We start from the raw sequence: 55,001 nt of genomic DNA on the forward strand, positions 1-55,001 counted from the left end.
AAACTTTAATAATAATCCTACTTAAAGGATATCAATTAATTTTGTTTGTACTTAATGATATGTATTAGTTTCTTTATTTATTATAAAATGTACTTAAACACACCTATCAACCCTAACTTTTTGAGATGTGTTGTTCCAAAATTTGTTTACGTTGGGTCCACACACTGCATGCTCTATGCTATTGCTAAAGTCGCACCACCATGCCAATTTAACTCAGCGGACCTATGGAAGAACATCCCCCATATCCATACAGAATTACTGGAAATTAACCATTAACATCATAATACGAACAGGTGGCCGTCATCAAGACATCAGGTAAGACCACTCCATGGTAAGACTAAAACGATTTTATTTGTGTGTGTTTGTTATAACAGTTTAAAAAAAATTAAAAGCACCAACAAAATTTAGTTTTTCAACTTGTGTTGTTGTTGCTTGTCTCAGCATGGAGGTAGAAATCTCAGTATGTACATGATCGACTCGGACTGAAGTGTTATATTATTACAGCAAGGTTGTGTGTACTCTGGCGCCATGTCAAAAAGTACGAACCCCATTAGTGTGGTGGGGAGACAACTCGACCCTCTCAAAGTTGACAGTGGTAACGAGACGCAACCAGTGTACCCTGGGTCACTTCCCCTTACTCTACCTCTTCTTAGAAGTTACGTCTTCTAGAAACTATAAAGGCTCCCCGCTTTATAGTTTCTAGAAGCATGGAGCAATTGCTCCATGCTAGAAGTAAGAAATTTCTATGTATGACTAGGTTCGTTCCTCTATCGTCTGAACGAACCTCATAATAAATATATATAGTTCTAACTTCTATATGGGTAACTTCCCCTTACCGTCCCGTAGGTTCTTATTAATTCTGTATTTTACTAGTTAGACCATGGATGTAGAATTAAAAACTAGAGTAGAGAAAAAGCCGGGCTTATATCATACTTCCTGCGAATGCAAATGCGAAGCAAAAGCTGACATCACAAATTCGTAAAGATTTTTTCGCAGGGGTTCAGTTGTGGTCTAGTTTGCGATTCACAGCGAAAACAGAGTTGTGACATCAATTACGTCAAATTGCAGGAACCGGGCTTAAAAGCTGTACATACTTTGCTCCTCTGGCGAGCGAACCACTGTGTTTTAAATATGTGTTACATTTAATGGGAGAACGCTGGCCAAGATTTCTGTATCCTGCCAACACTTTTTCAGTCATTTTGACCAACAACGGAATATCTCATTTTTTAGTAAAATATTTAATTATAAAAAACTAATTGATTTCATAACAAATGAAAAAGTGTGGGCAGGTTTATGGACCTTTTTGCTGAAAGTTGTCCTTTTTTCCCAAATGCATGATTGTAATGTTTTTATGGTCCACTAAATGTGGCTGTCAGACTTTGACAAGCCGACTGACTGATTATTACGAAGTATCCTCTAGATGGGGCCGCAGTTAGCCTTTAATCAAGGCGCACGTGGCGGCGTCATCCCCCGATGTCATGCACGAAAAAAGACCAGCGTGAGCGACTGAGCCGCGAAGCGCGTTTAGCAATTACTCATGCACCTTCCAAGTGTTGCTCTCAGCACATGACTTTTCAGTGCACCATTTTGTGTGTGTGGGTAATGGGTGGCATGCGGCATGTGATCTATGGTAATTTTGTCTTCTTATTGGCCAACAACTCATCACGCTCTTGCATAATGCATTTCATTTCTCCCACCCAAATCTGTGGCAAAAAGTAAAGAAAAACATAGGCCTAAGGCCGAAAACTCGCGCTGGTCTTTTTTCGTGCGTGATATCTGGGGTTGTGCTTGACATGGGGGTGTCGCATGCGCCTTGACTAAAGGCTAGGCCGCAGTAGGCCTTCGGTGTCGTTTGTCAGCAGAAGGATGAGGGCTGGAGGGTCCGGTACTACGATGATTTTCGTTCCGCCATGAAAAGATAGCGCAATGAACCTCATCTAGGAGTTCTCGGGTCGGGGTTGGTGGTGATGGTAAAAAGAATAAGCGAAACATTTTAAATTAAAGGCAGTGGATATTCAGTGCATAATGAAAGCAAAAACACCCTTACTGCACAAATTTGTGTGTTTTCAGTTTCAGCCTAAAAAAGGCTTCAGTCATGAATTCTTTTTAATATTTTTGATTGAGTGAGAAATTATTTCTTTTCAAAAACTATGTTACTATGAAAGGGAGCCCTTTCTCGCAATGTTTTATACTATCAACAGCTCTCCATTGCTCGTTACCAGTTAAGTTTTATACTAGTAACAATTATTTTGAATAACTAGTGTCCAGTGCCTTTAAAATGTTTTTTTTTATCGTATAATGTAAGCCCGTGCCGGCAAGTCATCCACTACCTAATTTAAAATGGGATTTATTAGCCAAAAATTATCTGTCCAACCCACCATGTAAGGCCTATTTTTTTCAAAGTGTTACAAAGTGCATGTTTGATTTCCGGGTATACGGTGGTCTTGAGAGCGTCAGTGCTACATGTTGGACGCTATTTTAGGAACATTTTATGTCCGCAGTGGAATGATTTATGTTTTAGCCACCATTTCCTCAAAGAATTAAAGTCCATTTTTCATTATAATTATAATGATTCATAAAATGTTACAAGTCAAAATGAGTCAAAAGAGTGGCTTTTCAAATTCGGCATCTGTTCTGGAACAATCCAATTCATAAATGAATAAACATTTAAAGAAATAACTTAGGCTACTTGAGAGGACTGGTAATAGACCGATCCATTAAGCTCCGCCCCATTGCGTATTGACCAATCACAACGCAACGAAGGTCCGACAAATAAGGTCCGACATGCGTGCGCTTATGCTTGGCGCGCGCGGCAGATTGTGCAGAAAGGCATAGGAGAGGCTAACGTGTTCTTGCTCACACGTATGCGTGGGCGGAGCCTAATGGATCGGTCTACTTGGGATGTTAGTTGAGAGGTATATTGGTAGGACAGAAGCAAATCGTAAAAGTTTCTTGTGTTATTCAAAGACACACGGTTTGATGGGTACTTAGGGGATAATTTTGGTACTTGTCAAAGACTGGTATCGTCACTTGATGTATCTCGACGTAAATGCATTAAATTACAAATCTGTTAAAAAAATTGGGCTTAATTGGTCATCGAAATTGCAAATAAATCACTGACTAAAAAAAAAACCTCCCTTATTTGGCCATAGCCTTTGTCAGATTCAATTTTTTGTGTGTAAACGTTTTTGAGTGTGAGAATTTGTTGTCCCTTTTTAACTACATTATGCTTCAAAGAATGTCGTTTCTTACAATGTTTGTGATAATATCAACACTCTCCAGTGCTCTTGCATCTTATAAGTATTTTTATAACGTCGTTTATTTTTAGAGTAATTTCCCAAGTTGTACTCTGCCGATATAGCCAATGTTAAACAATGTATTTTTTCCTGAATGGTGATTTTTGTGTTACTTCCAGGTTAAGGATTAAGGTCACAGTGTGCTGACCATTCCCAACTGAAGACATGGACACTAATGGCAACCAACATTACCTGTATACTAATTCTGCGTCTGTAACGTCCACAAATGGTAAGTGTATTTCAAATGCTTGTTTTACCAATTGTGCAAAAAATGTATTTTTTACTTTCTTAGTATTCTACTTGAACATAATTAAATGCTTTTGAGCCCTACTCACATTGGCTGAGTCAATTCACCAGCCTGCATGATATTCTTTCTACAATGTACTTCAGTCTGATTTCTGTGTTTTTGCACATGGAAAAATCATACAATTTGTTTTACTAAATAGCTTGAAAAGACTATTTTTAAAAACCCTATACCATATAGTCCAGCCCCTGTGTTCAATCAAATTTCCTACTTTTTGTTCTAAGGACAAAGTATCGTATCGACACAAATAAAACCCATTTTCTTTTATCAGGATTTACATTTGCTATAATTATTAGTCTTTGGGAATTTTTTTTATGCTGTTCAATCCAGGGTAAATTTCGCTTAATTATACTCACAAGCAGAGAGAAAATCTAACATTTAGCAGGCTGTTTTCTCAAGGGTTATTTCTCTTAACTTTACTTTAAAGCCATTGGACCATTTCGGAACAGAAAAAAAAATCAGAAGGTATTGGTGAAAGACTTCTCTTGAAATAGTATTCCATGAAATGCTTTACTTTTTGAGAAAACATTAAAACATTTACCAATTCTCGATATCGAGAATTACGGATTTGTTTTAAACACATGTCATGACATGACGAAATGTACGGGAACAAGGGTGGATTTTCCCGTTATTTTCTCCTGACTCCGATGACTGATTGAACCTAAATTTTCACAGGAATGTTATTTTATAATATAAGTTGTGATACAGGAAGTGTCCAATGGCTTTAAATTACCAAGTTACAAGCCACAAGGGAAACTGACCGTGTAATTTAAAAATACTTTGGCGTTGAACAAAGGAAAATTGTCTAACTATGAGCGGCATCTGAACCAATGACCTCCAGATTTATGTACTGGTGTCGACCAATAGGAGACTTTCCAACACTAGGTGGCAGCAGACTTACCGGGTAAATTTCCATTGTTTACGTAGTACTGAACATGCGCATAATTCTGAGAACAATGGATTTACCCGGTAAGTCTGCTGCCCTCTATCGTCCCAGAAAGTCTCCCATTGAGCTACATGTATCTAGCCCTAATGTTGGTAGTCTCCCTATTTTATCAATTGTTTTTGTTCAGGGGTGCGAGTCAGAAACCATTAATCAAAGATATTGACAAAAAAAGGGCTTAATAGCTCAGTTGGTAGAGCGCTTGCACATTAAACCAGAGGTTGTTGCTTCAAATTGGGATCTAGTAAATTTTCTTTGTACAACCCAAAGTTATTTAAATTTTACTTTCAACCAGAAGGTAAGAAATTTAAAGTGTACGTGAAAATGTCACCCAAAGTCCCTGGGAATTCCCCAGGGATTTGATTTCAAATGTGAAAAAATGAAAGGGGGATTCAGAGAATGTTGAAGTTCATGTAATTGCAATGGAAACAAAAGTTAAAACAATTTCCCTTTCAGTTAGGCATGCTAAATATTGAGTGATCAGCTGATTTCTATATTTTCGGTTTCTCAGCTGTGCCATTGGAAAATTAAATAAACAAAGGCCTGGTACGGAAACAGTAACCTTAGCTAGTGCTTGGTGGTAACTTCCCCTGTTTTTGACAAACTGCAATTGCATTGCCCGGAACTTTTTATTTTTAACATTTTATTTGAAAAGTGGAAAGTTTCATCAAGGGTCTTGCAACATGCAGGCAGTTACGTAACCTGCATGATTGAAGGAAACAACGTCAGGAATTGGTTGCCTGGAACTGAAAGGTTGTCGGCAGGACACAAGGAACTGGAGGAAGTTCATTCAAATGTCAGAACATCCTGTCTGATTTGATTTATTGCGACTTGTAGTTATCATTTGGATGTCATTCGGAGTATCAGTGTGTTTACAGGAGGCAGTAAATCATCAAGTAGCTGACAAGTTGTTCCTGAAAGTTCCTGTTTCGTTTGGAGGTTGGGGGGGGGGGGAGGCTTTTTTGAGGACCAAGGATTGTTCCTGAAGTTGTTGTTTTTCCTGTTACATCATGGTATTTAATATTGGGGCCTGTTTGGTAGCAAATTCTCTGGAAGAGGGGCTGCAGAGTTTAGTTTGGTTTTGTAATGCCATCATTTTCTTATAAATAGAGTCCTTATGTGAGTCTCTAACTGCATGTTAAAATAGTGTAAAATGTAGTTCCCTACATGTATTTGATAATTTACCGGTATGTCAAGGGGGTCAATACAACATGTATATATCCCAACTAAAGAATCGTCCCAACTAAAGTTGGGACCAGGGGAACGGTCACCAGTCCCAACTTGAGTCCAGTCCCAACTTAGGTGTTACAGTTGTGTCTGCTATGACTCCCAACTGTAACGCTCAAGTTGGGATTGGTTCCAGCTATAGTTGGGACGGCCCAGCTATAGTTTGGACGGCCCAACTATAGCTGGAACTGATATTACTGTGGTTAGTGAGTCACTCAGTGGACCTCTCTATCTACAAATTAATTTTCGATCATCATTGTAACATTACTCCCTCTTCTATCACCTACCAAAGCCAGCACTCATCAGCCATGCATTTATAACCGATTTTCAGAGACTGGGTGTTAGGTGTCCCCTGCATAGTCATAGACAGTGAATCGCTATACATTTAGTTGGGCCGTCCCAACTGTAACACTCAAGTTGGGGTGAATCCTGTAGTATTGTCACATTAGGCTCTCCATAGATATACTCTATGTGCATCGCGCATGCGTGCCGACCCTGGGTGTTATGATAACATGTTAGTGAACCACACATACATCGTTTCACCGAGTCAGTTATTTGTCTATAGATGTGTAAGTCTCTCAATATTACATTTTGGCAATCTAAAATTTTGTTGTTTAGTGTTTTAAATACGCTTTGTTGTTAGGTGTTATAGCTACGCTTTATAAGTTTTGATGTTTACCGTTACAGTTGTCTAAGTTTTCATAGACTTTTCCTAAACTTAAATTACTGTGGTTGATCTTTTTCATAAGTTTACACCAGAACTTGACAAAATGTGCCTTCTTTAAAGCAAGGTGGAAAGGGTTGTAGTATTGTCACATTAGGCTCTCCATAGATATAGGCCTACTCTATGTGCATCGCGCGTGCGCGCTGACCCTGGGTGTTATGACAACATGTTAGTGAACCACACATACATCGTTTCACCGAGTCAGTTATTTGTCTATGTGTAAGTCTCTCAATATTACAAATCCCAACTATAGTTGGGGTGACTCTAAAGTTGGGAAGGAACGTTTTCATTACCCTCTACAAATGTTTACAGGTCTGGTCTGCATTCAGTGTCAACAAAGCATAAAAAACATCATTTGGAACAAATGTTCAGAATGTTGCCTGACACATTCACAAAACCTGGATTCTCAACAACTTGGTGGCATGGTTGGCTTGTGCGTAAAGCGCTCACCTCTCACTAAGGTGATCCCGGTTCGATTCCCGGCCAGGGCCACATGTGCATGTGAGTTGAGTTGTGTGTTGGTTCCCTGCGGTGCCATGAGGGTTTTCCAGACCATCCGGTTTTCCTCACTCGGGAAAATAAATCAAACACTTTCGATCTTTTCGAACGTGGTCATAATGGGTTGATGTGGCTGGCAGCCAAAGGGGCCCTTGCATGTCAGCTTCACGAACACTTTGTAGCCACGTCCTTCGCAATTCAGCTCTTATAGCTGTCAGCCCCCCAAATTATTATTATTATTATAACTTTAGAAGTAAAGAACCTTAACTCAATCAAGTCATGATCAAATTACATCACAATGTATGTAAACCTCCAATAAATCATGGATTCAAAGAAATCTATTTTCTACCTCTATGATTAAATTCAGGAAGGCAGTTATCTATCTATGCTTAAAAAAAAACCACATCCTTCACAATTCAGCTCTTAGCTGTTAGCCCCCCAATTTATTAGGATTATAACTTTAGAAGTAAAGAACCTTTTCTCAATCAAATCATGATCATGTTACATCACAATATATGGTTTTAAACCTCCAATAAATCATGGATTCAAAGAAATCTATTTTCTACCTCTATGATTAAATTCAGAAGGCAGTTTATCTATCTATGCTTAAAATAACACCAACTGGAAATTTCCAATGTAAACCAACTTCATGGGACATTAAATTGGGAAGCCATGTTTGACTAGTGGCTCAATTCACACCAAAGGGTGTTAATCAAAGTGAAGGAGAGATAAAGGATGCAGTACATGATGATAACACACTGATCTACATTGTACCATGGAGGAGACATAACAACCACAGAACCACACTCCTGGGTGGCATCATGCCAGTGCTTAAAGGCACTGGGGTCGATTTCACAAAGAGTTAGGACTAGTCCTAACTTATGACTAGTCCTAGGAGATATACAAATTGCATGGAGAGTCCTAAGTTAGGACGAGTAAATGGTCCTAACTCGAGATAAGACTAATCCTAACTCTTTGTGAAATCTACCCCTGAACACTTTTGGTTATTACTCAAAACACTTGATGCATAAAAACTTACTCGGTGACGAGTAATGGAGAGATGTTGATAGAATTTAAAACATTGTGAGAAACGGATCCCTCTGAAGTATTGAAGTTTTTTTGGAACTTGGAGGTAATTTCTCACGCATATAATAAAATACTTCAGGCCTGAAGTCTTTTATTAGGCATCTGAAAACACACAAATTTGTGCAACAAAGTGATTATTTCTTTTCCGTTCATTATTTTCTTGCAACTTTGATGACCGTGAGTCCATGTTTCCACAGATTTGTTATTTTATATGTTGGGATACACCAAGTGAGAATACTGGTCTTTGACAATTACCAAAGGTGTCCAGTGCCTTTAACCATAGAGGTGGGTGTTGTAATGTACAGCTGAACACACAGGGGTATAAAGTAAATATTTACAGGTGTAATTTATGAAGTGGGTTAACTGTTAACTGTAGGCAAGATTGTTAGGTGTTGGCAAGATGTTGAATAGGGAAGGTGCTTTTTCAAAACAAATCTTGTAAGTCTTTTATAGGCTACAGAATTGACTTCAAGGAAGTAAAACTCTAAGAAAATTCTGGGTAATAGTAGTAAACCCCATCACCATCCTGTGTTAATTTCTCACTTTTTGTTCTTCTGTTTTTTTTCTGGGAAATTAAGACACACAGACTCAGTGTCTATTAAGGCACTGGACACTATTGGTAATTGTCAAAGACCAGTCTTCTCACTTGGTGTATCTTAACATGCACAAAATAAGAAACCTGTGAAAATTTGAGCTCAATTGGTCGTCGAAGTTGCAAGATAATAATGAAAGAAAAAACACCCAAAGTTGTCACACGAAGTTGTGTGCTTTCAGATGCTTGATTTCATCAAGACCTCAAAATCAAATTCTGAGGTCTCGAAATCAAATTCGTGGAAAATAACTTCTTTCTCGAAAACTACGTTACTTCAGAGGGAGCCGTTTCTCACAATGTTTTACACTATAAACCTCTCCCTATTACTCGTTACCAAGTAAGGTTTTAATGTAATAATTATTTTGAGTAATTACCAATAGTGTCCACTGCCTTAATGCCAAATAAGAACCCAGCTTGGGCTCCATGTAGGCTTGGCTAAATTGACTGGAAAACTGTAATGCTGTAATGCGACTGACCTTAATGCGACTGACCATGGTTTTGCCATGTATAAAGTTCAAGTTGCTGATCATTATAAGTATCCTGTTGGATACTCATAAGAGTTGTGTAATGCATGTAGTAAAAAGTTTTGTAGTTAGAGGAAAATTTTGAATCGTGGCTAGTGAATTTTTTCCATCTCCTTTTTGTGTAATGCGACTGACCGCTTTTTACAACTTTTTAAAACGTCCAGAGCACAAAGCCCACAACATTTCTAACATCATAAGTTCAAAGCATTTGGTGTCAAGTACAAATCAATCTATAAACTTAGTGGAAAGAATATCTCACACAGATCTAGCACCAAGATCAAGAAATGAGACAGGAAAGTGTGAAGCGACTGACCATGGAATTGCCCTTATAAGACAAATGAGATAGATCTTATTATTTTATTATTTAGATCTATCCACATGTAGATCTTCTCCGAATTCTTGTCCAACTCATTTTGATTCTGGTCAATTGTAAAATAAATTCTGGTTTTGTAAAACTGGGAGCACTTTTAGTCTTGTGGAGTTTTCCCCCAAAATTCAAACACATCTCTCCACATAATTGTATTATTATGCAACATTTCATACTGATAATTTTCAATAGGTCAGGTTAAACATTATAAATGTCAGGTTAAAAGTGTTGTGTATAATCTTTTTAAGTCCTGATAAAACTTGTATTGAATATGTAATGTACACTTGCACTGTACACATGCTATGCTCCTGCTGAAATATTGGTAAACATAATTGGTGTAGTGCTCTTATTATTGGTTGCTGTTTTCCCCGGCTTGATTTTTACACTGGACAGCCTACATGTACTGTACCCGCCCGAGGCCAGTAGTCTGGGTGTCGAGCCAGTAAACTCATGACCGGACAAGTCTGGTGGTCTTGTATTTTTCAATTGATTAATAGTTCCTTGCTCTGTGTAATGAACGTCTTGAACGAAAACAAGATATATCGAATCAACGAAATGTTGACTTTCGGGTCCAATTCTATCGAGCATTAAAGTATGCTTATTCCCCATTAAAAAAAAAACCTGACATAAATCTTCTTTTCTATTCAAATAAAAACAGTTTAATGCATGTCTTAAAGCTTTGTCAGAAAGTTGTTTTCTCATTTTGACACTGGTTGGGTAAAGACAGTTTGGCCCAATAAAAATTTTGAGTGCAAACAAAATAGCATAGGTTTGATAAAACCCAAAATCCCTGTGGTCTTGTGAACCCCCTCCCCACCCCCCCCCCCCAAAAAAAAAATAGTCAATAGTAGTTCTCTTGTCGTGGCCGAGCAGTTAGAGACACTGGACACTATTGGTAATTGTCAAAGACCAGTCTTCTCACTTAGTGTATCTCAGCATATATACATAAAATAACAAACCTGTGAAATTTGAACTCAATTGGTTGTCGAAGTTGCAAGATAATAGTGAAAGAAAAACACACTTTCACACTTTCAGATGCTTGATTTCGAGACCATAAATTCTAAATCTGAGGTCTCTAAATCAAATTTGTGGAAAAATACTTCTTTCTCGAAAACTACGTTACTTCAGAGGGAGCCGTTTCTCACAATGTTTTATACTATCAACAGCTCCGCATTACTCGTTACAAAGTAAGGTTTTATGCTAATTAAATTCAATTCAATTGTTTATTGTCACACAAATAAATACATTACAGTGAAATTCACTTCGGCTTGCGAGTCTAAAAATATTAAAAATTACAAAAATTACAAAAAATACAGAAAACCACATCTATATAGGCATACAATAACGAACAAATAAACAGTATGCGCACATTATGCCGAGAGACAATAACAGTTACAAAATAATAATTATTTTGAGTAATTACCAAAAGTGTCCACATAAATCATGGAACTACATTGTATAATGGTTCGATGCAATTCTTTGCAGTATCAGGGTGTGTTCCTATACACACATTCTTTATGACTAAACATCAAAGCATTGTTGTATCCTGCGCGTGTTGAGTATTACTTCTTTATTTAGCCCTTTAGCAAGCATACCAGACTGTTTTCTGGTTTAACCATAGAGACTGTAATTGAATTGTAATCCCTACCCAAACAGTTCTCGGCTTAATGCAGCCCTTTTGACCATGAAAACTAGTACACCATGAATACTAGTATATGTGCAGGATCTTCTCAGATTTCATCAAGGAATAATAACAAAAAATTAAAGTCAATAATGATACTGCAAAATGTAATGAAACTACTTGTACGCTTATGTGATTCTATTCAGACAAGAATGAACATGTCGGGGTACGATTTCATCCAACAATTTTGCACTGCAAAATCTTCTGACTGTACATTTTTGTGCACACTGAATGCTAAAAGTAAATAGAAATAGCATAATAGTGATTTCTTTAAAGTAGCGTGCTATTTTCAGGAACTACTTGGAGACTTTTTAGACGATAGCAGGAGTCCAACTCACCAGTCCTTTTCAAATTGTTCTCAGCGTTGAGAACAAATGAAAATGACCAGTGATTGGGACGCCTGCTTTTGTCTTAAAAAAAGTCTCCCATTGTAGCAAGGACCTGAGCTTTTCACTGTAAACTTTAAAAGTATTCTCAAACGGAAGAGCCATTTGCAATAAGGAAAATGGCTCTGCTCTCTCAAAGATAAAACTCCAGACATGGGACATAATGGTTGTGGTTGGTCCTACCCAAACATATTGGGGTAAATACTTTCAGAACTTATTTAAATTTTACTCCCTAAGCCTTCTTCTCTATAGGTAACTTCAATTCCCCTCCTCCTAATGTCACTCTACATCAATTTGTTTACACCAAGACGTAGCAATATAATAAGCAATTTTTATTTGCTAAGCAATTTTTATTTGCTAAGAAAATTGTAGTCTTAGAAAAGAAATTAATATTTTTTAAAGATGAATTTGAGTGCTTTGTGAAATCGAGTCCTGATCAGGTCGATTTTGGAAAAGGTTTGTAACTTTTTGCATGAATAAAAACAAAAAGCTAATTGTCAAATCTCATTACTCCTAATTAATACGCCATTTGTTGTTTTCCCCGATTTTATGATTTGTGTTGGACTGCAAAACAAACTGGCTTATTGGAATTAGTGGTGAGGAGGCCAACAGTTTGCAAGTTGTAGGCTCGTTGTTGTTCTTGTATTGTTGAGGTTGAATAAACAATAATAATAAAAGTTGGAACTGAATCTTGCCAAAATTTCTCCAGGAACAGGGCATGTTGTTTGTTAAATCCTTTTTGCTTAGCAAATTTTTATGTCTGATCTGACAAACTATTTATGTGTGTCATTTTATGTAATACGGTGTAATTTTTGTTTTTTTCTTGTCGTTTCAGGTCATGACCACAGCAAACATGTAGCCATTGACAATCTTGATCTTCCCCTAAAATGCCGTATTTGTGGTGACAAGGCGTCTGGATTCCATTACGGGGTCCACTCATGTGAAGGATGCAAGGTAAAAATCAACAAAAGCCCAAGACTATGTCAATCATGTCATTTTTGTTTCTCTTTCATTCATTACTGTACACATTAGTGTAGAAGTGAGTTCATGTCACTTTTATGAAGTCCTCAATCCTCAAGTCCAAGTCCTCATTGTGAAGTTCAATTTTGACTTCCGAGTTTAGATAGGCTCGGTTCAAGTCCAAGTCACTCTAAGTCACAAAGGTTCAGTTTGAGCTTGAGTCTGAGTCATTAGTCCCAAAAGATGAGTGCGGTTATGAGTCATTTGGGGCTTTGTCTGGGTCCGCCAAAGATTTATATTTATGTTCACCCTGAAGCTCACAAATCTTTGAACAGAGTCATAACAAAGAGAAATGTCACTGTACGAAATTTCACTATTTAACCGAAAATGAATGTTTAGTAAAATAATGAACATTTTGCTGTTGAGTTCTGAGTCAATTTTTCAATTCAATTCAAGAATACATTTATTTCCATACTCTCATAAAAGAATAACAACAGTTACATGTATTACGGAGTAAAGCAAAACCGAGTCAGAGTTTCAGTGGTCAAGTCCACTGTTTTGAGTCATTGATACAAAATGTGACTCGAGTTGGTTTTGAGTCCTTGTCATGAGTCATACAACTCATAATATTCCTCCTACTAAAGTCTAAAATCCAAATTGTTTTGCGCTTAGAAAAATCAGACAAAATGTGATTAAATATAGCCTGAAATGTATATTGGGTGCGTTCGTTTAGCTTCCCTGGGTCGACCCCGGTCTGCCCCGGTGCGTTCGAATAGCATTCGAGGGGCTCACCCGGGACAGCCCCCAGTGCCCCGCTTGTGTGGAGTGGGTCACTTTGGGGTGACCCGATGTGCATGAAAACACCACGAGAGGGCAAGTGTGATCTTGTCGACCCAGGTAAGCTAAACGAACGCACCCATTGAAGCCTACACTATGTGCACATGAAGGTCATTCCTTGTACTTAATCAAATGTTCATAGTTTTTTTCCAAGGGCTGAATCTCTTGTGTGCATGCAACACAGGTTGTTCATGTTATTAAACAATAAACTTCTTGTTATCTTGATTATTTATGCATCAGGGTTTCTTCCGTCGCACACATCGCATGAAATTACAGTACAAACCGTGTCCATACTCCAAGTCCAAGCCGTGTAAAATCAGCTTGTCAACAAGGAACAAGTGCCAGTACTGTCGCTTCCAGAAGTGCATTGCAGTTGGCATGTCACATGATGGTATGAAAGTTTAAAATCTGAACTTACATGTAGTAGGGTTTTCAAAAGAAGTGACTGTGTCTATGTTTGTCCACTTGATTGTGTTTTGTCAGGTTATGTTTTGTTTTTTATTTTACTAAGCGTGAATCGGCGCCCCTGAATGACATTTTTTTGTGAGATACTGTGCTCTTTATAAGTGCTGTATTTTGTTATTATTACACTGGACACTATCAGTAATTGTCAGCATATGCATAAAATAACAAACCTGTGAAAATTTGAGCTCAATTGGTCGTCGAAGTTGCAAGACAATAATGAAAGAAAAAACACCCTTGTCACACGAAGTTGTGTGCTTTCATATGCTTGATTTCAAGGCCTCAAAATCAAATTCTGAGGTCTCAAAATCAAATTCATATATTTTAGTGAGAAATTACTTCTTTCTCATAAACTACATTAATTCAGAGAGAGCCGATTCTCACAATATTTTGTACTATTAACCTCTCCCCATTACTCGTTACCATGCAAGTAAGTTTTTATGCTAACAATTATTTTGAGTGATTACCGATAGTGTCCACTGCCTTTAAAGAAGTGACTGTATCTCTGTTTGTTGCAATAAAAAAAAAATCTTGCATTGATTTCTTGTTTTTGCCACTTGATTGTGTTTTGTGCGATAATATATTGACATCTTCTTAGAGGTAAACCAATGATGAAGCAATGTAAATGCACAGATATGTACATGCATGCACCGCGTACAGTATTGTTCAATTACACTTCCTTTTGAGCTTTAGATGGGGGTGTCCTAGATGGGACACAACATCCTTCGACACATTCAAGGCACTTCTGAAAGCCCACTTGTTTCAGGAGGCCTACCATCAATGACTTTTTTATTTCTTCTGTGCCTCAGCGCCTTTGAGCAAACATTTGATTTAGGCGCTGTACAAATGATTTATGATTGATTGATTGATTGTCCTTTTTGAACGACTTCATATTATATGCCTTTTCAGTATCCGCTACCAAACTTTGGAACTCTTTACTGTTGAATATCTGGGCAAGAAAATCTCTTGACATTTTCAAAATCATGCTTAGAACACATTTGCTCAGCAGTGCTTATGACTGACTCTATTGACCCTCTTGCATGCGTGTCACACCCGGCGACTGATGACACGCTCACCATGTTGGTGGGCAGTTAGGTTTACGTGTATAATCGCTGCGTCGCCTAAAATGCTCACTTCACTGCATAACGCACGGCATAGAGTTATATATGGAAACGCACAGTGGAATTGCCCACCAGTATGGCGCATTCAAGATTGTTCTGATGATGACGTCAGGTGAAATGGGTCAATAATTGTGTTTATTCACTTGTCTCTTTATGTGCTCTTACACCCCATGTACATTTTGAGAATCTTAGTACTGTATTTTGTTATGTTTACTTTTAGCCTTAGAGAAATTTGTCTAGGGTCTAAATGCAGGGTATTAACTATTTTTTGAAATGTTTACTTTTACTTAAAATTTTGTCCCGCCCCTTAGAATAGAAATTTGTTTATAGAACGTGTATAGAATGTAAAGCGCATTGTGACTATATTGTGAAATGCGCTTTATATGAACTAGTTATTGTTATTATTTTTTATTGGTTATAGATAGATAGCGCTTTACAAATTTTTTATTTTTTATTTTAACAGTATAGGCCTAAGGTTTGAAGGTTTGTTAACCTTAAAAGATTTAGAGACCAAAGCAGTAGTGATATGAGTAATTTCCTCACAACAAAATTTTTTTCATTTGCCCAGCCTCAAGGTTTGGTCGGATGCCGCGGGAGGAGCGCATGCGTCTCCTTGAGGAGCTTAATCAGGAGGAGCACGAGGCAAGCGAGGGCGACAAACGAAGGGCCGAGTTACGCGAGCTGACTGAGAGAATACACCGAGCGTACAAGGACATCTGGGCTATGAGTTTCCATCCAACATTAGAGGCAAGGACGAACAAACTGAAGGAGGAGAGACTTGGAGTTGTAGAGGTAAGGGAGTGTCTCAAGAAACTTGGCTTATTATTTTTTTGTTTGCTACATTCTTTTTAAGAGATGTTAAATTTGCATCAGGGATAAAGAATATTAATTTTGGTTTTTACCCATACACCGATGTGTGTTAGCACTGTATATTCAGTACTTTCCCGAGTCCTGTGAAAAAATGTCACAGGCATGTTACTCAAGTGGGATTCAAACCCACGACCCTTGCAATTCTAGAGCAGTGTCTTACCAACTAGACTACCGAGGTTGTAGAACTCCGTTTAGAAACACTTTACATTAATCTCCAGCCGCCGATTTCACCAAACTCTTTCTAACTTGGGATTAATCTTAGGACTTAGGATGAGTTCAGTTCCGTATCCGAACACGTTAGGACGCATTGAACCGCATTGAAGTTAGGACGGGTTACTGCGTTTGGTGAAATCGGCTGTAGGTTGGTTTACAGAGTCAATAGTTGTAAAACTACAGGCCTCATTTGTTTTCATGATATTTTTATTAAAAAATCTATTCAGTTGGATGTCCTTCTTTTCAACATAATATGTAGATATGAATGACTTGGTATTTTCTTTCAATTCCGTTATTATAGGAAAGAATCAATCCTGATGCCAATCCAATGAGGGAGCTTACAGACATCAACGACATCGCAGCCTTCCTACGCAGTGCCCTCCAAACGGCAATCGAGAGCCTCGCTCAGTTCGCCAAGAAACTCCCTGAATTCCGGTCCCTAGACCTGAACGACCAGGTATCGTTACTCAAGCACGCTGGCTTTGAGATCGCCATGATTGCAACGGCGTCACGCTACATGGCGGACGGATTGTGGTTCCCATCAGGCGGTGTCTACTTTAAGAAACAGCTTCTGGAAGACCTCGACACGATGTTCTTTGAGGATAAGTTCAGATTTTTCGAGAAGATGAAGAAGTTAAACTTGACGGAGAGGGAACTGGCGCTGTTCTGTGTTTTGGCTTTGGCTGCTCCTGGTTAGTCGGCATTTAAAAAAATAAAATAAAAATTATAGCATAAAATTTAAAACTGATACGGTGAGCTGATTGCTCAGCAATGTCTGTCTCCCGTTGATGTCCCAACAAAATGTTTATCCACTCAAGATTTATTGTAAACATCTGCTTACAGGCTTTGTGAAAGTGTTTTTTTTCACATAATTTTACCGCAAAATCGTAGTTGTGGTCGAGTGGTTAAGAGCACTGAACTCAAGCTCTCGTGTTTCTGATCAGCAGAGTGTGGGTTTGAATATATTATTTCATTTATATAGCGCATAGAATGAATGAGTACAGTTAATTACACTTGTATACTTGAGCAAGATGCCTTAAAACCATAATTTCTTTTACCTTCGAATGAGACATTTAGCCATAGGTCCTGTGTACTAAGATGCTAATCAATATTTTTCTTACTTTCAGATCGAGACGACCTAACCCAACGAGAGAAAGTGGAGAAGTTCCAAGAGGTTATCCTGGAGGCGTTAGAATGGGAGGTCCACCAGAACCACCATGATAACCCCCTGGTCCTACCCCGCCTCCTGTCCCGCCTTGTTGACCTACGACAGCTGAAGCTGGAGCATGTCCAACAAATTCAGCAACTCATGCTTCTGGATGATCCCAGATTCAATGGTCCCTCACCTCTCATGATGGAGGTATATGACTTATGATACCCAAGTCCAAACCTTATGGTCCCTCACCTCGCATGATGGAGGTACCGAAGTCCAAACCTCATGTGGCGTCATAGAAGCCCTCCACATGATCCCAGATTCAATGGTCCCTCATCTCTCACGATGAAAGGTATATGGTTTATTATACCCCAGTCCAAACCTCATGGGACTTATACTGGCCCTATGTGGCTGTTTATATTTGAAATGAATTGGCCTATATTCAGGGTTTGTTTTTCACAGTCGCTGAGGCTGAAACTTATACTTGGTTGTGCACTTTTGGAGTTTAATTCCCTTTGTGTTACTGTGCATTGCACATTATAGGTGAAACATGCGCAGTTACATTGCATATGCGGCAATATCTTTAACTGACAATTCACTCCTCTAATGGCCAACAGCCGTGTTTGATGTCGTTTCATGGGTCATACGCAACAATGGTTTGTAGCTTAAAACAGTGTCCCACATTATCATGGATTTAACTGTAACAATTTAAACGTTACTTACCTTTTTAAAATATTTTGTAAAGACCACAGGGATCAAAGTTTGTCCTGACAACTTTGTTTGTTAACTTATCCTACGCAATTATTTGGACTCCCTCCTAACCCATTTATATGGGTTTACAAAGGGAGTATCAGAGACAAATTACAATTTTTTATTTTTTTTTTCTGAAAATATTCCCAAACTGGTGTTGGGAAAACGTGTTTTCTTTTATTTCCGAAACGAACTGGTTAAGTATAAAACCTTATAGTCAAAGTATTATATTTTGTATATATCAAGTAAATTCAACCAAACCTCCAGGGCTCAATTTCATGACACTGCTCACTGCAGATCTCTGCCCTTACAGCATGTAGAAGCACGCATTATATGTGGCGCCCGTAATCGCAGGATTCTATGGTAAACAGTGCCATGAAGTTGGGCCCCATTTTATACCAAAGTTGTTACATTTTTAATTGTTTGATGCATGATTTATTATATACCTAATAACTGGCAGGGAATTAAATTTAGAGAGTACAATGAGTAAATAATGTCTTTTCTTTTTTGTTTTGCCTAGAAAAATAGTTTAACAATTTTTGTTTTATAGCAATTTTGAAGGACAATATTTTCGTTGGTGCTAGTTAAACTCAGATTTATACATTTATTGGTTTAACTTAAAATAATAAACATGGTTTCTCCATGAGGAAGTTTTAAAGCAATTTACAAGGTATTATTAAACAAGAACTTTAGAAACTATTTTGTACATAATAGTAATTATAATACTGTGTTTTATATAGCACTTTATCACACCCCCAGGAGCATATAAAAGTGCTCAGTATTTTTTCCTGCAAGGTATGTAGGGTTACGCTTTGAAACGTGAGACCTATTCCCTTATATCACCATGTAATGAAGGTGCTGTGGCCAAATATGCTGCCGATCAGACCAGGAACACCGGGGCGAACCCCTTCTCTTTATGATAATTGCACTGGGTTCTATTACATTCATTACTGTTACACTGCACACGGGACATAATAGGCTTTACGTCCCATCCGAAGGACGCAGCAATAATTTTAAGTGTCTAGCTTAAGGACACAAGTGTCACGACCAGGACTTGGACTCACACTCTGCTGATAACAATCTCGAAGGACAATATTTTCACTGGTGCTGGTTAAACTATTTTCACTGTTTCTGATCAGCAACACCAGAGCTCGAGTCTGATGCTCTTTTCTGCTCGGCCACGACACGCCACATCATCACATTGTTCCTCTTTCCTTTGTCTACCTGCTTCCTGCAACTTCCTTTTTCATTCCTTTCCTCTTGACTGTTCTGTTCCACCAGTGTACTCATTTGTGAGTGTTGTGTCGCCATTTAGGTCTTTGAGAAAGACTATGCTAGAGTTGAAACATCAGGCCATTAACATTTCTTGTGCATTTTCTCAACTTGTCTGTATTGAAAAGTTGCTTCAGGCAGGGGTATGTCCTTTTCGGTTGAAGAAAATAGTTATTGACCTGATAATTTGACCCTTGGGCAGTCTTTTACGAAGGCACTTTTAGCCTTCCAGAGAGAAAGACTCTGCTAGGGTCAAAATCGTCAGGTCATTAACTTTTTAGACATTTATACCATAGGTCCTTTTGGTAAATAAGCAGTTTGCAACAGCTAAAAGGAAGCGCATTTGGCCATGTATGCAATTGTTTTTTCCCTTTCCAAAGCTAAATAATGGTTGCTGTTTCTTTCTTTGTTTTTCTGTTAAAGGAACACGTTGCCTTGGATCGGTCGAGTTGGTCTTTGAAAAGCGTTGTAACCGTTTTTTATAAAATGCATATGGGTAGAAAGATGTTGTAAAAGTAGAATACAATGATCCACACAAACATGCCTCGAAATTGCGTGGTTTTCCTTTTACCTCGTCGACTAACACGTCGGCCATTTATGGGGGTCAAAATTTTGACTCCCATAAATGGCCGACCGTGTTAGTTCGCACAGTAGAAGGAAAACCACGCAATTTCGAGGCAAACTTGTGTGGATCATTGTATTCTACTTTTAAAACATCTTTCCAACCATATGCATTATATACAAAACGGTTACAAACGCTTTTGTTTTGACTAACTCGTCCGATCCAAGGCAACGTGTTCCTTTAAAAACTAACATTTGCTGTTGTTGTTTCTTTACAAGTCAACATAACAAATATTCTTTTTAGGAGGGCATAGGGAAAATTAGAATGAAAGAATACGTTGATTATCTTTTCTGCTCTCTTGTTTTGTCGTATTGGTAGTCTTACATTCAGCAGATTTTTTCTTTCCAAAAAGAAATTACAGAGTATCTGTATCTACAGAGTTCCTCCATTTCAGGGTTTAAACATTTGAGACAGACATGATTCAGAAAATATACCAAAGCTTGATGATAAATTAGTTTAATTTTAATATTTTTACAAAATGAACAATAATGGATTGTTATTGATTCTATATATTTTCAGTATTTACTGGCTGTTGATACATTTAAAGGAAATTATTATATATCTGTTGTATTTTTCTATAATTATTTTTTACAGATAGTCTTAGCTAATTAACTATTATATTTACAAGTGTATTAATCTGAGAAATGTTAGTTTCAAACATTCTTATCAATGGAATGCTATGCAACGTTTTACAAGAAAGGTTATAGGTGGAAACATTTAATGACACTGGACACTATTGGCAATTGTCAAAGACCAGTGTTCTCACTTGGTGTATCTCAACATATGCATAAAATAACAAACCTGTGAAAATTTGAGATCAATTGGTCTTCGAAGTTGCGAGATAATAATGAAAGAAAAAAACCCTTGTCACACGAAGTTGTGTGCGCTTTAGATGGTTGATTTCGAGATCTCAAATTCTAAATCTGAGGTCTCGAAATCAAATTCGTGGAAAACTACTTCTTTCTCGAAAACTATGTCACTTCAGAGGGAGTCGTTTCTCACAATGTTTTATACCATCAACCATTTTGTCAACCTCTCCACATTACTCATCACCAAGTAAGGTTTTATGCTAATAATTATTTTGAGTAATTACCAATAGTGTCCACTGCCTTTAAAGACGTAGAGCAATAATGGCGATATAAAACATTTCTTATTTTACAAAGTATGCATTTTAGGTAATTGTTATAATACCCTTTGTAATGTAAAATGGAATGCGACTTAAAATGTTTATAAAAAAAAATTTCTCTGAAAAAATCCAACAAGAAGTGTTTTTGGCCCTTGGAGAAAATAACACTGAGCTGTCATAGACAGGGCCCAATTTCATAGAGCTTCTTAAGCACAACAATATGCTTACCAGTATATGGCTACCAGCTAACCTCCCATGTCACTTGTACAATCTGTGACCGGTAGCCTGCTCATTTCTGCTTAGCAGGCATTAGCTGAGCAATATTTTCTGCTTAAAGACACTGGACACTATTGGTAATTGTCAAAGACCAGTCTTCTCACTTGATGTAATCTCAAATTCAAATATTATTTTAGTGAGAAATAACTTCTTTCTCGAAATGTTTTATACTATCAACAGCTCTCCATTACTTGTTTGTTACCAAGTAAGGTTTTATGCTAATAGTTATTTTGAGTTATTACCAAAAGTGTCCCCTGCTTTTAAACAGCTCTAAGAAATTGGGCCCAAGTTATTACAAATATTCACACAAGCAACATTTTGTGAGTGTATGTAATCTACCCAAAGGAATTTGGTCCAGGGTGGGACTGCATGTTTATTGTGTACTAACAAGTGCCTCTCTATGTTTGGTGCTAATGTCATCTGACTTGGTAAACTTCACAAAGTGTCAATGAAAATATGCTTTGCTCTTTGCATTTATATTTGTATTGAAAAGCTTATAGGAACGGCGGTTAATTAGTTGTATTGGAATGTTGTTTATTTAAAATAAAAAAAAAATAAAAAAATAACAGTTCCCACTTAGAACATTCACTCAAATTCACACATTCATCTAATCCCACCAACTCAAGAGTATAGTGTACATAGAGTAAGCAGGAACAGAGAATGTATTAATATTTAAGATAAGCCAAAGAGTTACTTGAGTTTCCTTTACTTTTTTTTAAGCATTGTTTCATTGTGGGTTAAAGGCAGTGGACACTATTGGTAATAACTTAAAATAATTTTTAGCATAAAAACATTACTTGGTAAGCATGTATAAAACATTGTGAGAAACGGCTCCCTCTGAAGTAACGTAGTTTGAGAAAGAAGTAATTTCCACTATTTTGATTTTGAGACCTCAGGATTAGATTTTGAGGTCCCGAAATCAAGCATCTGAAAGCACACAACTTTGTGTGACAAGGGTGTTTTTTCGTCCATTATTATCTCGCAACTTCAATGACCAATTGAGTTCAAATGTCTTTTATGCATATGTTGAGATACACCAAGTAAGAAGACTGGTCTTTGACAATAACCAATAGTGTCCAGTGTCTTTAACCACAAGCAACTTTATTTATTTTTTTTAAAGCATACTAGCCGCTTTCTTTTCAAAAGTATAACATTAACATGTAAAAAACAAGTATAACACTTACAGACTCTTTAAACAATCTTTAAACAAAATACGCAACGACAAAACTTGTCTTATACAAGGATGCATTAATAAGAGAGTCAATTTATACGTATAGCTGTTTTTATATATTGTTTAAAAAATAAAAATATAAAATAATATGTAATTATTTTGAAACAATTCAAATGCATTCTCTGTGTGTAAATTCATTGATCAGTTTTTGAAACGGCCCAAAAGAGTTGCAATTCTTAAAGCTGCTTTAGTACAAAAACTAATATAGCACAAACAAATTACCCGGTATGCTCACCAGAAAAAGGTAACCAGCCCAAAAAACAGATTTCACATGTACTACTTGTGCCTGGTTCCCCGTATACCTTTGCTTTTTTAGCACAAAAAGAGCTTAGCACAGCTCTCTATATGAAATTGGGCCCAAGTTTGCAAGTTCCCATTGCCATTTTATACTAGACTTGTGTCAGTCTGTTAGTGGCTTGGTTGAAGCACATCATAACAGAAAGAAGTCCATCTTAAACTTGTGCCAGTCCTTTTGCACTAGCACGATTTACTTTAATACAAAATATTCTGTTTGTTTACACATCCTATTAGACTTGTGCTGGTCCTTCTTTACAAGCAGGTTTACTAATACAAAAATTCTCAGTTTGTGTACACATCCTATTCGACCCGGTTGGTCCTTCTGCACTAGTACATTTTGCTGCAAAAGATATTCTGATTTTGTGTACACATCTTACTAGACTTGCGCCATTCCTTCTGCAGCGGCAAGGTTGAACAGGAAGCTCTCTGTGGCTGGTGGCATTTTACGTTCATGCAACGTCTCGATGCTGACTTTGCCTGATCCGTTGGGGCCAGAGTCACTCAGGGATTTTAAGTTGTTGATTAATTCCATCGTCTTGTTCGAAATATCCTGGAATTGGTGTGATTATATTGGACCAAAATTAAAGTAAACTCCGAAGGGAAGTAATAATGATAACAATGGGCATTTATAATGCGCTTGTATCCATCTTAAGATGCTCATGGTGCAGTGACACATCAGTAGAAGGGAATGTTTATGCAGTCCTCATTAGGTGAGTTTTGAGGGAAGTTTTGAACAAAGCTAGTGATGGAAAAAGTTTAGTATGAAGTAAATGATCTTTCACCCCATGAAGGAGGGAGCGATGTTGTCACCCATGCTTTGATCAGTTCTATTTGTTTTACTCACTTTCTCAAAAAATATAGCATTTCAGGCAGATGTATTTCAAGAGAAGTTTTCAATCATGGTCATCTGTGGTTCGCTCAGTCAAAAAGGCCTTTCAGTTACGCTTTGCCATTTCACGTAATGGGCCCTTCCATGTTGGAGGGGAGAATTTTTTTTTGTTCAAAAATCAAAATTTTCATAAAATCTCTTTTTTTTCAATTCTTGATGTCTAAACCTTAATAATTTTAAATCAGGATAGTTGATTTTGATCAATAAAGATGAAAGTAGTTTGGTACGATCGATTTCGTTCAATGTTACATAATCTCAGACTAAACTCACCACGATGGTCTGTTTGTTGCTTATGGACTCATCCTGAGCACTGGTAACCATTACCTTGGCTATGTCTTTATGCAGCTTACCCAACGTGAAATATTCTACCAGGGAAAACATAAACAAAGTAGAGAAATTGAATAACCATAAACTTGGTTGTTGATTTTTAAAAATAAATCTTTATTTGTTTTATCTTGTATTTTTCGCGGGGAGGAGGGGAGTATTCAAGTTACTTTTATTTTCTTCTCTACTTATTTCAGGGATGAGAATCATTTCTGACAAAATAAAGTCTGAAACTGGGATCTAGATCTACATTGAAAAGGTGGCATTTCAACCTTTTGGCCCGAGTCACAAATGTACTTTGCTGATGAAAACTGCTACTAAAGTAAGTCTCACATAGACTCTCAAGTTTTTGAAACACTTGCAGTCTTTCACACAAGTCTTCCATGAAAACCCTGCCTAAATTTCCACTTCCAGTTGAAGAACTACAAAAAATAATCAGTGTGAGGAATAATCAAAGAGTCAGAGACTCTTATGTTGGAAAACCTACCTTAAAAATAAAAGATAATTTTAGTATCAATGATTTGCAAAAAGTATCCACCCAAGGGGTGCTCAAGGCGCACACAAGAAGAAAAATAATTGTAAAATGGTATGTCATTACCTTTTGCAGTAGGATTAACTGTGATTTCACCGGCCGGGACGTTGATAAAAACATCAAAGAGATTGGTCCTATTCTCAATAGCAGGATCTGTGAATCCAGCAATGTATGAAGAAGCTCCTTTCAATTCCTGTATCTCATCCTCGGACTCAAGATCAACGTATGGGTAGAGGAGGGACCAGTTTTGCCGATGCCATACCAGGCTCGGTAATGCTCTATATTAATCAAGAAAGGAGCGTTTGTTATTTTCAACTTGGACTTTATTGGTTAAATGCATTGTAGATTTATTTATCGTTGTGTCATTGCAAAAGCGGTGTATCTCAGAAAATAACTTATGTTATGTAAAATCCCAGTTACAATAGCTTGCGATGGGTTCTTGCAACGGATTTCTAGGAATTTCCAGCCGAGGCCTCACGGGACTCCTTGCAGCTTCGCGGCCATTTTTGGGACTTGGGCGGACATGATGTTACTTTTAACTCAGACCTTGTGCGGCGTTTTGTACTGAGTATACATTGCTTTACATACATCGGTGTAAGTGTAAAACACAAGAAATGCAAATTTATCATATATTAAAAAAGATGTGAATAAGTTGAATTTTGAATCTGCTAAATATCCATCAATTTGGTTGAGTATCAAATTTATTTACCAATAAGATCAACAAGGTAAACCTTCCTTAGAAGCTGCTCAAACAAAAATAATATGTTAATTTGCAATTTGCTATTATGGTCTTGCAAACAGAATTCTAGTCTAATTAAATTGTTGAGCTGCAAGCCCTGCGGTATTCTGAATTGTTCACCCTAACTTTACACTGGACCTAGATATGTTTAAAAGCAGTGGACACTATTGGTAATTACTCAAAATAGTTATTAGCATAAAACCTTTCATGGTGATGAATAATGGGTAGAGGTTGATAGTATAAAACATTGTGAGAAACGGCTCCATCTGAAGCGCTATAGTTTTCGAGAAAGAAGTAATTTTCCACGAATTTGATTTCGAGACCTCAGATTTAGAACTTGAGGTCTCGAAATCAACTTCGTGTGACAAGAGCGTTTTTTCTTTCATTATTATCTCGCAACTTCAATGACCGATTGAGCTCAAATTTTCACAGGTTTGTTATTTTAGGCATATGTTGAGATACACCAACTGTGAAGGCTAGTCTTTGACAATTACCAATAGTGTCCACTGCCTTTAAATCTTCTTTGAGGTGTGTACTTTTGATAAACGTTACCTTACAAAATCAAGCAGTTCTTCTACTTTGGAGTGGTACACTGCTACGCGTTTCTTCAGCAGTAAAGCTGTATAAATCAGGATGGACTCCAACTCAAAAGCATTGATGACATCTGGGAAAACAATAAATAGAGAAAGGAATTATTTTAGGAAATACAAGTTATAAGACTGCACAGTTATGGATAAGCACCATCAAAGGAACTTTCCTCAAGCACGACCAATCAAAAATGGGAGAGCTCTGCACTGCTGCAAGATCTTTGTGTGCGAATTTTCTAATCCAAGGAGATCAAGCTTAGAATAATACTTTCTTTTTAAAAACAAAACACACCAAATTTGAATGACATTTACTCAGTAAATTTTTCTTGTGGTTATATTAGTAGAAAAGGGGAACTGACTGGGTAATTCTTAAAAAATTTTTTTTGGTTGAACAAAGAGAGACTGACACGGGAGACCACCAACATTGGGCTAGATAGCTCAGTTAGTAGACGGCTGGCAGTTAAAACATAGGTCGTTGGTTCCTATTCCGCTGTAGTCAATTCTTCTTTGTGCAACCCAAAATCATTTAGAAAAACAATAACATTTTAAAGAAAAGAACCTTTTATGGAAGCTGCAGCGTAAGCTTTCCTCAAGTCAAAATCCCGAACCTGGAACATGCCATTGTTCTCACTCTGACAGCTCCCTTTTGTAATGACGGACAAGTAATGTTCTAGCAATGAGGCCGGGTTTCCCGATGACACGTAGGCCTGGCAGAGGATCTTGGTCAACAGGCTGTACTTCTCCGGGTTGAAGTCTCTCGTTAAAAGCACAAGAGAGAAACTTTTTACCTGAAATAAAGCAAAGTCACGGAAAAGTGTCAGTTTGATTGATATGATTGGTTTTTACCTTCATACCCGATGCAAAATTATATTAATAAGGAAAACAAGTTGGAGCTGTTTTAAGAATTGTTTATAGGGCACTGCTGCATTGCAATCACAAAGTTTAGCTTTAATAAAAAATGCTCAGAATTCATTTCAGGATTTATACATTTAAGAATGTTTTCATTTACAAATTAAAACAGAGGGTAATCTACTCAAATTTGGAGCGAAATTCCACAAGACCTAACAAGGGCTTGAGACCAGACCAGAGGTTATTTTACACGACCAGAATACAAATGAGAAAGAACTTTCACAAACATTTATCTCAATGTAAACTATTTCCTGGCAGGCCAGTGCGAGGCACTCAGTAAATCTAATAATTATCACTATGATTTGTCGTTACTATTACCTTAGGGAGAGTGGATGAGTCGACCACTTCCTGCGTGCTAATGTAGAACCACTGCCTATTGTGTTGACCATACACAAAGGGAACCAAGGAACCGTTGTGTGTAGTGTTTAGACATCCTTTTCTCTGGATGAGATCCCGTTGCTTGGCATTGATCACAGGGTAGGACCAGACCCATAATACATCTGAGTTGACGTCTTTCTCTAAAGTCAAAAAAAAAAAAAACACCTTTAATTATGTATAGTCGATAAAAGTCAGTGTATGCAACCTTACAAAATATTCCCCTGGGCCTAAAACAAACAACATCTCAGATAATAAGAATAATAACCACATGCAGTTCTTATAAGTGTATAGACCATATGAACTTTGTTTACAATAAGTGTGACCTTGTACATTCTTTGAGTATTCTGGCAGGCAAGATACTACACCGGTCCTATGGGAAAGTTGACATTTTGTGTCATAATTTCCACATAAAACCAAGAGTTATGAAAGTAAAAGCTGGACAAGTTTTGAGATGTGCCCCTTTTCATATCAAAAGTTGATAAGAATTAGACAGTGCAATCTCCATAAAATGTAAGATCTGATGTTTTTTCCATTAAGCGTTGAGCTGTGTACAAATCGTGCCTGCAGGAAGTACAGGCTCTGTGGCTCTTTTGTAAATATGTGATGTCACAGGTCACATCGTCTATACAGGGGAGTACACAGCCCCAGGTTGCAGTTGGCGCTCCAAATGACTTTCTCCAAACTCCAAATTCAGATTCAGCAGCAGTTATCGCCGGCTCCGCCATCGGCAGGAGGTTTACGTTATCGCAACTACAGCAGATGTAATTTTTTTATAATTTTAATTCTCCTTTTTTTGTCTTGAATCAAATGGAAACATCTTTGAATCCTGTAACCATTTTTTTAATTTGTTCTGAAATAAATCAGTGTCTAAAACTAATTTACTCAATTCAAATGAGATACCTTTAAACATTTTCCATTTCCTGCCACCACTTTTTTATTTGTTATGAAGTCAAATATACAATTGAACATGTTGATAGAGTCAAATGAGATCCCTTTTAGAAAAGTTTCTGTATCCTGCCACCCTTTTTCATTTGTTATGAAATAAAATATACAATAATAACATACCATTACGATTGAGTCAAATGAGATTTCCTATTAATAAAAATAACTTTTTAAGTTTAAATAAATGTGAAGAAAATTACTCATGAGTGAAAAAGTGGTTGTGGCAGGATACGGAAATATTTCCACTGAAATATCCATCATTCCTTTCAGATATCATATATTACCAACAACAAGGTATTTTTTTAACCTCATGACCTGGAGTCATCATTCATTATAAAAAAAATCCCAAACACATCCATACATTTTCACAGTCACAACAACCGAGGGGGCGTATTATAACGGGGCGTAATGACTGCACTGGCGAGATGGGGTTAAAAGGGTGTGCCTGTCGAAGGACGTTCATATATCCTTACCGTTCACAATAAGGCACCAGAGTGAACACATTAGTAGAATGAACAGTAGCAGTAAATCCCTACCTATTTTTCTTAGCAATAAAATGCATCAATTTTACACAACTCTTTGATTTTCTTACCGATCAATCCAGCAGCAAAAAGATCTATGAGCGCCGCCATCTTGTATTTGTTGTCCTCTTTCACACAATAAAAAAAAATGATGAACACTAAATATTAACAAAACATTTTTAAAATACTTCAAACCACACAAATAAAAATACACAATGAACAAAAAATATATTTTAAACCTATATTAGTGCATTAATACCTATATTTGTTTGGTAAATTAAAAACAATATTGATCCTCGGAAGTGTGACGTCATATTTCCCACATGGAAATTGCACCGCGCCATATTGTGCACCAGTCGTCTGTGGGTCATGGTGACTTGGGCACAATAAAATCACGAATTTGAAGAATTTTGACATCGCACAGCCAAGGGCTTTACCGTCAAGATGCCCACGTATTTCCAGCGCCCGGAGAATGCCCTGAAAAGGGCAAATGGTGAGTTTGAAGGGTATAAACAACTATTTAAAAACGAGTTCAAATTAAACAGGAAAATCATGACCTGCAGTCCTGCACTCAGTGCCATGCCTGCTGCAGGCATACTTCAGTGTTGCAGTCTAGATATGCACAATTGACCCAACATCAGGGGTATTTTTGGTTCACTACTGCTGGGGATAGAGATTATTTTATTTCGAAAACTTAAAACTGCAGTGCAACAAAATGAACAGATCATTCTCTTTGAACAGCAGAGGCAATTTTGCAGAGGATTCAAATAAAAAAAGGAAAAACAACAACATCATGGTTATCAATTACAATTTAACTGCCAATTCATTGTTGTTGGTTTAATTTCTGAATCTGAGGAGTGTTTTTAATTTTAGGCCCTATGTGGATTTTTTTATCATATTTAAAATATTTATTTATTTTATTTTAATTTATTTATTTATTTAATGTAGGCCCTAATAATAATATTGTTTTATTATTTTTATTTATTTATTTATTAGCTGTTTCGTAGCGAAGCGCAGCGAAACAGCTCTTGTTTATTATTATTATTATTTTTGTGGGGGGGGGGGGGGGGGAGGGTACCGATGTGGATTGTGGCACTTGTTTTACCCATCGTCCTACATGTACACAGCGGTGGTATGGCAGGCTCCTTTTGTGTTGGTCAAATCTTAAACAAGAACGCACCATATGTTTAATTTAAACAAAATTAAATACATGTAACCAGGTTACCATTTCACTTGACTTGAGTACATAAAACTTATTGAAAGGGAAAAGTTTTACCAAAATGAATATTATTTGAAAAAAATAAAATACTAAATTATTTCATATAAATTGAAAAAGTTGTAGGATACAGAAATATTTTCCTCAAAACAGTTTTGAAAAAACCTATGATATGATTCGTTTCAACCCTCTGGCTGATGACTGTAGGAAAGAATTGCAGGGTAAAGTTTTTGCAATTAAGTTGGTCAATGCATAGGTGCGGGAAGGAAATAGTCGTTGCTATGTTATTTCATACCATTTGAGAAAATATCCCATGGAATAGTGAAACTTTCATGTATAGCAATCTCATTGGAAACACTCCAATGACAACACTCCAATTGATAATCGATTTAAAGTTTCTAAACTGGCAAAAAAAGGTGTCTTATTTCTTTAGAAATACCCCCTGCATCGGCAGTAAAAGAGAAAACTTCATTTGTTTAAATTATATCTTTCCGTACTTTTATCCGACTACCAGAATTCATCGATGTCGGCAAGAAGCAGCCGGCTTTGGATGCGCTCTATGATGTCATCAAGAGCAAGAAGCATCGGACATGGCAGAAGATTCACGAGCCAATCATGGACAAGTATCTCACGCTCTGCGTTGAGCTACGAAAGAGCCACACTGCCAAGGAGGGCCTCTACCAGTACAAGAACATTTGCCAACAGGTAAACTTGACACATCATAGAGACTGATGAGTTATGTTTTTTGCGGTTGAAAGAACACCCTTTAGTGTTCTCCCCGTTTTTTTTCCAGAACTGGGAGGAGGGGGTTATTCTAGACCAAAATGTTGTGTCCTCAAGCAAGTTACTAAACGATTATACTGTGTCCTTTGGATGGGATTAAAAACCTTTGGTCCTGTGTAGGCCTGGGCGAATTATTCGAATATCCAGTTAATGGCAAATAGGTTTTTCTATCCGTAACCGCGAATGCCTTTTTTTCTTAACCGTATATCCGCATAGGGCGCGAATAGCTATTTATAAACCGGATAGTTCTGTAATTACAACCGAGTAAGCGGATATTCTTTAATATCTGAATATCCGCGGACGTCGGGCGACAACTGATATGAATGATTTGTCTGAATCCTTATGAAACTTCTATTAAGACGGCATAAAACAGCATAAATTAAGTATTAAACTATGCTCACCTCCGTGAAGAGTTAAAACAATGACATTTCTGACGTAATTTGTTCAAAGATTACAAAAGTTTTCCTTCACGTAGAGTCAATCACGATCAAAAGAAAAAGCAAATAGCCATCTTTAAATTAGATCCGGTCATTTTTATGAATGAACCGAGTGACATTGTCTAAAACTAATATCAATCTGCCCATAAGATCTCATTCACAAACAAACAGCGCCCTCTAGCGGCAAAAAATAGCGCCCTCCAGCGGTGAAAAAACTATTCGAATATCCGGTTAATTTCGGATAGTTGGCCAGCGGTATCCAAATAACAAAATTTCACTATTCGCCCAGCACTAGTCCTGTGTGTTGAGTAACGCATGTAAAAGAACCCAGGGTGTTCATCAAAAAGAGAAGAGGTTACCCTGGTGTTCCTGGTTTGAATGGCTGCATATTGCGCCACATCACTTTGTAAACCAATACATAGTGCTATGAAGGAATATGTATCATACTTCAAAATGTAGATCCACATACCTTGCAGGAAAAATACTGAATAATAAAAATAAACAACGCTTATAAAGCGCCTTACATACATGACTTGACCCCAAGGCGCTGTACACATTCAAAATAGTTGCAAACAAGAGGCAGAAATAACCAAAGAGCATAAAAAAATTCTAAAAATATAGACAACAAAAATGGACCAGCCAATAATTAAAACCATAAACCGAATGTTGAAGTATCTGAGTGTTTGAGTATCTTGAGTGTCACTGAGTGACGGATATGAGCGCTACATAAGATGCAACTATTCTCATGATTATTCCATGTCTTTCCTTTTGTCTCAAGGTGAATGTGAAATCTTTAGAGGATGTTGTGAGAGGCTACCTGCGTCTTGCCGAGGAGAAGACTGAAGAGGCCCGCAAGGCATCGGAACAAACCGTCTTAGACATTGATGATCTGGATAATGTTGCCACACCTGAGAGGTATACATTTCATTTATCTGTTTATTGTTTACTTTTAGAGTCTTTAAGTCTTTAGTACCCTTTTTTTGTATTTTTCTTAACCCTCTTTCCGATCGATGTATTTGCCTGCCCAACTGGCTCATTTTACAAAATACCACTGGAGACTGTCGAAACTAAGTCCACAGTAAAAAAGGCCATGGGGTTTCCACATACATGTAATACTAGCCACATAACAGAAGAACCTGTGCACTCAATGCTATAAGCCTATAAGTTGTGGTTCTGTGTGGAAGTCTGTGGTACATGCACCTGTGTCTAAAAGCATTACATACAAAGCGTGGACCTGGGAACAAAAGAGGTCCACACTATTAGACCACACCAGTCCTTCTTATTTAAAAAGTCACGCGGAAAAAGCACACTTGGATTTTTGCAAGCGTGCGATTTTGCCGAGTGGAAATTTTTTGGTACAGGCTAGGCTGCACGGGGACTGGAACCCAATAAACTAATAGCCATGTTTTTCAAAAAATAAAGGCTTTTTAATATATTCAGAGAGTGGATGTATTCTATATAGATGGACTACTGACTTCTAAATGACTTCTAGACTGCTTGGCCAAGAGGCCCCACTCTTATAGTTCTAAGGTTTTAAATGTCATTAATTTTTGTCTTTTACTCTCTTTTGTCCAGCCTTCTTCTGAGTGCTGTAAGCGGTGAGGACACCCAGGCCCGTACGGACCGGATTATGCTCATACCGTGGGTCAAGTTCCTGTGGGAGTCCTACCGCCAGTGCCTGGATCTGCTCCGTAACAACAACCGTGTAGAGAAGCTGTACCAGGACATCGCTCAGGATGGTGAGTTGTGATCAGTGTTTGCTTATGGCCTTGTCACACGACGAGGCAACTTTTGCAGGCAACTTGGAGGCAACCAACTGCAGTGCTTGCTACAGGACCACTTGGGTAGCACATGAGTCAATTTTAAAACATTGTCTTACGATTCACAAAAGATAAATGTTAACAATCAAATGGGAATGCCTTTTATTCTTGGAGATTGCCTGGAACTGGTTGCCCGTAAATTGCCTCGTGTGACATGACCTTTAGAGGCCTCAAAATAACCCACTGCACACACATCAATTGCTGTGGTTCCCTGTGCTTTTGCTGTGGTGCCGTTTGCAAAGTTCCAATACGAATTTACATTTTCCGCATAGAAGTGTGCCTTACCAGAGGAAAATTTTATGAATGAAATTAAAGGCCTCTTGATTTTGGGTTGACGAAGAAAAATTTACCAGAGCGGGATGTGAACCATTGTCCTTCAGATTAACAGGCTGACACTCCACCAAGTGAGCTATCTAGCCCTATATTGGCGGTCTCCCTGTTTTATCAATAAATGTTCGGGGGTGCCAGTCAGAAGCCAAACAAAGGATAACGGTCGTGTAGCCAGGGATCACTCCCAAGTTTACGTTACAACCTGGGAAGCGGCAGCCAGGAGATTACCATAAGGGGATGCACTATTTTATTTCAGTGTATGTCTTCTATGAAGCAGGTAAAGGGATCGTGGATTGTAGTGTTTGGGTAGAGGAGAGAATAGATCAACGATGCAGTGACTGTTTTTTGTGTAACATCTAAACGTGAACACTAATTCTCTCTTTTTACAGCTTTCCGCTTCTGCCAGAAGTACCAGAGGAAAACTGAGTTCAGGAAGCTGTGTGACAATGTGAGTCTTTATGTAATCTGTTATAATTAATTTGGTCCCAATTTTAATAATGAATATTTTTAAAAAGTTCAGAAGTTTTTGCGATTTGTTTCCTTCTTAACACTGATGGCACTCAACTTTGTGTTCCCATCATGAACTCTATACAATAGCAGAAAAATCCAATCCTAAATTATCGCTTTGTCTACTTTAGTGCAACAAAATGCATCAAGTATGGGATTTTAGTAGACTGCCAAGTGCAAGAAGTTACAGTTAACTTTTACCAACTGGTGCCTATTGGTGCATTTAACATGGTAAGGGTTTGAAGTATAGAAGGAGTATTGTCAGGCGAGGTTTGCGGTAGCACCATGTGAATAAGAACCAGTGGTTGACAACCCAACCTTTTGATCAGTATGCTCTGATCGTCTTCAGGAAAATGCTGGACTCTGGTTGTTGGTATAAACTGGTATATTTTATTTCCATTATCACATTGTGACCAAAATAATAATAATAATAATAATAATAATAACACAGCATTTTTAAAGCGCACTTTATATGTATAACATTCAAAGGTGTGGGTCAAGAACAAGAAGAAAATTGCATAACAATTTACAGGATAAAAACATCTAAGTAGGAAGACAACAGTTAAACAATAATTACAAATTGGAAAATAATCAGAAAGATACAAAATAACAAGAAAAGGGGAATTATACACATTACACATACATGTATATTTGCCTCAAATCTGTAAAACATGTATTAAATTATTTGAATAATATAATCCCATTTTTGTCTTCCAATCATAAAAACGGAGATAATTATATAAAAATGTGTACTTTTTTTACCCTAGTTGAGGAACCATCTTGGTCTGATCCAGAAGCACCAGAGTCAGACGACGGCCATCGATCTGAACAAACCAGAGAGCCAGCAGCTTCACCTTGACACTCGTCTCTTCCAGTTGGACACTGCCATCACTATGGAGCTCTGGCAGGTACGAAACTCTCCCCAAAATGAAACATTGAGACCAATCCAAGAACTGACTCCGCGGTAGTACAGTTAATAACGATCCTATAAGCTAAAGTAGTAGTCCCAGCCAATTTTCTATACCTTCCGCCCGGGTAGTAGTTAAAAAGCAGGACAGTTCTTTTCAGAACTGAGAAGTCTCCCAAACATCCGATAAACCTACTCCGCGGTAGTAGAATAAAGCAAGACAGTTCTCTAAAGAACAAACTCTACCTGGCAAGTAGATACACACATGGTGTTACCGCAAACCAAATATATCTTGATACCTCACCATGCAATGCCTCAAATCATATATTCCCCCAAAATGTTACCCAGAGAGTTGTCTGACGTTGGTAGGATTTAGGAATGCAGTCCCAACTATCAGTTGCTTATCACTGGGCCAGGCATACCAATCTCATTCACTTCAAATTGTTTTGGGTAAAAGTCAATATGGCTATTTGGCAGGTTTTTATATCTGGTTTTCCCAGAATTAAACGCCAGAGAACATTTCTATTCCCCCCTGGACAGGATGCCAGTCCATCTTAAGCACAAAAAGTAGTTGAATATGCTTACCAGAATAAGTTTACAAGCCACACTTTACACTAGCATGTCGTGTGTACAATTTGTGACAATCCTTAACTTTACTTAACTTAAATGCATTTATAAAGCGCTTTAACACCGTTTCAAAGCGCTGTACAGTCAAGAAAAACATTAAAATGCAGGATTAAAAAACATGAGCAAAAATAGCCATATGTTTTTTTAAAAATACACAACAGTTAAAAAAGTAGAAAGAATTTAGTAAAAACATTGCATTACAAACAATCATATTACACAGAATAAAAAACATCATTTTTGCTTAGCATATTATAATTGTTAAGCATTATTCTCTGCTTAAGCAGCTCTATGAAATTGGGTCCTGGGCACTAATGTGAAGTGCATTGATACATTACTGTTAAATGCGCTTTATAAGAACTAGTCTTCCGAATTTCCGAAAATCTACTCGGTGGTTGTAGAGAAGTCCAAAAAATTTACTTAGCGTTAGTAGAATATGAAGCAAGACAAGTTCTCAAAAGAACATAATCTACCCAGCACGTAGATAAACTCATGGTGTTACAGCAAACCAAATATACAAGAACTAGGTATTGTTATTGTTATTATTTACTTTGTCTTGCAGGAGGCTTACAAGGCCGTGGAGGACATCCATAGTCTGATGGGACTCTCAAAGAAGCCCCCGAAGCCCCAGATGATGGCAAACTACTACCAGAAGCTTGGTCTGGTCTTCTGGAAGTCTGGCAACGGCCTCTTCCATGCATGCGCTCTGCACCGTTTGCTGCAGCTGTCTCGTGAGCAGCGAAAGAATCTGACTCAGGAGGAGATACAGAGGTTTGTGCTGGGGGAGGGTGGGGCTGCTTTGTCTTAAAGGAACACGTTGCCTTGGATCGGTCGAGTTGGTCTTTGAAAAGCGTTTGTAACCGTTTTTTATAAAATGCATATGGGTAGGAAGCTGTTGTAAAAGTAGAATACAATGATCCACACAAACATGCCTCGAAATTGCGTGGTTTTCCTTTCACCTCGTCGACTGATACGTCGGCCATTTATGGGGGTCAAAATTTTGACTCCCATAAATGGCCGACCATGTTAGTTCGCACAGTAGAAGGAAAAACACGCAATTTGGAGGCAAACTTGTGTGGATCATTGTATTCTACTTTTAAAACATCTTTCCAACCATATGCATTTTATAAAAAACGGTTACAAGCGCTTTTGTTTTGACCAACTCGTCCGATCCAAGGCAACGTGTTCCTTTAAAGAATCCTTTTTTTTCGAAATGTGGAAACAAAACTATTGACATTTCATTTGAAAGAGCAAGGCAATCGAGTGAAATGGGTACGGGAAATGTTTCAGTTCTTAGTAATTTGAGGTAATCAACCACAAGGGAACTGATTAGGTGAATTTTATATAATTTTGTTTGTAGAAAAATTGACTAGAGTGGGATTTAAACCTGCAACCTCCAGGCTAATGTCAGCGCTCTACCGACTGAGCTTTCTGTCCCTGATGTTGGTGGTCTCCCTATTATGTAGGGGAGACCACCGTCAAAGTCTTGGTTGAATACAGTGGTTTGGTATATTCATCATGAATGTCAAATATGTCCCCATTTAGCACGGTACCAACCTCATCTCTGGCCGCAGCATTCACAAACGCACCCTGAAAAGTTGAGTCTCCAAAAGTCGACAAACTTTAAATGAATCAATGGGGAACTTCAAGCGTATTATTTTGTAGGATGATTACTGCTTTTACCATATTCATAATAAGTAAACTTTGTGATAAATATTTTCTGACAATATTTTCATGTTCATATGACCCTACCTTTAAGGCCGGTTTATAGTCGGTCGCATGATGGTCACGCAATGGAAATCTTGCGCGCGATCGTAAGACTGAGGCCTAAAAACTGTGTTTAGGATCGCGAGTCAAAATTTCCATCACGTGACCATCGTGTGACCGACTTTAAATTGGCCTTTATACTTGAAAGAGTTTGTGCGTTCTTTGAATCATCAGTTCTATAAGCAATGTCTCCTTTGTCTTTCATCTAATCTCATCACAGGATGGCAACCCGTGTGCTTCTAGCCACCCTGGCTGTTCCCATTCTACCTCCCCGTAACGACATTGGGGATATGCTTGACATGGGGGACACTGCAATGGAGAACAAGCGCAAGCTGGCCAACCTCCTGGGACTGCAGCTGCCACCGACCAGATCCCAACTCGTCAAAGACCTGGTAAGAAACAGCTCATTAGAGACACTGAACACTATTGGTAATAGTCAAACCTGTGAAAATTTGAGCTCAATTGGTTGTCGAAGTTGCGAGATAACAATGAAAGAAAAAATACCCTTGTCACACGAAGTTGTGTGCTCTCAGATGCTTGATTTGGAGACCTCCAATTCTAAATCTGAGGTCTCGAAAGCAAATTCGTGGAAAATTACTTCTTTCTCGAAAACTATGGCACTTCAGAGGGAGCCGTTTCTCGCAATGTTTTATACTGTCAACCTCTCCCCATTACTTATGCTAATAATTATTTTGAGTAATTACCAATAGTGTCCATTGCCTTTAAAGGGTATATGTACTTTTTCCTAACAAAAAACACAATGTCCACAGATTTACATTAAACTTACACAGTTTGAGGATTATGATAGTAGAAAGCTTCCCTTGAAATTTTACTTACTGAGGTGCTGTAGTTTTTGAGAAATGAGTAAAAGTGATAATTTTCGTAACAGTTTTAGCATGTAAAAACGTTATGCTATGGTTTTGGTATAATATCATAACTGTTTAAGGGGATTGTACATGCTAAAGTAATTTTGGTCTCATTTTGATCTCTTATTTTGTGACTTGTTTTATTCATTTTTCAAAAACTACACAACCTTAGTTAGTATTATTTGAAGGGAAGATGTCCACTTTCATTAACTTCAAACCCTGTAAGTTTAATGTAAATCTGTGGACATTTTGATAAAGTACCCGAATCCTTTAATGCATAACTTTTTTTAATGTTTTTTTCTAGGACTGTTAGAATTTCCAATTTTAAAAGAAACCCCAAAAACCTGGGACATTTCGATTTTCAGGGGAGGAGTACACATTTTGTTCCATTGTTTTAATCCTATATATAAATGCAGTGGTACACAGTAAAACTAACATGAGATATCACCAAAAATCTTCAGCGAGTTTGTCCACACAGGAAGAATAATCCCTAGTAGAAATACACAATCGGAGGAATGTTACAATTCAATTTTGGAGCGTAAAAACTGAAATCTTTTTCCATAATCACATTTCTTCCGAGTGAAATGTTTCTCAAATTACTTTATACACTATTGAAAGCAGCTGTAGGCTTCCCATTTTTGCCATTCATTTTAAGAGTGACTACCATACTGATACCTTCCCTTTAAAAGGATGGCATTTCATGAGTGTTTGAACCCCATTGAAGTCCAGATTGTTTCAGCCCCAGGTGAAATACAGTGTCATTATATTAGAGCCTACAGGATGTGTACGTATAGGGTATGATCAATTCCTACTTTTTTTTTCGAGGACTAAGTCATACCTAGACACCATATGGAGGTTGAAGGAGCTTGAAAAGAGAGCACGCAGCTATCTCAAGAATGGGAGTTGGCATTGAACGTCCCTGATACTATTTCCTTAGTGTTTGAACGTCTTTTAAAGTCCAGAATGTTTCTTCCCCCTAGGTGAAGTACAGTGTGATTCCGTTTGTGATGCCCCAAGTCAAGGATCTCTATAACTGGTTGGAAGTAGAGTTCCATCCATTGGAGCTGTGCGAGCGTGTGAGTTCAGTCTACAAGATGATCCAAGAAGGTGGTGAAGGTGAACTGAAGCAGTACATTGAAGCCCTGCAAGACAACACCATTATGCGTCTCTTGAAACAGGTAACCACAAGTTTCATTTACTCTGGGCCCAATTTCATAGAGCTGCTTAAAGGCATTGGACACTATTGGCAATAACTAAAAAAACTTGTTAGCATAAAAACTTACTTGGTAACGAGCAAAGGGAGCTTTTGTTAGTACAAAACATTTTGAGAAATGGCGTCTTCTGAAGTAATGTAGTTTTTGGGAAAGAGGTCATTTCTAATTCAACTCATAAAAGACTTTAGCCGAAGCCTTTGATTATGCATCTGAAAGTACACAAAGAAATGCAACAAGGGTGTTTTTCTTTCATTGTTCTCTTGCAAATTCAATGACCAATTGAGTCCAAATTTTCACCGATTTGCTATTTTATGCCTATGTTAGGATACATCAAGTGAGAATGTCACAATTACCAAACTTGTCCAGTACCTTTAAGCACAAAATATCTTGTGGAATTTTACCCCGCGTTCAAGCCTCTTACAATGTGGTATTTCTCTCTACATTTTTGCATCTAGGTCGCTCAGATCTATGAGACGATGTCTTTGTCTCGCCTGGCTGTCCTTGTGCCGTACTCGACGCAGTTTCATCTGGAGAGAGTCATCGTAGATGCTGCTCGCAATGGGGCTGTACAGGTAAGATTGGTTGTGAAGTTTCTCCAGCCTTTTTTTGCATCAGGACAGTCATTAGTTCTTCAGGATGAAGTACGGTCTGAGTAAATCTTAAGGAAACCAGCCCTGGTACTTAAATCTCGTTTGGGCAAGGCATTCTTTTTTATAAAGAAAAAGATGGGAAATTTAAATTGGGGGCGCAAGGGGCACCAAAGCAATGACCAGCGGCAAAGTGGCAATTGGCTATAATTTTGTTTTCATAAAGTATGAGTCATGTTAGAGGAGGCATGATATTCTTTCATACTTAAGTCTGCTTTCTGATGTGTTAGTCCTTGGGAAAAATCTGAAAAATTGTGACTAAATAGCCTGAAATGTATTTTAGAGCCAACGGCATGTGTACATGTAGGTTAGTCCTTTTACTCTTTCTTTTCTCCCCTGATTTTTTTTTTGCCTGGCAACAACAGTGTACAACTACAATCATGTAAAAATAAGCCTAGTACATGCTAACAATGCACCTAGGAGCATAATAAACCTCAAAATTTTCTAGGGTACCATTGTGGGTATCATGTCCCGTGACGTTTCGGCTGCCTCGCTCCGCACTTGCGTTGTGCCTTTGAAAATGTTCCTCTTTTTTTTTCCAACGAGCAGTTGCATGCCTGATAAGGCAATGGTCTGTTTCAGGGAACAATTGGCTCTATTGCCTCCAGGAAGTATCAGGCCTTCAAGGGGCACCAAGGCATGTAGGCATTTGTCCACATCGCTGCTGTGTGAAGTATCAGATTGAATGAAAACCACTAATGAAATTGTCCTTTCGCTTCACAACACCAACAGATCAGAGTGGATCACTCCACAAAGTCTCTCGTGTTTGGCGGGACGGTGTCCATATCCCAGCAGGATGAGCAGATCAGCGAGGGACCACATCTCCAGGATCAAGCCTCCGATCAGATCCGTAACCAGCTCAGCCAGATGTCTATTACTCTGCATAAGGCCATCAAGATCATCCGCCCTATGCATATGGTGGTATGTTTGTTTGTTTGTTTGTTTAGATGATCTTCCCATCAAGGGAACTCGGCAAACTCCCACAAGGGGTTCATAAACACCAAGCTGGCAACAGCCAATCTCTCTCATACAATCATCGGTTTAACATCTATGATTATGAATTACACAATTCAAGAAATTGCGATTCAGTAACTAGATGCCAATGTTTATTCTAGTCATTGTGATTTTAGGGTTTAGCTGGGAGATTCAAACCCACAACCCACATCCTTGCGATTGCAAGTCCTGCAGTCTAACCACTTGACCATGGTGTGTTGTTAAAACCCTGGGCCTAATTTCATAGAGCTGCTTTAGCACAGAAAGTAGCTAAGCACAACAACATTATGCTTACCAGAATAAGGTTACCAGCCAAAATACCATCTCACATGTACTATGTGTTGCTGGTATGCTGCTTAATTTAAGCAAGTTAGTTCTAATTTTCTACTAGTAGAAATTTGGAAATTTGGTTTGGTCCAAAATGTTCGTTCCAATTTTCTGCTTGTAGGAATTTGGTTTGGTGTGAAACGTTCGTTCCAATTTTCTGCTTAGATTCAAAATTTTGAAATTTGCGTTGTTCACTTTCAGACCGCCACTGATGATAAAAATGTAATATGTATCCAAATTTTTGATAGCAGAAAATATTTTTTTTGAAATGGGACTGTATTTGGACGTAAATTCTGCTTTCACTCTACCAGATTGTTTGGAAAAATGGGTTGTCCACTTTTGGTCCTCCATACATGGCGCGCCAATTTGTGGAGTCAAATTTTTTACCCCACAAAATTGTGACCCTGTTTTTGAGTAATGTCACACGAGGCATCTTTTTTTACACATATAAATAAAGATGTGGCGGCTGCCACTGATACTAAGGGCCGCCTATTCTTCATAGCACGTTAATTCCACGATTAAGTCACAACTGCAAAGTCCCTGGTGAATTATTGTCAATGTTTTATTATTTTTTTCGATTAGAAAGAGGAAGAGAATGAGAAGCAAGTGATGATCCAGCACTACCGTCGTACGGCTCGCAAAGAACATGAGCGTATCCTGACTCGTCGCCACATCATTGAGTATCGTAAAGAGAAGCTGGAGAGTATTACCGTCCAGAGGGTAGGTCACGGGGTCAATGGGGTCAATGGGTCAGAGGTCAGTCTCTTGAGGGATTGTCTCAATAATCAGATAATAGAAGTTCTCGGAGCTGCCAACTCCCTGATTTCAGGCCGGTCGTGACACTTGTGTCCCTGAGCAAGACACTTCACTATAATTGCTTCTGTCGGCCCAGGGGTAAATGGGTACCTGCGAGGGTAGAGATGGTTCTTGCGATTGATTTAGCCAAGTAGCGCATTTGAGGTTGTTTACTCCCCAGGGAGCTGAGATAGTTTAAGGAATGATTTCAGGCCCAGTGACCAGGGGTAATAATGTTGGAGCGCCACGAGCGTCACTGCGTGACAGACCTGAGCGCTATATAAAAAGCCATTATTATTATCAGTGACATTTTTTTCCCTTTTTTTTTTATCCTGCAGGAAAAGGAGGAGCAAGAAGTCATTGAGAAGCAGCAGCGCAACCAGCGTGAGATGGAGGAGAAGCGTCTGGAGAGAGAGGCACAGGAGCGTCAACGTAAGAAGGAACAGGAGAAGGTGGAGGAGATTCAACGCTCACAGGCCAGGGAGAGAATTAAGATGCTCAAGCAGTCCACGGTCAGCCAGAAGGTCTTCAAGAAACTCAACGAAGAGGTAGGATGATTGACCGCGAATCCGCTGCGTCTCCACCCCCAGTAAATGATTTGTTGAGGCCCTTTACCTTTGGTTTTTCAGCAATTTGCAACAGCTAAGGCTAATAATAAAACACCTGTAATTCTCCCAGTGAACATCCCGCCTCCTTCCCGCCTTCGTGCATCACCAAGCTAATCTGCATCCGCAGTACTTAAGCAGCATGCAGCATCACAGTCCAGCTTTCTCCAGAAGAGCATACTGATTGAATCGTCCAGTTGAAACCAACAGGTCTTTTTAGAACCACCCCAACTCATTGAGAGATGTTCATTATTCAATTGTTGCACGCTGTGACGGGGTCCATGGCGTTTTGTACACCCGAGGGGGAAAATGGCACCCGAGGCGATGCCGAGGGTGCCATTTTCCCACGAGGGTGTACAAAACTCATGGACCCCAATTACAGCGTGCAACAATTGTTTTGTTATACCCTGGTAACATTATTATTCCTCTTCTCAAAGTTCTTTTACTATCTTCAAACATTATTACGACGGAGTATTCATTGTTTAATAAGCAGACAAACAAGAAACAATTCCTTACTGTTCCCTTGAACCCGCGGTTGTTTCGTACACAGTGCTGGAAATCGACCAACACTGGGAACGATCAAGGTGATGTAAAACGGTGTACATCACTTTTCATGTTATCCGACCCCGGAGCCATGTAACATGCGTTTTTGTTACACGTCACGTGATGGGTTCTCGACCAATCAAACTTTACAGTTTGTTACCGAGGTATAACAATACCGAGGTATAACAATACATATTGTTATCGCAAACTTTTTCATATCGTATTCCCACAATACAAAGTTTCTAATCCTACTTATCTGCTGAAGCGTTAAATTGGCTACTGTGAATGACGGGCGAATATTCCGTCTTAGAGAACTGCTTGGTACTAAACTCTGATTCGATATTTTACCTTCAGGAATTGGAGAAGCTAGATCCGGATGAGATCATGGCCAAGCACGTTGAACAGCTTGAAGTGGAGAAGAAGGAGCTACAGATGCGTCTGAAAGCCCAGGAGAAGAAAGTGGATTTCTTTGCCAGAGCCAAGCGCGTTGAGGAGATTCCTTTGTTGATCAAGCAGTACGAGGAGCAGTCTGTCAGTGATAGGAAGCTGTGGGAAGAGATGGAGGAGCAGAGGGTAGGTGGAGGTTTCATCTTGTGGCGTGTCACTGCCTAGCGGTTCAGAGCACCGAACTTAAGCTCTGGGTCCAATTTCACAAACCCTGTAAGCACAAAAACTTGCTGAACAAAGAATAGTATTGCTTAGCAGAATTAGGTTACTAGCTCAAATTACATTATTTATTGCTGAACAGCTTTATGAAAATGGGCCTTGGTGTTTCTGATCAGCAGAGTGATGGTTCGAGTGCCAGCCGTGACACTTGTGTCCTTAAGCAAGACACTTGACCATGATTGCTTCGCCAGGCTTCTGATGGATGATACCCAAGCCTACATCCATATGGACTGTAAAGGGGGTAACCCTGTTTCAGCCATAAGAGTAGGTGGCAACGGCCCCTAGAAAAATAGTTGATTTGTAGCCCACACCTTGAACTGGCCTTCATGCTTTGTGTGTCTGGCTACTTGCATAAAAAAAGAGAGTAAAATAATGGATGGTGGTGTGTTGATTGCCGAGCAGTCAAGCAAACTGGACCCAAGCTCTGGGAGTAACAGTCACAAATTGCATTGAATTCTTGGTGTATAGGCATTTGACCTGGTTTTGCTTAACAAGATTTTCACAAGCTTAGCAAGATTTTCACAAGCTTTGCAAAATTTTTGCAAACATAGCAAAAGTTTTACAAGCACAGCAAGGTTTTTTCAAGCTAAGCAAGATTTTCACAAGCCTAGCGAGATTTTCACAACCTTAGCAACGTTTTCACAATCTTAGCAAATTTTGTGTTTAATGTTAAAAATTAATAGAGTTAAAGGCAGTGGATACTATTGGTAATTACTCAGAATAATTATTAGCATAAAACCTTTAACCTTTTTTGGCGATGAGTAATGGGGAGAGGTTGATGGTATAAAACATTGTGAGAAACGGCTCCCTCTGAAGTGCCATAGTTTTCGAGAAAGAAGTAATTTTCCACCAATTTGATTTCGAGACCTCAGATTTAGAACTTGAGGTCTTGAAATCAACCATCTAAACGCACACAACTTCATGTGACAAGGGTGTTTTTTTCTTTCATTATTATCTCGCAAGTTCGATGACTGAAATTTTCACAGGTTTGTTATTTTATGCATATGTTGAGATACACTAACTGTGAAGGCTAGTCTTTGACAATTACCAACAGTGTCCACTGCCTTTAATTTATTTATTTATTTCTGGAATTGCAGTACTTGTTTTGTTCTTTAGGAATTCATTCAATTTTTCTTTGTGCTATATTCTGCAGATCATTGAGGCAACCAGTGAGAGAAAGGAGTCACTAGCTTGTAAAGAACGTCTATCTCGCATGGCGGAGGATAAGAAGAACTTTGCTGAAATGCTGGAGCAGACCCGCTTCAGTATATACAAGGTAGGGGGAAACAGAATTACAAGGAGCAAGTTCGAGTGGGCACATTTAGTCGACCTGTGGATAACTACTGACCAGCAGCGTACATGCACAGTAACGCACTTACTCGATTGACTCATTTGGAGTCTAGTCAACCTTCCGCCTTTTCGCTTTAGTGTCACTGGTTCCCCTCTGCGCTTTACACATGTTAGAATGGAACATGCTGTTGGGACCAGTGAAGAAACCATGGTCTCAAAGCTGGTTCCAAATGTCGACCACAGTAGTCAACCAATGGTTGACCAGCCTGGGTTCGAGTGCAAATGGTCAACATTTTGGATCGAATTCTCAAGGTCCAGTGTACTTGACCAACCTACTGACTTTTCATAAAACGAATCGTAACTTGTGCTTCAAATTCGACAGATATGCATTATTCACTCCTAGAAGTAGACAAACTTGGGGTGTCGGCCCCCTAGAGTCTGGAGTAGTCTTCCTCACAACATCAGACCAAACACCTTAGGGATTCTTGCCAGTAAGTGCTTTGTGGACAATGAGCATCAGCTTGAAGATGATTCGTTGAGAGATAAGGAGTCAGTGAAGTTATTTCAGGATCTAGATGGGTTAGAATTTTTTTTTTCAAATTTGTGTGGATCTTTCTTCTCTCTTTAGGAAAAGCTGGCCGAGTATGAGCAGCTGGAGAAGGAGGAACGTGGCAAACGTCTTCAGGAGAGGAAGAATCGTCGTAAGGAGGAACGCCGTCTTAAATGGCTCAAGGAGAAAGAGGAAGAGGAACAACGCAAGAAGGACGAAGAATTGAAACGAGGTCAGTAGAATTTGTGTTTGTTCTTGTACTTTTTGTCCTCTGCAGGGCTCAAATTTTAACCCTGGACCGAAGACATGAGGCAAGTAGTTTCAGGCCTTGAATTTTGCTTTTTTTAAGGGTACAGCGATTTCTCTCTGGTCAGGGGTACCTCTTTGAGGTAAATATAAACTTGGACAGGAACCCTTGCACAGGGCACCACGGCGGTTGCTGTGGGTGCCTTGGGTGACTTTAAGGCCAGTTGTTTTTATGTCGGGCAAGTAAATTTATGAGACAAGTACGGCAGTCTTTTTTTTTTTTATCAATTCACCTCGCTGTGTAAACATCTTGAGTAGAAACAAATTGTGTTTAAAGGATTCAAGTGCTTTTTTAACATTTCCAAAGATTTACATTAAACTTACAGGGTTTGAAGATAATGATAGTGGAAAGCTTCCCTTCAAATATTACTAACTAAGGTTGTGTAGTTTTTGAGAAATTAGTAAAACTAGTCACAAAATCATTTTGGTCTCATGAGACCAAAATTATTTTAGCATGTAAAATCCCCTTAACCAGTTATGATATTATACCAAAACCATAGCATAACTGGTTAATACGTTTAAACATGCTAAAACTGAGACGAGAGTTATTACTTTTACTCATTTCTCAAAAACTACAGCACCTCAGTAAGTAAAACTTCAAGGGAAGCTTTCTACTATCATAATCTTCAAACTTTAGTTGTTTAATGTAAATCTGTGGACATTGTGTTTTTTGTTGGGAAAAAGTACATAGACCCTTCAAATGTTGATTTTGAGTTTGAAAAATACCTTTCAATTCTGTTGATAAATGAAGTATACTTAACACCCCAAAAGATAGTTGAGATTAATCTTATTAATTTGCTTAAAAAAAAACCACAGTTATGCATGCTATTTCTGTGTCAGGACTCCAGAAGTGTTTTCATTTTGATTCAGGTCTTGAAACATTTGATTCTGCAGTCATGTGAATTTTCTCTCAAATTGGAGCCATGTAGAGGTTGTTTTAGGCTGCTAGCATGCATGGCATGAAACATCTCAAAACTTTCCTGTTCAATGATTGATCGCTAAGGACCAACTGTCTTCCATCTTAGTAGTGCCTTTACTTAATTGCGAAATATTATACTGTTTCTTAAAAAAGCGCTGTGTTACCCTGTGTAAGAGTGCCCTATGAATGCCTGTTATCATTATTATGATTATTATTATGACGTGGGTATATTCTTTTAAAACTCCCTGGTGAGCGAACAAGGTGCTTACAGTTAGCACTGAGGGGTTAATTTAACACAAACTCTTAAAGGAACACGTTGCCTTGGATCGGTCTTTGAAAAGCGTTTGTAACCATTTGTTATAAAATGCATACGGTTAGAAAGATGTTTTAAAAGTAGAATACAATGATCCAAACACATTTGCCTCGAAATTGCGTGGTTTTCCTTTTACTTAGTGAACTAACACGGTCGGCCATTTATGGGAGTCAAAAAATTGACTCCCATAAATGGCCAACCCTGTTTGTCGACGAGGTAAAAGGAAAACCATGCAATTTCAGGATCATTATATACTACTTTTAAAATATCTTTCTAATCATATGCATTCTATAACAAACGGTTACATACGCTTTTCAAAGACCAACTCGACCGATCCAAGGCAACGTGCTCCTTTAACCCATATGTGTATAAATGGGAGCCTGAAGTAGACAATAGAGTTGTAAGTGCCTTGCTCAATACAAGGACCCAATTGAAATCACCGGGAATCTAACCCACACTTTGACAATTCAGGCAATCAGAACTTGAGTCCCGTGCAATAGATCGCTCGGTCTCTACGTATTGCTTGATGAAATTTGTCATCACTTTTACAAATGTATCCAATGTATCGAATTTTATTGATATACATGTACATGTATGTAGGCCATACATGTACATGTATGTAGGCATGAGGTGCTAGCCAAGGGTGGTCACACGAAAATCCTGAAATTGGAATTCCAGAAAGATGTCGTACTCATTGTTTTGTTTTAATGTGAATTTCAGCTCGTGAGGAGGAGCAGGAGAGGCAAGAGGAAGAATATCGCAAGAAGGTTGAGGCTTTCCAAGAACAAGAGGCCAAACAACAAGCAAGGTAGGAAGAATGAGTCTAAAGTTCTTGTCCTTACCTCTTGATACTTGTTAAAACTCACCTTTTTACACAACTCCCAACGTCTACTTGGGCAACATTTATTGGGTCATCTGTACACCGCTACATGTAACATGAGAGAAATGTTACTGTCAGTAACACTTCTCAGAAGTGTCTTCAGTGGCCCGTTCTGTATCATTTAGAACCATAAAATCACCGGAATTTTTTTGGACCCCAAATGTGAAAATTAGACCATGCCGGCATGGCGTTTGATTTTTTAAATTTTTGACCAAAAATCCAAACTCACAAAATTCTCAATAAATTTGAAATTTGTGGTTGTATTCCTTTTCCACATTGATGAAATGTCTTCAGTAGTCCGTTCTGTATCATTTGGGACCATAAAATTTTTGGACAATTTTTTTACCCCAAATGTGATAATTAGACCATGGCAATACATACGTACATACATGTACATGTACCTTTAGTATTTTCGACCAAAAATCCAAATCATAACATTCTCAATAAATCTGAAATTGTTGCCTGTATACCTATTCCGCCCTGATAAAATGTCTTCAGTATTCCATTCTGTATCTTTTGGAACCATAAAATCACCAGAATTTTGTTGACCCAAAATCTGAAAATTTGACCATGGCAGATTTTTTTACAATTTTTGACCAAAAATCCAAACTCACAAAATTCTCAATAAATCTGAAATTTGTGGTTGTATTCCTATTCCGCATTGATGAAATGTCTTCAGTAGTCCGTTCTGTATCATTTGGGACCATAAAATCTTTGCACAATTTTTTGACCCCAAATGTGAAAATTTGACCATATTTTTGTATTTTCGACCAGAGATCTAAATCATAACATTCTCAATAAATCTGAAAATTGTGGTTGTATACCTATTCAGCACTGATAAAATGTCTTCAGTAGTCCGTTCTGTATCATTTGTAACCATAAAATCACCGGATTTTTTTTTTACCCCAAACGTGAAAATTTGACCATGCTGGCATGGCAGATTTTTTTAAATTTTTGCCCAAAAATCCAAACTCACAAAATTCTCAATAAATTTGAAATTTGTGGTTGTATTCCTTTTCCGCATTGATGAAATGTCTTCAGTTGTCCATTCTGTATCATTTGGGACCATTAAATCTTTGAACAATTTTTTGACCCCAAATGTGAAAATTAGACCATGCCCGCCGAATGGCATATTTTTGTATTTTCGACCAAAGATCCAAATCATAACAGTCTCAATAAAAATGAAAATTGTGGTTGTATACTATTCAGCACTGATAAAATGTCTTCAGTAGTCCGTTCTGTATCATTTGGAACCATAAAATCACCAGAATTTGTTTGACCCCCAAAACTGAAAATTAAACCACGCCAGGCATGGCAGACTTTTTGGTTATTTTATACCAACAATCCAAACTCACAAAATTCTCAACAAATCTGAAACTTGTGATTGTACTCCTATTCCGCATTGATAAAATGTCTTCAGTATTCCATTCTGTATCTTTTGAGGAATTTATCGAAAAATCCAAACTCACAAAATTCTCATAAAACTGCACATCAAACTTTGGGGGATAAAAGTGTTCTCTTTGTCCATAACTGCAGTATCCAAGAAAGTTTTTATCGCCATTAACTTTTTATCAAATGTATACACCCTTAAAACTTTGTTGATGTTTGTTTGTGCTTTTCAGGATGAGAGAGATCGACGAACGCCTCGAAAGAGAGAAGGAAGAACGAGTGCAGTTGGCAATGAAGAGCAGTCAACAACAACAACCTTCTGAGGATAAATGGCGTCGACGTCAAGTGAGCGATATGCCGAGGGAGAGGGAGAGAGAGAGACAACCTACGAATGATGATGCTAAATGGAGACGGTCTGCACCTGCCGATGAAAAGTAGGTGTCAAATGGATAAGTGTGAAAGCCTGGCTCATACTTCTTGTAAATGCTTTTTGCTATGTGATGTTCTTGTGTCACAATTGGAATAGCAGTTAGCAATATGTACCAAATATTGCATCACCAAAATTAGCTTCGCAGGAAGGACATTTCAAAAGCAGTATGTACCGATTACTGCGTCACCAAAATTTGTTTCGCATTTGCCAGAAGTATTTAGCGAGCTGAAAGGGAAGGTACACGTTTGGGTATTGTCAGAGACCAGTCTTCTCACTTGGTGTATCCCAACATAAGCATAAAATAATGTGCCTGTGAAAATTTGAGCTAAATTGGTTATCGAAGTTGCGAGAAAATGATGAGCGAAAAAACACCCTTGTTGGACGAATTTGTGTGCTTTCAGATAGGAATAATAGACTTCTGGCTAGAAGTCTTTTATTATGTTAGTGAGAAATTACCTCTTTCTCAAAATCTATGCTACTTCAGAGGGAGCCGTTTCTCACACTGTTTTATACTATAAACAGCTCTCCAATGCTCGTTACCAAGTCAGTTTTTAAGTTAGTATTTGTTTTGGGTAATTACCAAACGTGTACGGGACATTGTCAAAATGAGTCCAGGAAAACCAGCAGACAAGTATCGTCCAGGATAAGGTTTTTTACCCGTCGTTCTATCATCTTGTTTGAAATTGGGTGTTGGAGAATTCACAGGGCCTTGGGTTTCACTTTTGTTTACAAACCATAGAGACTTAGATCGCTACCCACCTTGTTGGTGGAGGAACTGTGTTATCTTAATCCCCTACTAATATTCCTTTGTACTCTGCCCAGCTGTGGTGCCTCCAACAATTATCAACTAGTGTACAGATCCCCTACTAAGAAAGGGGGTTTCCAGCCTGTGTACGCTTTATAAAAATAAAATTTTTGTTTTGTCAATTTGAATACCAGTACTTACTGTAGAAAGCAAGCAGGAAATATTTATCAAAATAATGTTTTTTTTTTCTTTATAGACTTGCTGATAGACCTGCTGAGAGACCTGCTGAGAGTCGTCCATGGCGCCCTTCCAGAGAGAATCGAGAGAAGCAAGATGTTTACCGACCCCCTCACCGTGAAGAAAGAGATGACCCCCAGCAGAATGAACCTGAAGAGGAGCCCCGACAAGAGGCCAAACCAGAAGTTAGTGGAGAGGTACGGAGGAACCCGTACAGAAATGAAGAGGAAGAGAGGGAGTATCAACAAAACCGTCGCGACAACTACCGCGACATACGCATGGATGATCCAGAGTTCCGTCGCAGCGCCGGTATCAAGGACGACTTTGATGGACCCAGCAAAGACCAGAATGATGCGAGAGAAGCTCCTGAACAGAGACGCGTGGAGTCTGGTCCGCCACCTAGCGATCGTGACCAACCGCAGCGTAGCTATCAACAGGAGGAGCGCTCTGGGCAAAATGATGATGACCGCAGTCAGCCGGCCTACTCCAGTGAAGAGCGCCCTCGGGAGATACGACGCAACTTTGGTGATAGGGGGTCCGGAAGGGATGGGGGGAATTATGGTAGAGGGATGGATGACAGGGATGATCGTGGTGGTAGGGATGACCGTGGTTTTGGTGGTAGAGAGGATCGCGGATTTGGTGGAAGGGAGGAACGTGGTTTTGGTGGGAGAGATGAGCGTGGTGGCTTTGGTGGCAGGAGAGATGAACGTGGTGGCTTCGGTGGTGGTAGGGACGATCGTGGTGGCTTTGGCAGTGGTGGCTTTGATCGTCGCGGTGGTGGTGGTAGTGCCTTTGGAAGCAGAGATGACCGTGGGTTTCAGAGAGAGGAGAGAGGTGGCTTCAGACAGGACCGAAGAGGCGACTCTCGTTGGGGAGATGACCGACGTGAGGAGAAGTCCTGGGGTAGAGACGCTCGAGGTGGAGGTTCCAGGGAAGAGCCAGGACGCAATTGGCGTGAAGACCGTGGCCAATCTCGAGATGAACGAGCCCCAATACGTCGAGGAGGTGATGATCGTCGAGGAGGTGATGATTGGGGGCGGGGAGGAGGCCGTGACCGTGGTGGACAGGAACCCCGGCGGGATGATGGTCAGTGGCGTCAAGGTGGTCGGGATCGAGGAGGACCACCCCAACCATCTGAGGATAAATGGCAACGCAGCGCACCTAAGCAGGACGTGTCCTCTGAGCAGCGGCCGTCCAAAAACATCCAGCGAGAAGCTCCTCCTCCTCGTAAGCAGGAAGCAGAGCCGGAGAGCAAGCCTGCACCTGCACCTTCCAAGAAGTCTGAAGAGGAAGGTTGGGAGACGGTAAGGCGTCGCTAAACCTGCATCATAACCATCCTGAGATTCTTCAGGGAATTAGACAAAATGTCAACTTAATCAAGTTTCTTGAAAAGTTGTTTCAATGGAATTTCTTTTTGCAAAAATGTATCCAAATGATTTTTTCCCCCCTCCTTTATCGTATCAAGTTTGGACAATGGGTGATTATTTTCTGCAAGTCATAATAATAATAATAATAATAATAATAATAATAATAATATTAATAAGACTTGTAATGCGCACATATCCACCCTGCTGGGTGTTCAAGGCCCAAGTCATGGGAACAATGTTACTCCAGATTCACAAATTTGCTGTCAGGCAATGTTATGGTGGGACAGAAATGTTTAGGACTTGCATGTTTTTTCTTCTTCTTTAAAAACATGATTATTTCAATGCGACCCTTTCCCTCCTTTCCTATTCAAACTTTACTTGTCAGTCTTCACAACCGAAACCGATTTTCCCAAGAATAATTGTTATATTCCAAATAAATGAATTTGGTGCTTTTTTGTTTATTCCTGCTATCAAAAATTATCGTAAAGTTTTACCTTAATATGTTGACGTACATATAGGCACTTTTATCATAAAATGTATGTTTATTTAAATATCTAATTTCATGATAATGTTACTGTTCTAAACACCCCCCCCCCCACCAATTAAAAAAAACAAAAAAACACCCAAAACTAACAAATGCGGAAGAATGACATAACAGACCAAGTTCATTAGGGTAGATTTTGAATTAACGCACATGTTAACGCACATGTTAACGCACATATCATGTTTATTGGTACTCCTAAAATACATTTGCAGTTGATTTGAGAGAAGTTTTACACGTTAGCACAAGGCTTTAAACTTCACTCTTGGAAAGTTTACAGCATTTTTTCTCTGGCAAGGGGCACTTTTATGGGGAAATTGTATGGGAACCATTGGAGTGCACCACCGCAAATTCACAAGGTACCAAGATGATTGCTGTGGGTGCCGTTGGTTATTTTGAGGTCTTTAACTTCATTGGTCTGATTGCTCAAAGTCCTCATGACCTTTAAAGGCAGTGGACACTTTTGGTAATTACTCAAAATAATTATTAGCATAAAACCTTTCTTGGTGACGAGTAATGGGGAGAGGTTGATGGTATAAAACATTGTGAGAAACAGCTCCCTTTTCGAGAATGAAGTAATTTTCCACGAATTTGATTCCGAGACCTCGAGTTTAGAATTTGAGGTCTCAAAATCAAGCATCAGAAAGCACACAACTTTGTGACACAAGGGTTTGTTGTCTTTCATTAATATCTTGCAACATCGACGACCGATTGTGCTCAAATTTTCACAGGTTTATTTTATGCATATGTTGAGATACACCTACTGTGAAGGCTAGTCTTTCACAATAGCCATTAGTGTCCACTGCCTTTAAAGGAGAGTGCTGTGTCTGCTTGAGGAAGTAGGGCAAGTTTTCTGGTAACCTGTATGTGTATGTGTATTTTATGGGTAGTCACCGTCTCTCAAAGTCTGGTTCATACTTTTGGTCCCAATTACATAGAGCTGCTTAATGGTAAATTTTGCGCTTGCTGTCGGTTTTCTAGCACACAATAAAACCATGATTAACTTCCGGTGCTTACTTTATGAAAATGAATGAGGTACGATGTAAATCCTTAGTGAGCGTGTAAGCTAATGCGTGAAATACGTTCACGGTGAAGCATATTTTTCTGCTATAGTTAGCACGAAGATTTGCTTGTAAACCATTTAGCAGCGCAATGAAATTGGCCCATTTGTATCGCAAAAGAGAAGCAATTTTTCTTATTACACATTTGAAGAAAACAAATTAAGAAAATTATGTGTTGTATTTTTGCATCAAGGAACATTTACAGTGGTTAGATATAAACCCAGCTGAACCCTTGATGGTAGTCATTGTACTGAACAATATGTTTCTTTTTTTTGTTTACCCCCATCAAAATTGCTTACTGTGGGGGGAAATATTTCTCTATTTAGCCTTCAAGTTAGTGTAGATTAGCATGTGACATTTATTTCAATTATAGCTAATTACTGTCTAAAATTGTCAAAATAAACAATTAAGATGCAAGTGGTATAATATAAGTGAAGTCTCTTTGCAGTATTATTCAATATTCATAAATACCTCGGACAGTTTCGCTATTCCTATTGGTGGAGAGCGCGTCAGGTTAGGGTGTTTAAACCTTTGATAATGACCAGCGTTTATAACCGGTTGTGAGCGGATACTCCGCGCTAGTCTTGATGCAAGACGTTTCTTGCCTAAAAATGTATACACGCAAATTTTGCCTAAAATGTTTACAATTTTGCCTAAAATGTTTACAAGGCTTGTGATACTTGGCAAATTCTGCCTATATAATGTTTACAAGGCTAAAGCCTTGTCTTACTTAGCAAATTTTGCCTAAAATGTTTACAAGCCTTGTGATACTTAGAGAAAATTTTGCCTAAAATGTTTACAAGGCTTAGCCTTGTGATACTTAGCAAATTTTGGCTCAAATGTTTGCCTAAAATGTGTACAATGCCTTGTGATACTTAGCAAATTTTTCCTAAAATGTCTTGTGATACTTAGCAAATTTTGCCTAAAATGTTTACAAGGCTATAGCCTTGTGTTACTATGCAAATTTTGGCTAAAATGTTTACAAGGCTAGCCTTGTGATATTTAGCAAATTTTGGCTAAAATGTTTACAAGGCTATAGCCTTGTGTTACTATGCAAATTTTGGCTAAAATGTTTACAAGGCTATAGCCTTGTGAAACTTAGCAAATTTTGCCTAAAATGTTTACAAGGCTATAGCCTTGTGAAACTTAGCAAATTTTGGCTAAAATGTTTACAAGGCCTTGTGTTACTATGCAAATTTTGGCTAAAATGTTTACAAGGCTAGCCTTGTGATACTTGGCAAATTATGGCTAAAATGTTTACAAGGCTATAGCCTTGTGTTACTATGC

General features: G+C 38.5%; 3 protein-coding genes across 4 annotated transcripts; 2 read left to right on the forward strand and 1 right to left on the reverse strand.

The window, feature by feature from the left end:
• The first annotated feature begins 222 nt into the window (after positions 1-222).
• On the forward strand, positions 223-19,983 carry LOC139940463 (peroxisome proliferator-activated receptor delta-like). Of its 2 annotated transcripts, none has more exons than XM_071936731.1 (7): positions 223-315; positions 3,416-3,525; positions 12,464-12,582; positions 13,666-13,816; positions 15,577-15,800; positions 16,393-16,783; positions 17,219-19,983. In XM_071936731.1, the coding sequence occupies exons 2-7, from the start codon at positions 3,462-3,464 to the stop codon at positions 17,464-17,466; spliced, it is 1,197 nt and encodes a 398-aa protein (XP_071792832.1). In that variant the 5' UTR covers positions 223-315; positions 3,416-3,461; the 3' UTR covers positions 17,467-19,983. The 2 variants fall into 2 exon arrangements, with proteins under 2 accessions (XP_071792832.1, XP_071792833.1); XM_071936732.1 differs by having other exon boundaries at positions 224-331.
• Positions 19,984-20,063: 80 nt separating this feature from the next.
• Positions 20,064-28,767, reverse strand: LOC139940464 (DENN domain-containing protein 10-like). Its single transcript, XM_071936733.1, has 7 exons — positions 28,711-28,767; positions 27,117-27,316; positions 26,449-26,677; positions 25,855-25,966; positions 24,630-24,841; positions 23,978-24,072; positions 20,064-23,368 (listed from the first exon to the last, which is right to left on the reverse strand). The coding sequence occupies exons 1-7, from the start codon at positions 28,748-28,750 to the stop codon at positions 23,195-23,197; spliced, it is 1,062 nt and encodes a 353-aa protein (XP_071792834.1). The 5' UTR covers positions 28,751-28,767; the 3' UTR covers positions 20,064-23,194.
• Positions 28,768-28,989: 222 nt separating this feature from the next.
• Positions 28,990-54,586, forward strand: LOC139940462 (eukaryotic translation initiation factor 3 subunit A-like). Its single transcript, XM_071936730.1, has 19 exons — positions 28,990-29,132; positions 30,370-30,560; positions 31,854-31,990; positions 32,651-32,814; positions 33,615-33,673; positions 34,500-34,640; positions 35,826-36,034; positions 37,251-37,422; positions 38,877-39,074; positions 39,566-39,682; positions 40,490-40,678; positions 41,660-41,797; positions 42,211-42,420; positions 43,375-43,593; positions 44,840-44,962; positions 45,605-45,758; positions 47,785-47,872; positions 49,567-49,767; positions 50,765-54,586. Exons 1-19 carry the CDS (start codon positions 29,084-29,086, stop codon positions 52,062-52,064), a joined length of 4,059 nt encoding a protein of 1,352 aa, XP_071792831.1. The 5' UTR covers positions 28,990-29,083; the 3' UTR covers positions 52,065-54,586.
• The last annotated feature ends 415 nt before the right edge of the window (positions 54,587-55,001 follow it).

The sequence above is a fragment of the Asterias amurensis genome, chromosome 8 (genome assembly GCF_032118995.1).
Source record: "Asterias amurensis chromosome 8, ASM3211899v1".
NCBI lineage: Eukaryota > Metazoa > Echinodermata > Asteroidea > Forcipulatida > Asteriidae > Asterias > Asterias amurensis.

Excerpts from the sequence above, each read along its gene's own strand:
- LOC139940463 (XM_071936731.1), top strand. The coding sequence starts at position 3,462 with ATGGACACTAATGGCAACCAACATTACCTGTATACTAATTCTGCGTCT. Across the intron at positions 15,801-16,392 it reads AGAGACTTGGAGTTGTAGAG|GAAAGAATCAATCCTGATGC; the intron begins GTAAGGGAGTGT and ends CCGTTATTATAG. Across the intron at positions 16,784-17,218 it reads TTTGGCTTTGGCTGCTCCTG|ATCGAGACGACCTAACCCAA; the intron begins GTTAGTCGGCAT and ends TCTTACTTTCAG.
- LOC139940464 (XM_071936733.1), bottom strand. The coding sequence starts at position 28,750 with ATGGCGGCGCTCATAGATCTTTTTGCTGCTGGATTGATCG. Across the intron at positions 25,967-26,448 it reads CGCTGCAGCTTCCATAAAAG|ATGTCATCAATGCTTTTGAG; the intron begins GTTCTTTTCTTT and ends TTGTTTTCCCAG. Across the intron at positions 24,073-24,629 it reads AGTTAATCCTACTGCAAAAG|AATATTTCACGTTGGGTAAG; the intron begins GTAATGACATAC and ends TTTCCCTGGTAG.
- LOC139940462 (XM_071936730.1), top strand. The coding sequence starts at position 29,084 with ATGCCCACGTATTTCCAGCGCCCGGAGAATGCCCTGAAAAGGGCAAAT. Across the intron at positions 29,133-30,369 it reads TGCCCTGAAAAGGGCAAATG|AATTCATCGATGTCGGCAAG; the intron begins GTGAGTTTGAAG and ends TCCGACTACCAG. Across the intron at positions 47,873-49,566 it reads GAGGCCAAACAACAAGCAAG|GATGAGAGAGATCGACGAAC; the intron begins GTAGGAAGAATG and ends TGTGCTTTTCAG.